The sequence below is a fragment of the Psittacula echo genome (assembly GCF_963264785.1).
Source record: "Psittacula echo genome assembly, chromosome: Z".
Lineage (NCBI taxonomy): Eukaryota > Metazoa > Chordata > Aves > Psittaciformes > Psittacidae > Psittacula > Psittacula echo.
In genome coordinates, this window is record NC_137742.1 from 40,148,971 (window position 1) to 40,221,059 (window position 72,089).

The window sequence follows — 72,089 nt, forward strand, 5'->3', positions numbered from 1 at the left end:
TTCCCTGGTAGTGGTGAGCTAGAAGCACATACTTACATGTGCCTCTGACTAAGCTGTGGTGAATACTGGATTTGCAATTACGGCACAATACCCTTTTGGAGGCTGAAGGGCAAGATGTTTGGGAATACTGAGATAGCAGGCTGCCTGAATGGCATGATAAATAACAGGTTTGTACGGATTAGTGTCTGTATAACTATTTTTGAACTGAGGGCTTCTGGGGCACTTGAAACATTGTCTGGAAATTAGTATCTTCGTTGTAGCTGACCAGCTTGGAGGCTTGTAAAGGTGTGTGTGTCACAGTTTAGAAGTTTGCTTTATACTGCTTTCTGTTCAGTAGTTGTAGCTACTTAGGAGCTTTTTAATACTGACTTCTTGTCCCTTTCCCTTCTCGTGGGCTTCTCATCAGTTAGGTATTGTGCAAGAACTTGACTTTTACTGAAATCACTCAGAAGCAAGCTGCAAAGTAAAATACTGCAATCCCTCTGCATACGTACAGTACGTTTGCAGAAGTAGTGGTGTTCTTGTGTAGGACTGCACCATCAGGAGGAGATGCTCAGATTACATGCTCCTTTAGGAGACCTCCTTCTTCTGTGGGTTTAGGAGATCCTGGTGACAAGAGCAGTCCTCTCTGGTGTTTTGAATTGCAAATGGTCTCCTGGGGTCTTTCATATCAGCATTCCCATTTCCTTGCATTTCCATTGGATGCAACAAGAAAAAGTGTTACAAGGACAAATTCAGGTGCATGGGAACTTGCAAGGAAATGTGGTATTTACATGATTTAAATGGTTTTGATTTGTTTGTCTCCTCCATTTTTCTCTAACTATAATTGTGCAACCAAATAACTGTACTCCCCTGGACATAACTGGCCATATAGCCTATTGCTACACTTGCATTTGTGGGATGGTGTCAGAAGACTTCCACAGAGTGGAAATAAAAAAGTAAAAAAAGTCAGTAATTTGAATCAGATTATCAACAAGTCTTAATTTTAAAGAAAAACAGGTAGCTGCTTTGCAGGTTAGAAAGATCCTTCTTTCAGCTCGAGAATTTCAGATAACACAGGAAGAGGGAAGGAAGTGTTGAAATGGTTACTCCTGTTGTAGTGGAAAGTTTTATAGCAAATCTTTTGATTGTGCTAAGTATCTCCTTCTGGCTTTGTTGCATTATTTTTATTTTGTGGTGGGTAAGACACTGGACACTGGTTTTGCAGACTCTTCTCCACCCGTCCTTGGGTTGACCTGTGTTTGCACTTGAGTGGGATAGTTAGAAGACTTTTGCAGTTTGCAAAACGAGTCTTGCAAAGGCGGCGGAATGCTTTGTACAAAACATAATTTTTTTGAAATATGACACAAGTGTTTTCAATGTCTTGTAATGAATCAGTTTTTTTCTTTAAAGGGCTAGTAGTACTGTAAGAGGCCTCAGTAGGAAAAATTGTAAAACCATTTGTAAAAGTCAAGTTTTGCATTCTGGATTTATTTGATACAGCTAAGTGATTAAAAAAAATGTTAACTCTTTGTATCATGTTATGAGGAACACTCTGTAGTTGTTTTGTCAGTGTGATAAATGCCATAACTGAAAACTTTCTAAACAAGTTTAAGGAGTTGGGGATGTAAACCATAAAAAAAATCTCAGTGTGGGATCAAAGTTGTTTGAATTTTGAATCAGAAAGCTACTTAACCAAATATTCGTTTCAGTTTGATGTAAATAACTGTCTTTTGAAGTAGTTGAAAAGCTCATTCTCTACTCGGCTTTTAACACCACTTTTAAAACATAGAAATTATTGAGTTTTCACTGCTGGAAGATGACTGGTTGAGTGTAAAAGCTTTTGCATGTAGTGAAAGCAAGCTGTTCCACAGTGCTCATAATGCATTGGGCGGTTAAGTTTGAGAGCGAAGGATTAGGTTTGGGAAATAGTTTCTCAAATAACAGAAAGGAGAATGGTGAAAATCAATTTGCTATAACAAACAGGTGCAAGAAACATTGCTGGAGGACTTGACATGATTTTTGCACTCTGGGATGGCTACAGCAGTTAATGTTTCTGTGCCTTTATTGTCATGGTGCATACATCTGGAGGTGCATTGTCTCCCATAAAAGGGTAATCCAGGCTTGTTCCATAATAACCACTCTTTTGCCTTGAAACAGTGAAGTATCAAGTTTTGCAGCATGTGAGACAAAAGGCTTCTTTGCTACTTCTCAGAATAAGATTACAGTTGTCACGTTTCTCTTTCACCAGCGTGCCTGGCACTTCAGAGTATAGCTCAGACTTCCCTTTGTTAGTGGAAGAGAAAGGGGATCTTTATTTTTTTCTGTTAATGGTAGGTTTTATTTTCTTAATTCATTTTGCTATTTAACACACATGATCAATGCCTAAATCCCATTCAGGATTTAGTTTAGAAAGTTGAGTTTCAGTTAGCTGAAACTTGAGCAGACTTCTCAAAAACTCCCATGCCTAAAAAATGTTAAAAAAAAAAACCCAAACAAACTCCAAACAAAAAAAAAACAACCCACCCAAAGCTAAAAATCCCAAGCCAGCTTCGTGAATACTCCATACAATACAACACAGTTGACCAGAAAGACTGAAAAGAATTAGATGCAGTTTTGCATCTCTTAAAGCAAACCAGAAGAGCGTGGTGAGTTGGAAGTGCTGGCAAGGGCTGCCTAGGCAGTGATGTTTTTGTTTCTGTCTTTTTCTGAAGCAACCAATAAGGAAAGCCTAACAATACCAGTAACTGAAGTAGAAGTAGCGCACACTTCTTGGTGATAGGTACAGAGATCTGAAGCAGTCATGTTGCTTCCAGCCTTTGTGTCCAAATCCAGGCATCTCCGCAATGAGAAAAACCACAAAGTTTGTTGAACAAGATGCGGATGGCTTTTACAGGACCATTCCTGGTGTACCTTTACTAGCAAGCAGATCCCACTGTGAGTAAATGAAGAGTTTGCAGGCTCTGTATGCCTCAGCTACTTAGGAGTGTTGATAAGGGGTCATCAGTGTGAATATAAATAAAATTGTGTTTGATATTTTATGTATTAAATATAAATGCTTTTTACTGCTTCCAGTGTGGAAGGAAGACTTGTCTCTTTCAGGTTTTTTTCCACAAAGTAAAACAATGAGGAGTTTGTTCAGCTTCTGCATGCAGAAAAAATACATCTCGGCATTCTTTGCATAACTCTGGGGAGCAAGGGGTTGCTAGCTTTCTCGTTGTTCACCTTGTTTATTAGTCGCAAAGTACAAGTTAATTGTGAAAACACTGTGAAAAATACATAGTGGAGCTATGAATAAATGGTCTATGCTGTGTACTGTGTTCCCATACCAGGTGATTTTAAGTTTAATTTTGTTGAAAATAGATATACTGTTGTTTCAAGCTGTTACACCATGGCAAATGATCATTAGCAAGTGAGTGATACTGTGTAAGTAAGCCACAGTCTCAGTGGCTGTTCTTCTTAGGATGGCATGTGGCTTAAAGTGTCTTTTTTGTTTTCTTTCTTTTTCCTATATGTATTGTGCTCTGTATTCTGAAAACCTGTCTCTTATTTTTTTCCCCTGTATGTGTGTGTTCCAGTGACTTTGTAACATGCAAGACACTGATATCAGGGGGAGCTCCCCTGCTTGCCTCCGGCCTCAGAACGGGAGCAGTCACAGGTCTTCGGGGTACGTCCCAGGGAGAATTGCTCCTCTCCGTCCCCCACCGCCCTCACAGAGCCATGCTGCAGCTGAATTTACCTCTGCAAGACAAGAAGCCCGGGCAAGACTCCCACCCTTACCAGTCAATCAGCACCGCCACCGAGCAGAAGCCAACAGGCATAAGAATACTCTCATTTGCTTTGCCGTTTCTAGCCTTTCACTTTTTGTTGCACTGGGGATTTTTTTGGGAATAGCTTCAAAATATGCTCCAGACGGTAAGTTCTTTTACGAACAAAATCACCCTAGAAGTTAGAATAATAAAGCATCAAGATGAGTGTTAGAACTGCAAAAATATGATGCTTGCTGCAGTTTAACAGGAAGGGAAGCGGTGCTTTAGGACTAAGAAGAGCATAGCAGTAAATAAAGACTACTGGTGAGGGGAAAGAAGCATAAATGTTGTATCAGTGTAATTGTTTTTGTCTGCAGAAGAAGTTGTCTGATCTGTTCACAAATTGCAGGCAAAATGAAATCCTGTCTATTGAAGCAGTAACTATGGAAGGTAGTAAAAGAGTGTTCAAGTAAAAACATTTTAAAATCTGTGACACTTATACAAACAGTATGTGTTCGCTTTGTTCATGCACAAATTGGGTGGGGACCTTTTTGATCTATTAGCCCTGATTTTTTTTCAGCTTATCTTAGAAAACTGGACAACTTTCATGGAATTTGGAAAACCTACCAAATGTTTCAGTGGTTAGAAAGCATGAACAGGTGATATGATTAACCACTGATCAGTAAGTGTACATTTATCTGGACAAATACTGCTAAGAGTTGCTGTGAGGTGCGGTAGCTAATGGTATAGTTTGGAGCATGTTGCAGTTTTGTTGATGTGGTTTGGGTTTTTTTTTAAGGCAGAAGTTGGGTTGCTAAAAACTAAACAGGGCTCTGAATTGAAACTGTTGGCTATTGCAACACAATATACTTAGACTCCTGTCTCTTAGTGGCTTTTGGCGTAGTAACTCAAAAGATTCTGTTTCCAAAGCCAATGCAACACAGGCTGAACAAATCAGATAATCAACTGAAGATCTCAAATGACAGTATAAAATGAATGAACACATCCCACGGCAGCGCTTGTGGGCGTGGGTTCTGGAGATCTGTTCTTGGGTGAAATTACTGAGTTCTAATAATTATGAAGGAAAACAAAAAAACCTGAGGGAGGAAGTAAATGGAAAGTTACTGCTATGTTGTGCTTCAGATCATGATAACAGAGACACTTCCTACAGTAAGTACTTCAGTTACAGCGAAGTTCCAGAGAAGACTGAAGGATGACTTAGCCAGTTGACTCTGGGAAGTACTTCTCGGGGGGAGACCTTTCTGGTTTGATACCAAGACTTTAACTTTTAATTAACTAAAAGTTGTAGATTTTAGTGATGTTTTTTTGAACTAGTGGAGTGTTATCCTGTGCTGTAGGATACATAAAATAATGGTCCCTTTATGCTTTATAAGCTGTGAGGATGTGAAAAAGATGTGAGGGAGCTGGCTTGCCTTTTTGTTTTTTAGTGTAAGTGGTTTTGGGAATGGTTTTGCTTCATCTGCAGTAGCTTATTCCAGAGGCATTGAATTGTGCGGCTTTTTTTTGCACTGAGTGCATGGTCAGCATGTGGTTGATGGATCACAGCGGAAAGGGGGTTGAGGGCAGGAATACTGGGGATGTTGAAGGAAAAGTTGCTGTTGTACAGTGGATGGTGGTTTTTTTTTTTGTCTATGATAAGGACTTGCATAAGGGCTAAGGGTTTAGCCCTTAACTAACTGCTTTCCTTCTGTCTCCCTCTGCTTCTCGATGGGAGTTCAGGCCAGTTTTCAGCATTAATTTTTCCATTGTGTCTTTCTGAAATTTCCCTGCGTCCTCCTTAAAAAAATCCCCAACATGCACCTATAGAATCCTTTGGAAACACTGACACAAGAGAAACTCTTTACGGGCACCAAGGAAAGTCTGGCTGAAATTTTCATCTTGCAATATTGTTGCAGCAGCTCCCCTAAAGTTTCCCAACAGATTGAAATGTCAGTATGCTCAGCTCCAACCTAGCACATGCAGTACTGCATCCAATGCCACCAGTTTCAGCTAGGTGTGTTCTTAAGGGCTAATTGGAAATCCATATTGTCAGTATTCTTAATAGCTGTTTTAAAAGACAGTGGAGGGAATGTGAGACTTGGTAGTAACTGCATGTAAATCCTAAACCTCCGGCATACCTTCCCCAAAGGAAAAATGATACTTGTCGGCATTTCTGTTCCTGCCTGTCAGCTGGGTTTTTTCCTCCTTGCTTTTATCTTCCTGTCAGCATCTTTTTCAATAAGAAGTCCTGAACACTATAGAGATCCAGGGACAGCACGGGAAATGCAGTTTCCTTCCCCATTTCCAGGGGCTTGTACTACAGGGTCAGGATGACAAGCTGAGGAAGTTTTCGGGGGAAAGTTCTGCCTGGCCTTTGCAGCTCTCAGCTGGATCTTGACCAGGGTAAACAGGATCCTCAGAAGATTTAGCTGCCAAACTGTGATAAACTTCTGCTGAGCATAATGGAACACTGATAACTTTTCCCCAGAGGCCTTAAAATCTCCAGATTGGTGGCTAAGCAGGTAGAAAACAACTGTTTAACTATATCTTGAGAACAGTTTCTTGCCTTTTCTTTTGCCAGATTTTATATCCTTGCTGCAGCACATGGAAGGTTCTAGAATTACTTTAAAATTATTTTTCAGGGTGGGTTTTGTGGGTTTTTTGTTTTGTTGGGTTTTTTTTTTCCTTCCACTGTTAGCAAAAATCTCACGTCCTTCTCTGCCCACCCCACAAGTCTTACTAGAAGCTCTCTCTTATTAAGGAGAGCTGACCCAGTTCTACAAAAATTCTCTGAGGCAAGGGCTTGACTTCCAAAATTTTCAACAGGAGTGGTTGTTGGCAAGGCCATAACTACATAACATTTTCTTGTCTGTGCTTCTGTTTTCGTTTAACTGTAATCGTAGGGGCAATGACTGCGGTCTGTAAAATCTAATCAGTCGTTTCAGAGGTAACATACAGTGAAGTACTAGATCCTTAATGTTTCCCTGCACCGCACCACAATTGCTAAGGGAGAATTACAAGACACATTTGCTGAGCACATCTGATGTGCTTGCTAAAAAGCTGATCCACTGTGCTTTAGAAGCATGCTTGCATTACAGGAGTGCCTATTTCTGATGCTGATGGCTTCTTTGCTGGATTGTTATGTACACTAGGTACAGTTTTCTTAGCTATTGCACTATACCTCTTCTTTCTGACTCAACAGGAAAATTTACAGTTACTAGATCTTCTTTCCTGTGAATCACACTAAGCAGAAATCATCAGGTTGCTGACTCATGGTTTCCTCACATTGCCCTTTGCTACCAGCCAGGAAATATGACTTTCTTCACAGTGCGCGTGTGTGGTGTCTGGGGGAAGGGGCTGCATGAGTCAGGCAAGAGACTTGCATTTTTCCGGTGCGTGCTCAGCGGTCTTGCTGATCGCAGTGCTTCTTCGCTTTCCCTCGTGTGCTGAATTTCATTTTCCAAATGCTGTCTTCTTAGGATCCCTCCAAAAGATTTGCCTTTGGTTTTATTTTTATATTGCTACTTGGATGCCTTTTGCCCTTATGCAGTTCTGCTAAATTTTTCCCACTGGTAGTCAAATCTTGGTTTATGTGGGTTTCCTGAGTTGGAAAAGGTTTGAAATGTGGACAGTAACACCAAAGGAAAAACATTTCTGTCAGCAAAACTAAAGCTGGCTTGTGTTAAACTTGTGGATCGGTTTCACTTTCTTTGGATTGTGCAAGAATGGGCTATTGCTAATAGGTTTTTGCCCCCAAAGTTGTGTAGCACATGTGTGGGTGTCTTTCTCCAGAAGATAAGATGTGAAAAGGCTATTTTGACTGTTACTCTCAGTCTGGCTGCTAACCTGTTTGTTTTGGCATCTTTTTGTTTGTTTTTTTCTTAGGAAAAATATTTTCAGTCTGACTTTTAGTAAGAAAATCCAAGGAGTATGCTTCCTGTTTCTGTTTTTGTAGTATGTCTATGCTGCTGCATTACTCAGCTGCTTAATATGCTAAAGATGTGCCTGTTGTGAATATTATATTACTGTAACTTCATCTGAAATCATGCAACCCTGTCACTTCTTGCTGCTGCTTCTCCTTTTCTGGCCTTGTAGTATGGTGTTATCGCTTGAGTAGTGCCAGACCTTCAGCAGGGTTTCAGCAAGGACTGCGAGTGTCACTGCTCTGGTGTGGTTTGTATCCTGATACTTAAGCTGCCTTCCTGAGGAGTACAAACTATGAGTTTAGACCCAAATGTCTGATCTCCCAGGAAACAGCTCTACCCAGTAAGGTGTTATACTAAATTTACTAAGGATGTCTTGTCGCTCTTTATCCCTTACCTGCAAACCTACGTTGAAATAAGTGATTTGGATACATAAAAGGAAGAAAGGATCAGCCTTTCTCACACAGGCAGAGGCCTTGAGGGAGGTGATACATTTAGATGTTTTACAACCATATTAGTTGGCCTAGGTAGCTGGTCTGGAAGACCTAGTGCTCAGTGTGACTTCTGTGGATCTGAGTTCTTCCCAGTTACCTTTCTCATCCTTTTTTATAGGTGATGTAGAAAATCTTGAAATAATCAGGTGGGGATTGAAAGTATTTATTGTCAACAGTATACATTGACAGTTCAGTCTGTGGTTACCAGTAGTTTAATTCAACGTAAGAATGCCTTCCACCCTTGAGAGTGTACGCACCTTTTAAGTATCTTTCTGGCTGCTCAAATACAAACAGTAGCAGTGGCTGTAGTATTGTAACCACAAGAGGAGCTGTAATCCTTTGCGGGTGGCTGGCTCTGTCTTGCTTGTGTTTATCCTAATGCTACCTTGATTGATACAGTGATGCTTGGTTTTTAAAAGCTGAATTTCACATTGTATTGCAGAGAACTGTCCAGATCAAAATCCTCGTCTTAAAAACTGGAGCCCTGGAAAAGATCCTGAAAAGAGAATTTTTATCAAAAAAGGGGATTTGTTTCGTCTGAACTCAGATGCTACAGTACACTCTATCGTTATACAGGATGGAGGTATGAAATGGCAAGATCAACATCATGCTTCAGTTTACTGCATAGTTTTTACTTCTGTGATTGCATGAAAAACGTGTTGGAATTTTTATGTTAACAGCTTATTGAGCACTTCCTGCTTTTGCTTTTTAGCCTGCTACCAGGACATTAGAAAGATGAATGAGCACTGTAGAGTATTTTCAGTGGAGCATTGACATGCTTTTCTGTAGGATATAGGAAAACAAGACTTGTGTCGTAGCCTTCCTTGTAGATCTGCTTGTCTTCTAATGGTCATTGTATGTTAGTAATTCTAACAAAATGTCAGAAAAAATTAGGAATAAACCAACCAAATTCTTAGAAAGATAATCACAATAGGTAGGAGTTACTTCCCCAGATATTCTTAAACATGAATAAAGCATAACAGCTTAATTCATGAATGTGGGAAAAAACCCTGTAGTTTTTCTGTTCTCCTTATTGCAGAACCTGGTTCTGTAAGTCTGTTGCAATTTGGTTTGACCTACAGAATTTATTTTTTTTTTCTCCTTTAGGGTTACTTGTATTTGGTGACGATAAAGAAGGTTCTAAAAATATTACCTTGAGAACTCGATTTATCCTGATAAAGGATGGTGGAATGCTTCATGTTGGAGCAGAGAAATGCCGCTATAAATCCAAAGCAACTATTATTTTGTATGGGAAGTCAAATGAAGGTGCTGATGTGCCAGAATTTGGCCAAAAATTTATTGGTGTGGGCCCTGAAGGAACACTGGAGTTACACGGGCACCAGAAGTTATCATGGACTCTTCTATCAAAGACTATGTATTTCTCAGGGCTGGCCTATGGTCACTATTCATTTAAAAAGAATTTTTCGCGAGGACTAAATGTGAGAGTGATTGATCAGGACACAGCAGAGGTTTTGGAAGTGCTGAAGTTTGACACTCATGAATTTTCAGAAGACAGCTTGAAGCTCCAGAACTTACTGAAAAATGGAAGTCCTGGTCGCATTGTTGCTATTGCTGTAGGAGATTCAGCTGCTAAAAATCTACTGGAGGAAACCAGAGTGACTATTCAAAATCTTCTGGGAAGTAAGTTTGTCAGAGGATTGAGTTACAGGTAAGTAGTTTATTTTTCTGTTTGTGCTGAGTGAAGACTAGATCTGGTATGGATTCTGCCGTCTTTGGGGGATTCATTAAATTTCAGTGATGTCTGTTCTTAAAGTCTTTGCATTCTCAGTGTTGTATGTAATACTGCAGTTATAGAGTAGTAGTATTCAGTGTGCAGTAGTTTGATAGTGAAGAGACTGATAGGCTTAGGTATGTGTCTGATAGATTATATTACTTGCTTGTAATTGCTCTTGTTCACTGTTCTTAACAGAAATTCAAACTGGTGCAATGAGGAATTTTTTCTCATTCAAACACGCAGAAAGCAGTTCCTAGGTGAAGCTTTTAATGCATATGACTATGTTTGGAGGAGCAGTGAATGAAAGGCTAACTGAATACAGGGGAGAGATGCTGATCCTATGTATCAAATGGCATCTTATTCATACTCATGCGCTGTTGTAATGAAAGTATGTAACCCCTCCACTGATTCTACAGGGGAGCTGATCTGTAAAATTACTTTGCTACTGAATTACACTTGTAAGGTGTTTCTGCATCTTTTGACCCTTCTTTTCAGTTGGTTAGAGTTTGGATGGTGGGACAGTAGAAAAAGTGTATGTAATGGGAATTACTAAATCAGAAAACTTAACTGCCATGCCATTCATTCAGTTGTTGCAAATGACTTTTTGCAGTGCATGTTCTGAACTCGGCTTTGTGTTGCACAGGGTTGGGAATACAAATGAAAGGGACATCAACTGTCCAAACTAAGTGTTAGTTCATTCTTCAGCTTTCATTAAGATGGTGTTGCATAACCTGTTTCTATTTTCCACTATTTCCAGGAAATCAGTTGTTTAGTTTTTCTGTTCTGTTCTTACCCCTCGCTATCCCCCAACATCTGGGTTCCAGTCAGTTTCCTCCCTCTCCTTTGGCAGAGGCGGACTGTGGCGTCAGTCAGGATGGCATGTTCTGACCTCTCTTCTTGTCAGGAGCATGTTTCTGTCAGTGGTTAATGTAGGTATGTGGTTGTGGGACGGAAAGTGCTTGCAGCACTGCCTCTGAAGCAGTTTGGGCAGAGGTGCTGAGAACTGTGGTAAGTACCAGCTCCTGAAAGCAGTGAAGCCTGTGTGACGGTTGTTCAGCCACCATGACCTGGCCCAGAGGCGTGGGTTTCAGGTGTTCATCTCTGCTCATGACCTCCGTGCTGACTTGTCTGAAAGGAAGAACTTCTGCAGCCTGCAGCTGAGAAGAAGCAGCCTTTCTTCCTTCTCTGCTGAACTGATTGTTGTATCTTTGCATTAGTCAGTAGAAGCTCTTTAAGCACATAAAATTGTCTTGTTCTGCCACAGAAGATGGGTGAGAAGCTCTCCCTAAGTGCTTGCTGAGGAAAAGCAGGGTCATTTTGTTAAACCTGTAAAGCTAGTGAAGGAGGATTTTGGCATGGAGGTGAATACTCTCTCATCCTTCTCTTCTTCTGCCTGTTCCTGCATGCATTAGATATCTTGATACTTATTTTAAACGCTGGTATGTGAAATGTTCAGCTTGTTTGCTGCTGATACTGAAAACTGTCCCAGTGTGTACTGTTCCTATGAAGAGGTTAACACTAAACAGTTTCATTTGGCCTTTTAATCCCAATCAACAAGAACATCATGAGGGGACTGAAATAAAGACAACTGAACTGAAGGTGGTTTTAGTATCTGCCTCTGAATCAATCATTAGCAACAAACTACAGTCCAGCTAGCAGACACTGTTTTCAAATGGGGTGAGTGATTCAACTTAAATGATGCAAAATTGTTCAGCTTTTTAATAGATGATCTCAACTGCTTCCTCTACACAATTACGGCATTACAGAGCAGTAAAGGAAAGCAAAATAGTCATGTTTTCTGAACTTAATGGCATGTGGTTGTTTTGGGTTTTTTTCATTTACAAAAACTTGGATGCATTGAGCAGAGCATCCCTGCTACATGCTGGTGCCAGCAAGGGGTGGGGGAACTAAAAACCCTTGGTCTCAGCCTTCAGAAACATTGTGAGGATGATCCCTCGTTCAAAGGTTGTTTAACAGTATGCTGTTCCTTTCCTGAGTCTGAGCATCTTGAAAGGTTGAAAATGTGTTGCCTGTCCAGTACAGTGATTGTTGGCAGCTGCTGATGGTGATGTCCATCTCTCCAGACCCGATGCCTGCGTGGTATGTCTCCTGGGACCCCTGGCCGCCATGCTGTCACGGCTGCGGGCTACAGCAGGAACATTGGCATTGGCTCCTAGTCCTTCTGTGCCCCAGTAAAGTTGTGTGGGAGTAGGATCCTGTATCACTTCTGTCCTCATCTCTTGTTATTTGTTTTTGGAAAAAGTGGATCTTGTTGAACATTGTGCTAAAAACCTACATTAAAGTCTTCTTTGTAAAGAGCTCTTGTATTTGCCAATCTGTATGTGGGACATCCAGTTACATTACACTGTGTTTCTTTTCAATGAGGTCTACCCATTTTTCTTCTGCATTTTGAAGTTACCTTTAAAAATTAATTTGGAAGAGCAGGCTAAGAATTATTTATGACTTCTGTGCTCCTTCTTTTGTCCTTTACCTGTTTGTGAAGAATTTATTAAGACCGCTATATTTGAATATTTATTTTTGTTTTTCACAGGCAAGCCTGGGCTTTCGTTGGTGTCATAGGTGGTGGAAATTCTTCCTGTAATGAATCGGTGAGAAACTATGAAAATCACAGTACCGGTGGCAAAGCTCTTGCTCAGAAGGAATTTTTCACAGTGGATGGTCAGAAGTTTGTTGTGAGAGCTTACAGCGAATGGAACGATGGTAGGAAAGTGTTTTGTGAAATCCTGCAGTTGGGGAAGAAGTAAAAAATACTGTATATGCTTTTTTTGCTAGGGCTGTTGCTTACAATTTAATATTCTCAGTCCTGCTGTAAGATACATTTTTCTTGCTATGAATGAAGTGTAAGGACACAGTTCTTTTTCAGTGCAACCTATTTCTCAATCTGTTCATATAGAGGATGTGAACAGCATAACATTTGAGTCTTCATTTTAAGTATATTTAGATAAAGAGTCTTACAGAATGCTGAAAGAGTTTGGTATTTTTTTTTTTAGTAATTTGCCAGTTGTGTATTTTAACTGTAAGGTTTTGATATGTTGATTATGATCCTAAAAAGAAAACTTGGTAGAAGCTGGGTAAAATGTTTTATTCTGTTGATGCTGAACTTCAGGCAGCTTTTTGCATACCAAGTTGGTAGCTGGACCTGCAGATTGTTGCCATATGATTATATTCATTATTTTATTTTATTTTAAAATTCTTAGTTAGTTCCATCTTTTCCTTTTGTTTTATTTGAGATCAACCAAATAAACAGGCTATAACGGTATCTCACACAGGCATGTTTCAGAGCAGAATTGTACTTTAGAGGGCTTTGGAGCTGGTGAAATCTCATGCATATTCTGTTAGTACCTTCTTGGCAATGGTTTCATATAAAGGTGAATATAATCTTATATTGTGTTTGCCCTATTCCTTTCCATTTTTTTTTTTTTTTTTTCTTCACTTAGGTGTCCCTATTTCAGGCTTCCAGGTGGAAGCTGTAGGTGGAGTGATTCTGAATCTCCTGGATGATGTTAGTGGTTGGGAGCCGGGAGACCGGATTGTGGTTGCAAGCACAGACTATTCAATGTATCAGACAGAGGAATTCACCCTTCTTCCCTGCCCTGAGTGTACCAGATATCAGGTCAAAGTCAAAGGTATGCGATCAGTCACCACTTGAAGATCCATGTGAATTAAGTATTCACAGTGGCACACTCCAGCCAGTTCCTTTAAGTGGCAGCAGTAAAGAACAGCCTTTTTGCCTGTTTCTGTGTGGCTTTTTTGCTGTATACAGGAATGGGTGCTTCTTGCTGAAAAATTGCTCTGTATCATGTTGGATCCGCCTCCCAGCTTACCGTACTTTTTTTTCCCATTTCTTCCCAGGCTCATTGAATGCTTTAGTTTTCTTCCAAGAGGATTATGCTTGTTTTCCTTTCTTGGCTCCTTTCTGTCTTTTCACTAGGTTTCTTTATACATGCTTGAATAGCTGTTGTGGTCATTACCATTTCCTTTGCCTTTAGTGCCCTTCCCATCTTTTGAAGTGTTACCATTATAATTTTTTCTGGAGAGAGAAGATTAAAAAAAAGGAAGAAGAAAGAAAGTGGCAATCTTTGAACCTGTCTCTTTTCTCCCTCCCCTTTCCTGCAGTTCTCTTTCCACACCCCATCAGCAGAATGGTTATGAAATAAGTAGCACTTCTAGGCCTCTGCTCACACAGGATATCCCTGAGTAGTTGCAATCTTTTTCCTTTGGGTGTGATGTGTGCAAAATGGTCATGCATGTTGTTGACTGTTTCCTTTTTTATTATCTGAGTCATTTTACTTGACTTCACAAGAGTCTCCCATGGGACTGGCTCCCCAGCTCTGCTAGCATCTGTGTTTTCCTTCTGCCATTCCATGCCTGACCTCCACGCCAGCACCCTCCACCCTGATGTCCCACCAGCCCTGTCTTAAGCTGGTGCTCCCTTCTGATGTGCTGCAGAGTCACTTTGCAGCAGAAACTAATCAGTGGTATTTTGCACTTAGTTTGCAGCAGCCAACCAGTGCTCTTCAGGATCAGGTTTTGTCCCATTCACCTCTGGATGCATGTTCTTTTTCTTCAAACTATTCTCCTCTTCCTCCGTTCTTGGAAGTTTTCTGTGAAGGCCCTCGAACTTTCCTGTTCCTTCATGTCTTAAGAGACTGCCAGTTTGTAGGTCCACTTTGCAGTGTGATTTCTTCCCACAGCATTCACTAGCGTGAGTGACGTATGTTCTACTGCATTGTGAAGCCCCAGATGCGGAAAAAGTGTTATCTAAGTTTACCTTGTACATCAGAGAATGCCAGGGTGTATGAAGCCACAGAGCTTATCTAGTGCCATCAAGCATGACACTTGCAGGGATTTGTTCTGAAGTGTCTTGAAAGGTGTTTGTTATTTAGTATAGTGTTTAAAACAGCAAGCTTAACTTTAAGATCAGAGTATGAAGTGTAAGAAGGTTTTTGTCACCACTGAATAGTGTATGTGCAAACTCTGTTTCATCTCGGAAATCATGTGCTGAGAAAAAACAGCTATTAAAGGATTTTAAAAATATGTATTTTTTAGAAGATTTGCAATATGGCATGAAATACAAGATTTTGGCCTTTTTTTTTTAATAAATGCTATATGAACTATGTACAGATCTTTAAAAGATGTTAAAAGAGATGAACCCTGTCTTGGGTTTTTTTTTTTCACCCCAATATCAAGTGTCTTTTGTCACAGTAATGTATACTGTTGAAAAAAATCCTCAAACCACCTTATATATTCATTCCACAAAGAATGATTTTTTTCCATGGAATGGCAAACTTGACATGCTGGAGAACTCAACACCTTATGAAATTATTTCTGGTATATTTTTTTTGCTAGGTTTTTTAGCTTTTTTGGCACCTTGACAATAGAACAACTAAAATGCAATGTTCTGTAGGAGGCCTAGTTGCTCTTTGTTTGCTTTTTATGTATTTATGTATGCTGGTCAAGTATAGGGAAAAACAATAAAATAAGACTTCAAGAAAAGGGTTATAGACCCATTTACAGACATCTGTTGTCTTTTGAAACCTTCAACATCAGGTATAGCATTAATACCACTCATGGCTCTGCTTCATGTTGTGGTAATGACCAGTTTAGGCTTGTATCATTTTGTAAGCTTTGAAGGAATAGAGACAATTTGTATTCAGGGAACCAGTAAATGAAAAAGACCCCCCAAACTTAAACAAAAAACCTCCAAAAACCCCCCAATAAAACAGCAACAACAACCAAAAAAACCACCAACCCAATGCAAAAACAAACAAACAAAAAAAAGAGGGAAAAGTATTTCTAAAAACTAAACATAAATACATTTTTTTTTTTTTTTTTTAAGGTTTATTGGAGCAGATAATTTTCTCAGTTTGCATAGACAAATAAATTACTGTTTCTTTGGAAGAACAGTGTAAAACCAAAGTATCTCATTTTCCCAAATTTTAGTTTGTGTCTTCAGAATAGCTATCCAGGAAAAAAGCAAAATTAGTTACAAGGGCAAATCTTTTTTTCTTTCAGAGGGGGATGAATTAAGTATTTTTTAGAGGTGTTTTCAGTTCTCAGTTTTTCTTCAAAACAGATTAAGCAGCCAGCATCTTTTTTCTTCTAAAGCAAATCAGCATCTATGTTTCCAAGAATGGTTTGGATTGGAAGGGTCCTTAAGATCATCCAGTTCCAACTCTGTTGCCATGGTCAGGGACACCTTCCACGAGATCAGGTTGCTCAAAGCCCCGTTCAGCCTGGCCTTGAACACTGCCAGGGTTGGGGCAGCCACATTTCATCAAAAATTTTCTAGATACGTTGGATTCATTTAATCTTTTTTCTTTACCCTTGTATGTTCACAAACTATTGGACTGAAATTAAGATGCACTTGCAAATAAAATGTCTGAATTTGTTTAGGATTAATTGTTTTACTAAAATGAAAAATATGCAGGCAGTGCATTGTTTTGGAAACATGGAGTAGCGTACTTGATTCATCATCCTGCAAAATGCTTAACTATCAGAGTCAAACGCAATCTGGGACTTGGTGTTAGCTGGGTTAATGTTTATTATTTAACAATTATGTGGAGGTTTTGTGCCTTAGCGTAAGTAAAGCTAAGAGACAATAGCATGTTAAAGTATTGGAATGCACAGGTTTTGTTGCTACAATTAACTTGTTTATAATGCAAGGTTTTTCTTGTTTGTTTTTTTAATTAATGACAATTTTTTTTTTTTTTTGGTCTGTTTTTCCTCCCTGCTTCAAACTGGTTTTGGACAGAAAATCCTCAGTTTCCTCATGTAGGAGAAGTTATTGATGGAGTGGACATGAGAGCGGAAGTCGGAGTTCTTACAAGAAACATCTTAATCAAGGGAGAGACAGCAGATGCCTGCTATCGTGAAAAAGAGTGCCAGTTCTTCAATTATGATACATTTGGTGGACATATCAAGGTATGAAAAGCATTTTAAAGTAGCTTGCTGTCATGTAAAGGTATAGTGAGAACAAAAAGATTAATGCTAAACTTAGAGAAAAAAACTAAAGATTATTGATTCATATAGTTGCTTTGTGTAGAAATTACTTTATTCTCAGCTTTCCCCAAATGAGATTTACCTTATGAAGATTTTGTCTGCAGAATTGGAAGAAGAGATATCAATGCATGGAATGGTCAGCATGTTCCACAATGTTGTATGGTAGGGATTAAACCTTAGAAGTGATGTCCATGCATGTGCATTCTGTGACATTGTAAAGTAAAATTTGATCTCCCTTTTCTCTCTTCCTTCCTTTCCCTGCCTTTCTGCACTGAATCCTAGAGATGTGCTTTATCTGAAATTGGGCACTAGAGAGGCATGGAGAAGAAAGAAACTGGACCATGGTGGTTTTTTATTTAACTTATTTTTTTATGGAAAGTACTAATTAGTAAGGTTATGTAAAGGAAACTGCTTCTAACTTCTTGTAGTACCATAAGCATAGAGAAAGCTGAGAAAAAGTAGTATTAAAGAAACTAAACTCGTATTCACTTAACATTTTTAGATGAAAGGATTGAGCAGCAGTCTGTCAGCTCTTCACTGATGCTGGGAAAGTTTGAGGCCTTGTATTTTATATGCAAATGTATTTGTGCTCATTATGTGCTAGTCACAGTTTAAATCTCTCTTTCTAATATGTTTGCATGGAGATTTTAATTTTCAGCAGTGAACATAATAGTGGGAAAGAAAATATGACCTTTCCCTACTGTGTGGCAGCTTTTGTTTTGTAGAAGAGAAGTAGGTGGGCTCAAGGCACTCTTTTGTGTTTAAGATAAAGTAATGAAAGAAGATAATAACAAGCTGTGAATCTTGCAAAGCATGACCTTGATTATGTGTCATGACCACAATAGCGCAAATACAGCAGACCCTTCAGATGTCTGGCAGATAGAACAGAAAACAAACATTTTGGGTCATCGAAGTTGTCAAACTGTTCCCAGGAGACTGTTCTGAGTAGCTGAGTGTCTGCTGCCAAACCTAGGCCTCAGCTAAAAGCATTTTCAGTTTATGTTAATCTTGCAGTGCTTAAGCTGAAGGAGGCCAGGCGCTAGCAAATGTTAATGGCCTCAGGGGTTTTGATCATTCTGGGTTTTCTGATGGTCACTGGGATAGTGGGATAAAGGAGGCTTACTGGCAATGAGGAGAGATGCTTATTTGTAGTTTTACGACTGCATTAGTGCTGTTAAAATGTTAAGAGTAGGAAATTTCTGGGATGCCTGCTTCTGACAATCCCTCTGGTATTTAAGCATACAAACCTTATGAGTGCAAGGGAAGGGATGAACTCCATGCTACTAGTTTCCCTCAAGGACAAAGTACGTATGAAAATGGTTATTTTTAGTAAATACTCAGTACAAGTAAGTTAATAAAATAACAAAAAAGGCTTTCTTTCTTAGTTTAGCTCCTTGCAGTTTAGCTGTTGCACTTGGTTTCTGTTTTCATTGCAGGTTAGATGGAAGAAAATACTTCTGCTTTCCTGTGTTATGGCTACAGCTCCATTATGTTTTTACTTTGTACTAGGTAGTGTTACTGTGAAATTGAAGGCACTTTCATATCTCCCTTAATATAGAAGTTCCTCAGGAGTGCTGTGTCCAGTTTTGCAAAGATGATATAGATGCACTAGGGTGGGTCCAGTAAGGGTGGTGTGTTGGGAGCAGGTGATGATAAGTGAGGAGGAGCTGAGACAACAAGGCTTGTTTGGTCTGGGGAAGGTGGATGTTCCTGCTGTCTTCAGGAACAGAGGAGAGTTCAGACGGGAAAGAGCAATTCTTGGAGGTGCACAGATAGGGCAAGAGGCAGTGGGACCAAGCTTCAACAAAACAAATTCTGGTTAGATACTAGAAAAATGAAAGGGAGAGAACCAATGAACATCATATGAGAATCTCTCAGAAGCTATTCCTTGGGCAGTATGCTGAGCAGCAGGCTTAAAGTTGGCCCTGTGCTGAGCTGGCAAGTGAACCAGATATGAACCTGGATGTGAGGGAAATCTGGCTGCAATGATCACTCCATTTATAGCCAGGGTTGATTTAGCTGGTCTGGCTAGCTAGGCAGGTGTCCCCTTCCTCCCTCAATACTCCATGTCCATCCCTCCCAGAGTTGCACACTCGGTCAAAGTGAACAGCTTTCCCCGATAGAGATGTACTGGTCATGGGTCAAGATTATATGGTAGCTGTTCTCCCCTGCTAAAGCCTACAAACAAGCTCAAGGTCCAGTTGTAGGAGAATGTAGGGTAGTCAAGCTTCCAAGACTTTAGACACATCAAGGTGAGAAGCTGGATTGGGCAGTCTGCCATTTCTTTAATATATTTTCCTACAACGTTCTTCTGGAGAAACTGGCTGCTCATGGCCCTGGATAGGTGTATTCTTTGCTAGGTAAAAAAAAATGCAAATCACCGAGAGGGTGGTCAGGCATTGGAACAGGCTGCCCAGGGAAGTGGTGGAATCGCCATCCCTGGAAGTGTTCAAAAAAATACGTCACTGAGGGCCTCATCTTCCATAGTTTAGTGGTGTACTTGGCAGTTCTGGGATAAAGGTTGGACTTGACAATCATAAGTTCTTTTCCAACCTAGCTGACTCTGTGATTCTAGTTGTCTCAGCAGGTTCTTTTGAATCTGTATTATTCTGTGACATTATCCTGCTAAGCCTGTCCCAGGCTATACTGTGGACTACATTGATGCATCTTCAGCATAGACAGGCCCTGATATGGGTGGCTTTTGTATATTTGGACAGTATGTAAAGAATATTTAACATGCTAGCTCGTAAAGACCAAACAGTAAAGTGTGACAGTATATCTGATGAAAACCGCTCTGATTTAGCCACATGGAGATTTAGCTTTTATGCTTATTTATGAAGGACACTGTTTTGTAAGGCAGGATACTGAGCAAGACAGTAGTGATTTTTCTGTATTTCACTGTGTTGGCCTGTGGTAACTGTACACCTGATTTCTGTACATCCAGTATAAATGATGTATTAACTTAAATTTCTATTGGTTAAAAAGCAAATAGTGGTTACTCATTCTGGACTTCTCATGATATTTTTAGATTTTGAAGAATTTTACATCTGTTCATCTCTCCTATGTGGAATTGAAGCAAATGGGGCAGCAGCAGATTGGAAGTTACCCTGTTCACTTTCACCTTTGTGGGGATGTGGATGAAAAAGGAGGTTATAGTTTTAAGACTTACCTGGAAGGTCTTTCCATTCACCACTGTTTTTCCAGATGTGTGACTATTCATGCGACTAATGGCTTGCTGGTAGGTGCAAGGAGAGTAAAACATACTGTGTTGAAATAAATGTTACAAAGACCTTTTAGAGCAAAAATAGTCCTCTTCCTTCTTCAAGTTCAATTCTCAGAAATGTCTTTTTATTGCAATGAATAAATGAAAAACTGAAACTAACTTATTTTTAACAAATCTCACCACTTTTTTTTTTTTTTTTTCGGATTGTTCCAGGCAGCTAAGCTCTCCAGACACAGTAGTATGTTTGTAAAGGATAAATAAAACTATATGCTTGAATTATCTGAGCTGCTGATACGGAAGCTTCACTCTGCAGCTGTGCCAGGATAGTAAAACTAGATGGTACTTGTCAAATAAATCTCAGTAATTGCTATTGCCACTGACATAATGAACTTGTATTTCTGTAGATAAAGGACACCATTGGCTATGACACACTAGGTCACTGTTTCTTCACAGAAGATGGCATTGAGCAGAGGAATACTTTATTCCACAACCTTGGGCTAGTCACGAAACCAGGCATTCTTCTTCCTACAGATAGAAACAGCAGCATGTGTACTAGTATTAGGGATAAAGTTTACGGCAGTTATATCCCAGTGCCAGCCACAGACTGCATGTGAGTATTTCACGGTGAAAAATTGAAACCAAACCAGCTGCAGCTGCTAAACGGCTGATGATCTCTTGACAGTATACAGATGGGAACATTTTTATGTATAATTTAAAGAGTGTAGACACCTTAAATGGAGTTAGTGTTTAGTCTTGTATTAAGGAGAAAAAATAAGTTGTTTTGTAGGAAGACTGTTGTGTTTTGCAATACTTGTTCAGTAGACTTTTAAAGCTGCATCTTCTTTGTAAGGGCATGCACTTTCTCAAGTCAGCAATAGTTTTTCTGCATAAGACTAATCTCTTGTAGAAGTTTATTAAAACAGTTTATCATTGAACAGAGTATCTGAACAGCATTAAATACTGTGCATTGAATGAATTATTTTTGATTTCTAAGTGTGTGTGTGAGGGGGTGATTTTTGTTTCGTATATGAAGTAATGACTTCAGCCGTCAGTTTAGTTTTTTTCTAATGTGTTTGTTACAAAGGTGAGATATTTTTGTAGGAGTTACACCTTTTTTCCATAATAACTTCTTTTGGAATAATATTTCAGGGCAGTTTCGACATTCTGGATTTCTCATCCCAACAATCATCTTATAAATAATGCAGCAGCAGGATCACAGGTGAGGCATATGGAGGTAACTTAACATAAACTACTCATGCCACTAGTACTTGTAAAACCTGTAACATTTACCCTGCCAAAACTAAATACATTTTTATATATGAATGTGTTCTTTTTAAGTTTGTGGCAGCATACTGACATTACAATTTTGCCTAGGTGTGCATTTAAATCTTTGTTGTTTCTGGAACAGGACATCTCTTCCTCTTTGTAGTTCAGTAGGCCTGACAATAATGTCAATAAGTGTATGTACAAATAAATCCTTTTATTTCCAAAGAACTAGTGCATTTCATATTAAGGGTTTTGTATTTTCTGTAGCTTGTTAGGAGTTTACTGTGTGACTACTTTGGAAGGTTTATCTTCATAGCTGTAGTTATTGGAATGAAAAATGACTAAAAAAAATGTTTATTGTGTAAGGAACAGCTAAAACACTTTTATTGTCAGTTGTTAGTCATTTGTTTTCCAATCTGACTGCTGGTATGGTTTTGCTTGTTGTGTACCTTATATTACTGCAAATCATTTGTCACAGCTGCTTGCAAAGTAAGGCTGAACTACTCAATACACGTTGTGGAGGAGGGGGCTGGCGTCTGTTCTACATTGGATGAAAGGCTGTTACATGCATGGTTTTGAGTGGATTGTTTTGAAGAGATCAATGGGAATGGAAAACAGGCAAGATGACTGTTGTTGCAAAGGCTCCAGTGCTGGAAGTAGAATATGAATGTGTGTCATTGTATTCTTAGGCACAGAATACTGTTATTAATACAACAGGGTTCAAAATACTTAAATGAGTTGAAGTATTTAGAGTATTAAAATTGCCTTAGAAAGTTTTGTGCTGCATTTTGTATGGTCTGGAGTATATTTCTTTTTTTTTTTGGTTTGGTTTTTGGGGGGGTTGGTTTGTTTATTTTGCTTTTGGACAAACTTTTCTAGCTGACTGTCTACCACTAGGAAGGATCTGGACACCCTTATCAAACCAATCAACGCTAGGACTCTGGCAGGCATAGTAGGCATGCCACGACAAACCTCAAACGGCTGTTCTGTAAAGCTGATGCTTCTAGTTCCAAAGTAACAGATAGGTTGGTGGTGGGCTTGAGGAAGGCAGATCCAAGAGAAAAGTTGTGCTGTGATGCAAAGATACACTGGTAATGGTTTTCATGTAAACCCCTTTAGAAGTTTATAAAAGAATTTTCCTCTCTTGGCTCTTCATGGCTCAAACTAGGTGCATACCATTGGGGAAAGCAAACCTAAGTTTGAGAACAAAGCACAGCAAACCTAGACCAGGTTGGATAGGGTTTTGAGCACCCTGGTCTAGTGGAAAGTGTCGCTGCCTGTGGCAGGAGGTTTGGAACTAGACGATCATTAAGGTTGTTTCCAACCCAAGCTATTCTGTGATTCGGTGTGATGTTTTTCCATTTTTCCTGCTTTATGTAATATTGCTTTACCTTGTATTAGCATTGTAGGTTAAGTTAAAGCTTCCTTGATCTACTGTTCAAAACCTGCAAGGTCTTTTTCTGCTTCTGTAGTGTATCACAGTAAATGTCACTTCTTCTGTTACCAGAATGTGCATGGTCAGAGCAAGCATTTGTGTGTTTGGCCACTCTAATATACCTCCGTTACAAAGGGACTACAGCTTATTATGTTTCAGAAACAGAATACTCCAACTGTGTTGATACAAACTCTGCACTGTAGAGCTTTTGCTGGTTTAAACTATAACAATTCACAAGCAAATGAAATAATTCCATTGCCTCCCCATCTCCTTTGTTACACAATGAAGCTTATTGTAAGGGTGTATCAGCAATAGATGTTTCTTTTGTTTGAGCTGGAGGGTGGTGGTGATGGAATTTTAATTTTTTTGAATGCTTGCAAGTGCTTAAGGAGCTTTTAAGTTTATTAAACTTTTTTCCAAGCATCGGAATATGTTTTGGATGAGAGTTGAGTCTGCCAAGCACAGAGCTGTATTTAATTATATGTGAAGTAAGATTTTGGTATTTTTATTAATGGAACTTCCATATTTGCTTTGGAATTGTTAATCACTAGAAATGTCAAAATATGTCATCATTACGGGTGGGAATATGTTACTGAGAAGCAGAGTTTCCAGGACTGCTTGAAAAATGAGTATACTCTGAGTGAAATGCATCGAATCTTTGAAGCCAAAGTGAATTGGCTTTATCCATGTTTCTTGAACAAGAGGATGATTACTATTTTTTCAGAAGATGAGCACTCAGTATACAGTGTTTCTGTAGCTACTGTTTAACCCTTTAATGTGCCTTATGCAATGATATTTTTAATTTTATAAGGGCACAGACCGTGTGGTCAGGCAAAATTTTTCATGTTTGTAGGTATCTGTTGTGCAGATGATGTCCTGATGCCATCTCTTAGGAACTCATCTGTGGTTGAAAAGTGGACTTTTACTGGTCTCATTTAGCAGATTAATCCAGCTTCTTTAAAAGCAGGGATGTTGAAAAAGTGGAGAAAATGAACAGATGCTGAAATTATTACTGCATGTTATTGGCACAGTGCTCTGAACTGGCGAGACTTCTTGATGTGCTTTTTTTCCCTTCTTCTGAAAGCTCTTGTGGGTTTTTTGGCTATGTCATTAAATTATGATGTGAGCAGAGATGAACAAACCTTAGTTAGACTGCAACAGTAAAGAGGAGAGGAGGGTTTTCCAGTATTTTACTGTAAACATAAATTTACTAGTAAACAAAGGAAAATCAAGTGTATGTAATGAAATGCAACTAAAATGCAAAAGTTACATTAACTCTGATACTTTTCTGGCTTGAAATATCAAAGGATCTTAAATGTGTTGTGTTAAATGGCTTCACTGAAAAGCAAAACACTTTTTAGTGCACGTTATTCACTAGAATATAGCCTTATTTGCGAACTTGCATGTATTCACTGGAGAGATGTTTGAAGACTTTGTTTTGAAAAATATATTCCATAGTGCACAGTTGGTTTGAGCTCTGTTCTTACTCACTTCCTTACTTAAAATATCCAAGTTCCACTTAGCATACGCTTACTTTGTGATTAGATACATTGGCACTGATAGTAGTATCAGATTCACTTATAAGTAACTGAACTCTTTCCTTGCTTGTAGGATGCTGGAATATGGTATTTGTTCCACAGGATTGCTACAGGAGATTCTCATAGTTTGGCCGCTGAAACCAAGTCAGAGCTTACACCCCTAGGAATCTTCTATAACAACAGGGTTCACTCTAATTTTAAGGTAATGTATTATCTCATTAAAAAAAAAATAAATCGGTATGTGTAAATATTCTAAATTGGGAATTGTCTGTTTACATTTTAAGCTGGTTACATGATGGATTCATGCTGTGTTTGAACTACATTATTATATCTAGGTGTTGTAGAAAGGTGTATAATCGTGTATAGTTTCTTGCCACATTTCAGGTATTAACTGTTTAATATCCTCTTAAGGCAGAACCCAACTAAAATCAATAAATGCTTAAAATGAAATAAATTCTCTCAGAAGTAGCATTTCAGATGCTACTCTCTTACTGATGGCATTGTTTTCTACTCCAGAGAAAGCTGACCCTTGAAGCATCAAAGTTTATTGTGGTTGTCATTCATCTAATAGCTTCCTGGAACAGCTGTGACTTTCTTCCTAAGTCTCTAATGTACAGTAACCTAGGTGTTTACACATGGTGGCAGTCTCTGAATAGAGATTATGCTTCTAGGTTACCTTCAGGAGCCCAGCCATTGGCAAGAGGGTTTTTTTGAGGGTTCTCAGCCTAGCTACAGGCATCCAGCATTGTTTAGAATGGAATCATAGTTTTATCATACATAGTTTTATGTATATGGCTTTAAGTGATCTTTTCACATGCAACTAAGTCCTTTAATTATTTCATTTGGAATCTAGCTGCTCTGTGTGTGCATATATATATATATATATATAAAAAAATCTAATGACATTTACAAAGCCATCTAAATGTTAATTTGTGTTTGAAGTTTACATAGTAAACATAATAAACTTCAGGATTGTAATGGATTTGTTTTTTTCCAAGTGAAACTGATTGTGCTTGACAGTTGGGGATACCAAAAATGATGCACTGCTTTATAGAAGTTGTGTTAATAGTGTGTTTGGGACTGCAGGGCATTTGTTCAGATTGGAATTAAAACATACTGAATACAAAAGTGCATTGTAAAGAAAAAGTTCTTCAGCTGTATGGGTCATACTATCTTCAAACAAGGGTAGCTATTTGTGTGCTAAAATTCCATGTTAAAAGGGCAAATTCTACTGGTAGGTCTCAGGATCCAGTCATGTAGGAACATTCAGTTGTAATCATAATTTGAATCAGAGGTGGAAGTAGCTGTAGGTATTTGTATCTGTTAGTCAGGATAAATACTTGTTTGTGCTTCTTTCTGCTTCTGTTTTCTCAAATTATTTCATACTGGATTATTGAGTTTCAAATTGGCGATTGCTTGGGCAAAAATCCACTTCGGTGGTGAAGATAATTTATAATTTTAAATACAAAGCATTTTTCACAGTGTGAGATTTGGGTTTTTGGTTTGTTGGGTTTTTTTTTTTCCCCCCCATTAGTGAGAATATTTTGAATTCACCTCAAAATTAGATTCTTGATTTTCCAGAACAGCATCTGGAAATAAGTGCAAAACCTCAAATAGTTAGACATTGTGAAAGAAATCTGAAATGAACTGTAATGATTTTCCATTGCTCCTTTTTTTTTTTTTTATCCCAAATTAGTGTAAACAGATGTTTTTTCTCCCTTTAGACAATATGTCAGTTAAGGACAAATAGAAAGATCTAGGAGTTTCTAATATGTAAATTGAATGCAATGTAAGGTTTAAAAATGTATTGGTTGCTCTAGCTTTTTGGTTTGGGTTGCATGAATTTTCTTTCCTTGCTTGTTTCAGGCTGGTTTGTTCATTGATAAAGGTGTTAAAACAACTAATGCTAGCGCTGATGATCCCAGAGAATATCTTTGCTTGGATAACAATGCAAGGTAAAGGATATTTTCTTTCAAATGAGTGAAAAATCACAAAGTTCTGAGATTGCTCTTACATTCACATGAGGAAAACTATTTTTAAAACTGTAATTATTCATAAATAATAACTGAACAATAAATTAATATATTTTTCCCCTGTTTGTTCATCTGTTTTGGGAACATCAGAGCATGGAGCTGTTACTTCTGAACCCTTTCTCAGGGTAGTTTTCAGCCTCTTAGAAGACATAACTTCAAACGTGTTCTAATGTCATGCTTAAAGTGTTTTATGAAATTGCTGCTTACTGTCTTTAAAATCTACTCTTCTGATTTATGTCTCAGCTTTAAATAATTATTAGAAAAAGGCTTAAAAGAGCCAAGTAATACATCCGCTTGGCTTTCCTACCACTGAATGCTTCCTGCCATACCTTTTGGACTTGGAGATCATAGCTCAGTAGTAGTTTTATTGAAGGCTGTTTGCAGAGATAGAGCAATCAACCACATTTTCTTTAGTTTACAAAGTGAGAGAGTTTAGGGAGAGTTTAGAAAAATTCCATGTTATGCTATGCCTGCTTAGTCTTACCCTGAACTTCAAATAAAATAGCCTGGGATAATGGTATAATGACAACTGTATCTGTGAACATTTTATTATAACAATTAAACATTAAGACTGACAATATAGTTCATATGAATATCTTTAGTTCTGATTGACCTGTTTTTAGGATGAGGATAGTTAAGTGATAATTGCAGGCACAGAGAGAAAAGTTCCCAATTTTGACAATAATTGGTTCATGATTTAGACAAGAACTCACTAGTTTGATGTTTTAATGGAAAACTTGTATAATCCTCATGGATGACTTCATTCGAAACAGTTAGACAAGAGGAACATATAAGGAGCAAAATGAGCTGTGAGAACCTTTGATGTGTTGACAGGGCATCAGCAGAGGATGCGAGAAACTCAGTGCATGAGATGGTTTCTTATTTTGCAGCAGCCAAAGAAGTAATAAGGCACTCTCTAACTACATGAGGCCACTAATTATTGTACATGGACCCAAACTAGGGGGATTTAAATGTTAATTGAGAAGCCCAAGACTGTCAACAAAAAGAAAAATAAAAATTACCCATTCTTCCCTTCCTTCCCTGGGGGGAGGCAGGGCAGAGCGAAATTGGAGTACAAAGTGATTGGGATAAAGGGCACATATATTTCTTTATCTGCTTCAAAATGGATTTTTGTAATATTTTTTTAATTGATTACTTTCTGTTTGGGATATTAGGAATAGTCAAGTGAAAGCTTTCAGCAGTCTTTAATCAGGTTGTTTCTTCCTGTTGTCTAAAATAGATTCCAGCCCTAACTTTCTGTGTAAGACCATCTTGATTGCACTGCAGAGTGTCTGGGTTGGAACAGAAAACTATCTTGGGTGTGCACAAAGAAGGAGCACTCCTTGACATCAAAGAGTTTGAAAGATTTGAAAGAGCATTTAGACAAGCTGCCAGCTTTTTTTTTATAGTGCATGTCAGGCTTTAATTCCCTCCATTAAACTTTGACATTAATGCTGCAGTACAAGTTGGGAGAGAGTACTTCGGAGAGAGCAAAAATGAAAAGCAAGGGGATAAAAGCAGGTGAGATGCAGCTAAAGGAACTCAGGGAGATTGAGCAAAAGTCTGTGGGAGTTATTGAAAAAGAGAAGTTTTATGTTCCTGCTTCATTTTACCCCAAAAAACCTTTCCCCGAAATAGAGAGCTTGAGATGCACCTGGTTTTTGGCTTCTGTAATTACAAACATGGAGCAGGGTGGATTTTGCCCATCAGATGAGCGTGAGTCTTTATCTTTCAGGCTTTCTCAGCCCAACATGTATCACATGTGTAAAGCAAACAGTATTCTTATGTTGAGTTTTTGGGTTTTTATCTGTCCCAGGTTTCGACCTCATCAAGATGCAGACCCTGAAAAGCCCCGAGTTGCTGCCCTGATTGACAGATTAATCTCTTTCAAAAACAATGATCATGGGGCCTGGGTCAGGGGAGGGGATATCCTCATTCAAAACTCTGGGTAGGTATCCGGAAGCAAACAGCTGCATGTTGTTAAGAAGTTTCCCCTGAAGCTTTGTTCATGAAAATACATTACAACAGGGTTGTCAGAAAAGACTAATGCTTACCTCAAGGACTCTTATCAATATCTTGAACAGCTTTCACACCATTCCACTACTTTAAATGAAAAAAGTTTATATGTGATTAGATGAGAGCCTGCCCTAAAAGGCAAAAAGAAACTATCTAATATAAAGAATTCTGAAAGTTGGTTGAGACAGTAAGTTTATACTGAGGTATCTATGGTGTAATAGCTTTTTTTTTTTTAACAGCAACATTTTTATACACGTTAAGTGTGTGCTGGTTCTATATTCCATTAATAGAAAAATTAAGACTTTTTTCTGTGCATGGCAGGATGTGCTCTTATAGTAGCTTATTGTAGGATAATCCAGAAAATATGACTGAAGCTTTGAACTTTCTTTTAGGTTTGCAGACAATGGAATAGGTTTGACATTTGCTAGGTGAGTACTTTATGTTAATCACTTCTGGTTTTTATTGCCTAGAATCGTAGAAAATATACATCCATCTATTAAAATTAATAGATTTACTTTCATAAAGTCATAGTTTTATTTTTGGGCCTAGTTCTATTTCCAGTGGTGCAGCTGATGTTATAAAGGCTGTAAGCTGACACAGCTGCCAAAGCTTGTACTTCACTTCAACGTGTGCTTGGTTTACACTCTAATTTCCTTCCTTTTCAACAGAAGGGATACATTTATCCACATTTTTTTGGTATTGTATGATTCCTTAGGCATTTTGATTTTTCCTCCTGAACAATTGAAAGTGAGTAATGGAAAAGAAAGAGGATGAGCATTTTGAAGGGGGCAGAGTCTCTTTCTAATAAAACAGAATCAAGTAAACTAAGGAGTAAGCCAAAATTGCTGCCATTTAGGTTATGGCAGGCTGCTTCTAGGACTGCAAAAGTAGGCTGTTAAAGAATGCTGCACTACAGAGGGAGATAAAAAATTTAATGCTCAGCTGTCTGCTGGCATTTCAAACAATTAGCCTGTGATACTGGTAATAATTATTTTTCTCTGTATTGTAAATGAAGTCTAGACTGCTCTGCTTTAGCAGGACTGTTACAGAAGTAAAAGTAGGACTTTGCCTCGGTGTGATCATCTACTGGGGAGGCTAAAAGCTTATCTCTGACGTTGCTTTGACAGTGATGGGAGCTTTCCAAATGATGAAGGTGCCAGTCAGGAGGTATATGAGTCACTGTTCATTGGTGAGAGCAAGAATTACGGGTTTTCAGGCGGCCAAAATAAATATGCGGGAACTGGCGGGATAGACAACAAGACACGCACTCTGCCTAGAAATCGGTAAGTATGTTGCGGGTGAGGTAGAAATGATGCAAGAAACTTTCTCTGTTATCAGATATAAACACCCTTTTCACTTGAGCTGTGAGAGATTAAGACTCTGAAGGTGTCACTCATTTTTAATGCTTTGTGTGCAGCAGTATCACTCTCACCTCTTTGCTGAGCCAGTTTTCATTTGATTCTACTACAGGTAAATTTTCCATAGATATTTAAGTTATTCTACTTTCTTGAAACCTTAGTTTTTAAACAACATTTGGGCCTGGAAGAAAGAAGGAAAAAGCTTTCAAGTAACAGGGTTTCAAGGGTCTGTTTAGGACTAGAGACTATAGTCTTTCTGTGGCAAATCACAGTCTGTGATCAAGATCCTTCTCTCTCTGGCTTGCTGTGGTACTCGTTTAACATAGTGCCAAAACCTGCCCCGACACAAAATAGGCAAGAAGGATAAGGTAGGTATAGGCCACCCTGGTTTTTTGCTGCTTAGCCATTTAGCAAGAAGTTGTCAATGTGATGGTGGTAAATGAGGTATAGTTGAGCAGAATCACAGAACGGTGGAGATTGAAAGGGACCTCTGGAAGTCGTCTTGTCCAGCTGCCCTGCTCGAGAAGGACCACCTAGAGCTGCTTGTCCAGGACCATGTTCAGGCAGCTTTAGAACATCTGCAAGGATGGAGATGGCACAACCTCTCTGTGTACCCTGTGCCAGTGCTCAGTCATCCTTACAGTGGAAAAAGTGTTTCCTTATGTTCAGGAGGAATCTCCTGTTTCTCAGCTTGTGCCCATTGCCTGTGGTCCTGTCGCTGGGTACAACTGGAAAGAGTCTGGCTGCAACTTCTTGCACCCTCCCTTCAGAGATTCTTATACATTGATGAGATTTCCATCTGAGCCTTCTCTGCTCCAGGCTTAAAAGTCTGAGGTCTCACAATGTTTCCTGTTGTGGGAGATGCTCCAACCACTCAATTGTGGCCCTTTGGATTCTCTCTAGCAGCTCCATATCTGTCTCATACTGGGGACAAGCACTTTAGATGTGGCTTCACCAATGCTGAGCATATGGGAAGGATCACCTCCCTCAGTCTGTTGATGACACATCGCCCAGTGCAGCCCTGGATGCCATTTACCTCTTTGAAGCAAGGGCACTTCCGTTGGCCTATGGTCAGCTTGGTTTCCACCAGGACCTATAAGTCCTTTTCACTGGTATGGAGGGTTGTTCCTCCCTAGATGCAGGGCTTTACACTTACCCATGTTGAAGTTCATGAGGTTCCCATTTGCCCATTTCTGCAGCCTGTTGAGGTCTGCCTGGATGGCAGCGCAATCCTCTGGTGTATTAGCTGCTCCTTGCAGTTTTGTGCCCTCTGCAAACTTGCTATGCTCAACACCATCATCCAGATCACTAATGAAGATGTTGAACAAGATTGGGTACTGGCCCCAGGGGTGCACCACTAGTTACCGCCAGGTAGACTTCATGCCACCACCTTCTGCACTCAGCTGTTCAGCTAATTTTCAGTCCACCTTACTGTCCTGTCATCCATTCCATACTTCGTGAGAATCTTGAGAGACACAGTGTCAGAAGTGTTGCTGAAGTTTAGGTAGACTGTGTCCAGTGCTCTCCAATCAGCTGCCAGGCCAGTCATTTCGTCACAGAAGTTTATCACGTTGGTCCAGCATGACTGCTCCTCGATGAATCCATGTTGAACATTACCACAGAATCGTAGAATCAACTAAGTTGGAAAAGACCTTTAAGAGCATCAAGTCTAACTGTTACCCCAGGACTGCAAAGTCCACCACTAAACTAAGGGCCTCATCCACATGGTTTTTTGAATACTTCCAGGCACGATGACTCCACCACTTCTCTGGGCAGCCTGTTCCAGTACCTTATCATCCTTTTGATGAAGAAATTTTCCCTAATATCCAATCTAAACCTCCCCTCTCGCAGCTTTGAGGCCATTACCTACAGGCCACACTATTTCTGATACAGGCCAGGATGCTGTTGGCTTTCTTGGCCGCCTGGGCACAATCTGCCTCGTGTTCAGGCATTAGTCAGCACCCCCAGGTCCTTTTCCACCAAGCAGCTTTCCAGCCACTCTTCCCCAGGCCTGTAGTCTTGCATGGGGTGGTTGTGACCCAAATGCGGGATACTTTGCCTTGTTGAAAATCATACAATTGGCCACAGCCCATCAATCAGCCTGTCCAGATCCCTCTGCAGAGCCTTCCTACCCTCCAGCAGATCAGACTCCCACCCAACTTGGTGTCGTCCATAAATTTACTGAGGCTGTACTCAATCCCCTCATCCAGATTATTGATACATCTCCTCTGCCAGCTTATTCAGCAGTCTTAGGTGTAACCCATCTGGCCTCATAGGCTTGTATATGATTAAATAAAGGAGGAGGCCTCTAACCATTTCTTCCTGGTTTACGGGGACTTCAGTCAGCTCCCCATCTCTGTCATCTAGCTCAGGGAACTGAGTACCCTGAGGGTGGCTGGTCTGGCTATTAAAAACTGAGGCAAAGGTGGCAATAAGTACCTCAGCCTTTTCCTCATCTTCAGTCACTAGGTTTCCCCCAGTATCCGGTAGAGGATGGAGGTTCTCCTTGGCCCTCCTTTTTATTGCTAATTTATTTGTAAAAATATGTTTTATTATCTTTTATAGTAGCAGCCAGATTAAGTTGCAGCTGTTCCTTCACCTTTCTAATTTTCTCCCTGCATAACCTAGCAGAATCCTTGTACTCCTCGTAGGGTGACAGTCCCTTTTTCCACTGGTGATAGATTCTCTTTTTTTTCCTGAGTTCTGGCAATATCTGTTCAGCCAGGCTGGTCTTCTCCACTGGTTCGACTTTCGGCACATGGGGACTGCCTGCTCCTGTGTCTTTGATAGGAAAAGACTTGTTTTACTGATCATTAGCTGAAGCAAACCACCAAGTTGAACTTTAACTAAACAATACCATACATATATCAAGGAGGAACAAGACAATGGGTAAAGAACGTTCTTTTCCTATCCAGCTCACTGAACTAGGAACTGTTGTTCACAAAGTGCCTCTTCAGCTCAGTGAACTGGGAACCATTCTTCACAAAGTCAGAAGAGAGGCCAGCCTAAGGCCCTAAAAGGAAGATGAGAAAAGTTCAACCAAAGGTCAACAAAGATACGATCACCAGGGGTCCCAAAGACCCTTGGGACCTGTACTTAAAATAAACTGTGCACATTCTAGTGAGTAGTAACCTATGTCAATTAATTCTGGGAAGAAATTATAATATGTATAAGATTTCTGGGAATATATGTATGAGATGGATGCTTATAAGCAAGAACCATGTAAGAATTGGCACACGTTAGGAGGAGCCATCCCCTGTGCTTCCAGCACCATAATAAGTAATGCTTGCTTCTTAATGCTACATTGGTATTAAGGAGTTTTATTCTCCTGACTTTTGGTGACACCTTGAGGAGTGTCCAGCCTTCCTGCACCCCTTTGTCCTTCAGTACTGTTTCCCAAGGGACTGGGTCTTAACCATTCCTGATGAGTTCTTGTCCTTCTTTTCCTTGAAATGGTTTTCAGGATTGGCTGCTCCACCACCATCCTGGGGATCAAGCTGAAGCTTGCCAGCCTTCAGTTCCTTGGATGTTCCTTCTTCAACTTAAAAGTCATGTTTGCTTTCCTCCAGTCTGCAGGCACTTCTCCCAGTTGCCACGATTAGTCAAAGACCAGGTGGTATTATTCTCCTGCTGTATTTCCAGTACTGGGGAAAGGGCACATTTGCAAAGTGACAGTGATAGCACTTCTAACAGGAAATACCAGAGAGTGTGGGAGGGTTGATGCTAGATAAGCACAGAAAAAGGTTTTCCTTTACTAAGATCTAACCTCCAAGTCATTCTCTAAATGTTGCTCTCTTGATTCCTCTGAGAGGAAATGTACTTATGACACAGATTCCGGCTTATCATGGGTTTTGTTACAAGATAGTATAAATATTTACTTGCATTAACAGGACATTTCCAATCAGAGGATTTCAAATTTATGATGGACCTATTCACCTTACCAAGTGCACATTCAAAAACTTTGTGCCAACTCCAGACAGATTTACCAGTGCAGTTGGATTCTTAATGAAAAACCCATGGCAGATGACACCAAAAAACAACATTTCTCTTGTGAAGTTTGGTCCAAATGTAAGTTTATTGCAAGTTTTATTTTATTCTTGTAAATGGCTTTCTTCTTGCTGTATTTAAAATAAACATCCAAGGGCCACCCATAGGTCATCTTTTCCATACATCCCTGCTAGAGTTTCTTTCTTTGCCGGAAGTTACCAAGGTGTATTCTTTGTCTCCTGAACAAAAAAGTAATACCAATGGAGATGTAGGATATGTTGCAATAATAATCTCTTTCATGGCTAATGGTAAAGATGAAAGGAGATTTTTGTAAGGTATGGTATATCCTTAATAATGGGATTTTCAATTGCAAATATTAACACTTCAGAAGTAAGACCTGGCTAGAGCCTGTTACTAAAAATCAAAGTATCTATTTTTCTGTCCTTTCCATAAGGTTTTTAATCAACTTTGTCAAATTCCTGTGATTCTGCAGGTGTGCAGGTGTGTTAGTCTGTGCTTTGCCTGGGGAGAAAAGTAGGTATTTTAATTGTTGTTGCCAGGTTTCTTTGAAAGCCTTCTTTGGAAAACCTGGTCCCTGGTTTGAAGAAGGAGATCTGGATGGTGACAAGAACTCAATATTCCATGATCTAGATGGTTCAGTGACCGACTACAAGAATACCTATGTGGGCAGAATGGATAACTACTTGATTCAACACCCCAAATGCATTAATATTACAGAATGGAGTGGAGTGGTTTGCAGTGGGACCTATGCACAGGCTAGTACTCCTGTACCTTTCTGTTTGGGGCAAATCTACAATATGAACAACTTGTGAGGGGCAGGGGAAGTCTTAAGAACTGCAAAATCAGCTATCTTTGAATTTAAAAATTCTTCAAAGTTTTAAAAATGCTTTTATGAACATTACACTTTTCAGCCAGTTGTGTATATCATGTTCCCTTCAGCATGTAAACTGGGACTACAGTCTTAAATACTGCAAGGTAAAACCAAATGTGTATGCATGCCAGCAGTTCTATATTGTAACCCTATCCAATAAAACGTTTTTGCACTGGAGGTGTTTTCTTCCACTGGAGCTGTCTGTCTTATTTTCACAGCATGGGGCTTTAAGGGCTGCTTTTTTATTATGGTTATTTTTTTTTTTAATGGAGATGTTAAGTACCACCTATAAACACAAATCTCATGCAGATCTGATTCACTTTCTGGTTCCTGTTCTATACAACTCTGGCCAAGTACCATAGCCGATTCTATTTTTTTTTTTTTTTTTCCTCCCTCTCTCCCTCCCTCTGTTTTTTGTCTGCAAAACGGGCAAAATCTATGATAGTGTCTTTTTAATAGGGCTTTTCTTCAGGAGATTTTTGTATCACATGACTCAGAACATCAAATTGCAGCCTTTTGGATAATTACTGATTATTCTTCTCTATTTCTTTTTGCACAGTGTCCTAATCTTTCCTCTTTTTTTCATCCTTCTTAATACCATGTAGGTTTATGTTCAGACATGGAATGGACAGAATCTGTCCATGACTATCGTGCGAGATGAGTACCCAGCCAATCCCATGGTTCTCCGAGGTATTAATCAGAGAGCTGTCTTTCAACAGTACCAGCCAGTAGTGATGCTCCAAAAGGGCTACACAATACATTGGAATGGAAGAGCTCCAAATGTCACCTATCTTTATCTCATTAACTTCAACAAGTATGTTTACGTTCTTTAATGTCATTGGTCCATAAGGCAGTACTGAAGTAATGTTCTGCAGAATTAGCATGTGTGAGACTTTGCCACCATCAGTAAGACTGGATCTTGGGTTGGATTTTTTTATGATTACAAATGCTAAAGTATGAAAAGCAAGGGATGAAACAGTAGACCTGCACCTGAAGTTAAATTTTTGTCTGGTACAGTGTCTGTTAAGAAAATCCTTTGGAGAATCACAGAATCACAGAATCCCGAGGGTTGGAAAGGACCTCAAAAGATCATCTAGTCCAACCGCCCTGCAAGAGCAGGGTAACCTAGAGTACATCACACAGGAACTTGTCCAGCCGGGCTTTGAATACCTCCAACATAGGAGACTCCACAACCCCCCTGGGCAACCTGTTCCAGTGCTCTGTCACTCTCACAGTAAAGAAGTTTTTCCTGATGTTCACATGGAACCTCTTATGCTCCAGTTTACACCCATTACCCCTTGTCCTATCACTGGACATCACTGAGAAAAGCCTAGCTCCATCATCCTGACACTCACCCTTTACATATTTGTAAACATTGATGAGGTCACCCCTCAGTCTCCTTTTCTCCAAGCTAAAGAGACCCAGCTCCCTCAGCCTCTCCTCATAAGGGAGATGTTTCACTCCCTTAATCATCTTTGTGGCTCTGCGCTGGACTCTTTCAAGCAATTCCCTGTCCTTCTTGAACTGAGGGGCCCAGAACTGGACACAATATTCCAGATGCGGTCTCACCAGGGCAGAGTAGAGGGGAAGGAGGACCTCTCTCGACCTACTGACCACCCCCCTTCTAATACACCCCAGGATGCCATTGGCCTTCTTGGCCACAAGGGCAGAAAGTGTGCAAATAGTAAAGTTGAGCAGGACTGGGGTTTTTATAGTTTAGCATACTTGATTTTGTTGTCAGAAAAACTTACTAAATGTCTAAAGTATAAAATTAAGTATATTCTGAGAGAAAGTTACTGTAACATTTAATCAAACTGTATAGACAGGGCAAGAAAGATCTGGTTGAGCATTTAGGAGCTTTTTATGTTCCTGTTGCTTGTTTTTTGAGTGATCTGTTTGATGTGTCATATCATCTGAACTGTTCCTAAGGTTAAATCATGGGGTTTTTTTTGTTTTAGGAATGACTGGATTCGTGTTGGTCTTTGTTATCAACCAAATACAGATTTTGTTATAGTATTAGAAACATTCCAAAGGCGGTCATCTGCTCTGTCAAGCAAGGTAGAACGCTACATGCCTGTATCTTCAATGATGGAGCTTGAAAAGAATCGATCAGACAAGAAGTTTTACTTCGACAGCAGTACTGGGTAACTCCTTGTAACTTGATGGTGTTGGAAGATGTTCTTTAACTTTAAAATGACCAGTTTGATAGTGTTAAAAGCAACTGATAGCGTTAAAAGCAACTGTGAAGCTATTGTGAAGGAACCCAAAGCCTATTTGAAAGAATATGTGACTTTGAATCTCCAAAATACAATGGTTGTCATTTTTCCAAGAGTACCACAGTTGCCACAGATATTTCCTACCCCATGCCTGGGAAAAATGTGTATCTGGCATGCTGCAGAGGAGTGTCTTTCAGGAAGTTAACTTAAAAGTCTCTAAGGAAAAACTGTGCCGCCTTGTTAACCTGAAAATTCTAGAAATTTCCAAGAAGTTTTCTGTTCCAAGAACTTTTTAAGAATATATCTCTGAAAATCCTAATCCATTTACAGCCTTCTCAAAAGTGCTTAAAAGTCCTACTTTCTGAAAAATACTTCTGAAACAGGCCACTGAGATCCTTCTGAGATGTTTTACTCAAAGCTGACCATATCTTAAATATGTCCTACCTGCCTCACTTGTGTGTTTAGCGAATGTTATTTTTTCATTTATAATTTGTTATTTATTTTGATCCTTTATCTGCTACTTTGTAGTAAATGTGCTGGTGAATGTAGCTTTTGAAAAGACATTTGTTTCCTTTTCTCTAAGAGCTACAGTGGTAAGTCAAATATGTAAGAGAAGAATTACCAGTCTCAGTGTACTGTGAACATTAATGACCACTGCCCCCAGCTGCATTTCCAGGCATTTGCAGCAGTACAGTTACATTGTTCAGTGCTGGTGAGTGAAGCTGAATATCCAAAGAGTTTCTGCTGGCTATCTGCAGAGATCAAAGAAAACATGTATGTTCTGCAATTTGATTTTTGTTTCCTGCAAGCCACTGATTTGAGGAATGGCTGTTCTTTTGAGAGCATATGCATTCATAATGATGTCTCCTTTAATTGTTGGGAATTGCAGATGTATCAGTAGAGACTTCCTAATAAACTGTAAATAGTTTTTAAGTGTCTCCAACAAAGGTGCAGAAGTGAATACTGTCATTTCTCTTCTTCTGAAAATAATGAAATATAGCTGTTAGGTTTAACATAAATACATGTTCTTTCAGCAATTGACCTAGAACCTTTTTTCCCCCTTTTGTGTAGATTGCTGTTTTTATTTCTTCAAGCCAAATATAATAGGGATGGTCACAGTTATTGCTCATCTCAGGGATGTGAAAGGATCAAGATTGTGACCAAAGATTCAGCAAAAGGGATCAGTAACTGCATGGCGAAAGCTTACCCAAAGTACTACCAAGGACCAACCGTCATAACACAAATGCCAGTAAAAACTACTGTACCATGTATGAAATGCGGCACAACTCAGGTAAAATAAAATAAGTAAAAACTTTGTGGTTTTACTTATTGTAGTTGGTGTTGCTGTCTGATCGCTCTAAGACAGAATTCAGTGTTTTGGCACAGAGCACTGCACCTACCAGTTTGCGATGGTCATATTGTTTATCTCCTGTATGCTGGGAAGGCAGGGAGTCTCTTGTAGCACAAAGATTTCATTTTTTGTTCTTTGAAAAGTACTGCTTTAATTCTCTCTCTGAGTGCTACAGGGAAGGGATGTAGGTAGATCTGATGTCTTGTACTACAGCATTGTCTGTATGCCATGTAGGATAGCTTTGCTGCAGAGTTCTGTATGGTACTGGGCAACCTGCTCTCTTCTTTTTCAGATCTTTGCTTATTAGCATGAACTTGAAATTGCGTTTTCTGTTTTAGCTGAGAAAAATTCTGAAAGTAAGGAATAAAATAGGTTACTCTACGCATCATGATACTTGTTAGCATTGCTATTACTATAAGTAATACCACTGGCAAATTGATGCATTTGCTTTGGAGCACTGGGCAGTCTGTTGTGAATTGTCTGGCATGATGTTGAAGTGTTGAAGGCACATGGATATGTGTACTTAACATGTTTCATTTGATATCCAGATGGTATTCACCAGCGATCCTCACAAAAACTACCTCCTTGTGCAGATTAATTCATCTGGTAAAAAAGAGTTAAGCAGAGGTCAGCAAGCATTTATTTCTGTAAGTATTCGTTGTGGTTTTCTTCTGTCTTTTTTTTTTAGCAGTTTCTATTACAACAGTTGTACAACTCTGCATAATGCTGATGTTGCTTTTCTTCACTTCAATGAAAAGTGTCGCTTCATAGTTTAAAATCCAAACCATCCAAAAGCCAATATTTTAACCTCAGAAAATGAGGCTCTAAATACTGTTTGTATTTGAATCCTTTACTGCTAGAGAGAAAATAGTAGCAGTAAGGGAGAGTCTAAAATCTTCAGATTCATGTTGCAGTCTGGATGCATATACATCTGTTAATGGCTGCTTTGGGGGAAAACCCCCCCAAAAAAAAGAAAAAAAAGACAACCAAACAAACCAACCCCCAGAAACACAAAACACAAGCAAAAATCTAAACAACCTGTTAATTAAATCCATGTTACTGGAACTGGATTTGTGCTAGCAGATTGGTGAGTTAATGGGATGAATCGTTCAAACAATTAAGCTTTGCTAATACTCCTTCAAAATGGCAGTTACTAAAGAATCCATGGATATTTCTGTATTTATTGTGATGCAGTCCTGATAAGCCTACAGAAAGTAGTTTTATAAAAAGAAGAGTTTTGACTCTTCTGTTTGGATGCAGGAGGCTTGCATGTGATGCCAAAATAACATTTACAGGAATCTTCGCACCACAAAGCTTAAAGTCTGTATGTGGCTTTCATTTTGCAGTGTCAGTGCATTAGCTTGGTAGAAATAGTAAAACTCTTGAGTTTACACAGACAAATAGCCTGTAGGCAGCATAACCCTGGCAGCTGCAAATTTCTACAGGAGTGTGTGTACCATATCCAAACCAATAAGAGTTCTGTGTAAGAAGAAATGGGGTTGGAACTGGGCTGCTGCAGAGACAGATTAAGTGTGCCGTTGCCAAGAAGCCCAGGTGGTTCACTATCTGAATTTTAGATATCCAAAGCAGGAGCAATGTCTGAGGCAGGTAGTAAGTCACCTGAAATGTACTATCTCCCTCTATAAACTAGGGACTGAAAGCTCCAGTGTAATTTCAGAATTCTTACTAAAAGTTTTCCCTCAAGGGGGAAAATGAAGACATGCCAGGGAGAAGCAAATGCTTGTAAGGAAATTAGTATCCCACAATCTCTAAACTAAATGAAGATTAACACTAAATGCCTTAGAATTGCTGTTGGATTCATTAACTTTAAGAAAGGAAGAAAAATCTCTTTTTTTCTTTTTTCTCCTCCCATTCAGGTCAATGACACTATGTTTTCCTTCAAGGATAATGGTATACTTATCGTTATAGTTGATGCCTGCACCGGAACAGTGTTGGGAAACAAATTATTTTCTGGAGTAGACATTAAGCGTGTAGATGATTATTTAAAATCTGGAATTCCACAAAGGTACGTGTAATAACCGTGTATTTCCAGTACATCCAGTAACCTGTAGCTCTGCTGCCTAGCGACCTAGTGAGTTTGAGGAAGGTTATTTCTCCTCCTCTTTTCCCTCAGTAGGATGCCACCTGCAGTAATGGACCTGCTTGAGTGAGTCTAGAGAAGGCCACAAATATCCTCAGTGAGCTGGAGCACCTTTCCTATGGAGACAGGCTGAGAGTTGGGCTTGTTCAGCCTGGAGAAGAGAAGGCTCCGGGGAGACATTAGAGCAGCCTTCCAGTGCCTAAAGGGTGCCTACAAGAAATCTGGGGTGGAACTTCTTACAAGGATGTGTAATAATAGGACAACAGGGAATGGCTTTAAATTGACAGAGGGTAGATTTAGAGTAGATATGAGAAAGAAATTCTTTACTATGAGAGTGGTGAGACACTGGAACAGTTTGCCCAGAGAAGCTGTGGCTGCCTTATCCCTCGTAGTGTTCAAGGCCAGGTTGGACGGGGCTTTGAGCAACCTGGTCTAGTGGAAGGTGTCTCTGCCCATTGTAGGAGGGTTGGAACTGGATGATCTTTAAGGTCCATTACAACCCAAACCGTTCTATGATTCTATGATTTAAATAAATACATCTCTACAGAAGTACTGAAAGTGAGAAAAACATATCCAAGTTGGGGGGAAAGAAGAAACACACAAGCGTTTTAACAGACAATTTAGTCTTAACTGAGAAAACAAACCAACTCAAATTTTGAACACTTAACGGTTTTCCAGTGTTTCCTGTCTTTCCTCTCAAAAAGGTCTTTTTTTTTTTAACTAAGGATCATATAATAGCACTAGTAACACTTCTTTGCTGAAAACAAGTAACTTTGTTTAATAAGGTCACTTAAGGACACTGACAAGAAGTACATTACAAAAGATCATGCTGTTCTCTCCATAGCGGGGGGGGGGGAGGAGATTGCTTATCATTGAAGAAATAACAAAAAGCTAATTTTGGAAAAATCAGCACTTTAAGTTTGGATCAATATTTAAACTTTAATTTTTGATACAAAATATTGAACTATATTTCAGTAACACTTTCCAATGATTTTGAAGTCAAATTTGAAAGTCAATCTAAAAAAAAAAATATTCTAGGTACTGCTTTCAGAGAGGGTTGTCTATTTCCATGTCATGAAATAACATCACAGGAGTACTCTTAAGCAAGTAGATCGAGGCCAACTAGCTGTAAAAGCATGTAGCAGAATATAAAGAAAACTTTGTGTTTATAACAGGTGCTGTCTCTATGCTGTCTCTGTTGCAGGTCTGTTGTTCTACTGAGCACAAGAGGTGATGTAGCAATTCCTCATAATTTATCAGAAGCCTTAATGTCCCTGGGGACAGCCAAACCACCTTATCTTCAGAGCAATGGTTGGTGGAAATTTCATACATTTCTTTGACCTGCCTTGGTTGGTGTGTTTGTGTTGGCGTGGTGGGTTTCTCCAAGGGTGTGTGAAAAGGATGCAGTTGGTGAAGGGTGTCTGCCAGTTTGTACTGGTGTGGGCTGCTGCATTTCAGCCTTGTTTGAGGGGACGGGGAGAGAATGGGCAGCCCTTCAGCAGGTGGGGCAGAAGACCTTTCCAGTTGCCCTGAAGGGCATTTTGTGAAGCCTGTTGAAAGCAGGGAAGTGAGTAGCAGTTCTTTGTGCCTGTGGCTTACAACAAAAACTCCAGGCTTTTTTCCCAGAGCTATATTTGTGCCTCACCCAGTGAATCTATTTATAAACAACCTCCTGTGCCAGGCTAATATTTCCTGTTCTAACAAAATTTGAAGGTTGAGATGAGAAGCTGTTGGTATTTTGAGGGATGATCACTTTATAGGCCACATGGGGTAGCTCTTGTCCATTTAGGGCGCTGGCACAAGTCCTGACTTGAGAAAGCAGGTTTTATAACTACTGATAGCTATGTTTCCAGGTTAAGAGTTCAGAGTATTTGATAATGAATATTGAAAAATATCTTGCCTTGTGGGGTGTACTTGACACTGAGAATGGATCAGTGTCCTGAATGGGGGGAGGATTTCAAAGGAGCATGTGGTGTGCTTTGGGCTTGGCTGGTACAGTAACACTGAGTTGGTTTTGTCACAGGAAGCGTGGCCTTTCTGGGCTTCAGAGGAAACTTTAAGCCATCCTGGATTAAGCTGTTTACTGGTCCTGCTGGGAATGGGCTCGTTCAGATAGAAAAGTATATTCCTTTACAATTGGAAGAGTATGGCTGTGCCAGAGCAATCAGAAGCCGGCGGAAAGACCTCGAGCTTCTAAAGAAGGCTATACGACTTCATTAAAGACTAGGATGTACATAAAAGCTGGGGGAAAAATGTGAACTAACTTATTTTTTAATTTATGGCATTTTAAACTATGTTGTTATCCAAGTAATTCATGTTATTGTCTGACAGATGTTTGCCAGCATTGACTGCTTGAATGCCAATCTGCGCACCTTCTAGTTGTACAAAATATTAAAGAATTTATTAGTATTTGTATAAACAGGTTTCAGAGATTTTTCAGATGTTTGTATTTACTGTAAGTTTCTTTGTTTAATACTCCTTTTGTATGTAAGAGGGTGTTTATAAAAGCCTTAAATTTTCGATAACAGGAGTTGGAGTGCATCTTGGATTACTTGAAAGATTAACATTAAAGTTTCCATAAACAGCTTGAATTGGTCATTGTAACTTATACATTTTCACTTAGCTACTTAGGTATTTTCCTGAGGGTTTATTTAGCAGTCAGCTCAGTTACATTCTCAGTCTGCTTTCCAAGGTGTTAAAAACCAATTTCCCCCCATGCAGCTAACTCAAGGGGTTTAACTGCAGTAAGATTTTTGCTTTGCTGTATGAAAGATGAAGAGTGGGTATTCAAATACCCAGCCCAGGGCTGAGTGAGGATTATGTACCATGCAACAAAGTTTAACATGGCTGTGTGTACCATCATGGCGCACAGAGCAGAAAATTACTGCCATTGTTAATTACCACCTCTTTACTGTTCACCTCTAAATATACAGGTGCCTGTGAGAGTCACTTCACTAAACAGTACGGGTGTTAAGGCTGCAGTCTTGAATGCAGCTTGACTGCAGCTCACACTTTTAAAGCTTCTAGCCAGGAGGACAAAGCTGAGATACTGTTGTTGGCAATTTATTATGAAACTAGGCTTCTACTGTTGCAGTCATATTTCCTTCCTCACCTCTGCCCCCCCCAAAGGCTATCACAGCTTTACCTTATAAGTGAATGAGAAGTGCTTTCAGTTCATTCAGGCATGTTATATGCTTTGCCTTACCTTCAGTTCGTTTAATATACTCATGTTGCTAGTTCCTGTTAACTTTTTATATTAGGTCCATTTGATTTCCTTCAGTTTTGTTGCAATTATTTGACCCTTTCTACAGATAGTGTGAAAATCATTTCATGAAAACTGAGGCACAGCTGCCATTTTTAAGGATCCTGTCTTTGAAATTATATTTCAGAGACTGTAAAGATGCATTTCACCATAGGAGACACTAGGTGCCATTGAGCTAAAATGTAACCATAGTTCTAATAAAACTGACATAGTTCCTGCTTGTATATGTTCTCATTCATTCTAGCTGGTATAATGTATCTACCATTCAGAGATGCTTTGTGCTTTGAATTCAAAATGGGATGGCTGCTGAAAATATACCCATCTTCTCCAAAGAAATTGAAAAGCTGTGGGGATTTTTTTCTCTTTGTGTGTGTGTGCTTTAAAGGAGAGGAGGCACAGTAGCAAACCTATTATTCTGTTCAATTGAAATATGCTACCTCAGTGCTACAATTAAACTGCCAAGTGAGAAGGGAGGGAAAGGAAGCACAACATAAGAGATGATCAAGTAGATGGCTGATGTAATTTTTATTGTAAAACCAAGCCAAATGGATGATTGTGTGTTATGCAGTTGTTTTGATGCACAGGTCTTTTATAATGTTTAAATAAAAAAAAGGGTGTTTTGTTAGGGGAAATGTGGTAAGTCTTTAAAGACTAGCTATAATGTTTGATGTTACTAATGCAGGTCAATGTGATTTAAATGTTCTGAGTGCAGTAGCGATAGTGTTTGGGGATTAAAATGGTTTTAAGACTTCCACTGTTCTGTGGGTCATGTTCAGCAGAGAAATACCGATGAGGTAGTGACCTTCAGGCTTGTGAAGTTTGCCATTATTTATGAGATTCTGCTGTTCTAAGCCATCTTGTAAAGTTGTACTTGGAAGTGTCAAGGGTGTTCTGAGGTAGGGCTTACTGGTGGGCAGTTGGACCTGAAGTGTTGTCTTTTGTGTAAATTTGAACACTTGATAAATAGCATAAATAAATTTTTACATCTGACAAGACAATACTGTCTTGGATTTCTTTTGTTCTGCATCAAGTAATTCTGTAATGTATGCTGTGTGAATTATAGACTCAGAGAATGGTTTGGGTTGGAAAGAACCTTCGGATCATCTAGTTCCAACCCCCTGCCATGGGCAGGGACACCTTCCGCCAGACCGGATTGTTCAAAGCCCTGTCCAACCTGACTTTGAACACTGCCAGGGATAGGGAAGCCACAGCTTCTCTAGGAAATGTGCTAATGCCTCACCACCCTCACAGGGAAGAACTTCTTCCTAATGTCTGCTTAAGTTTTAACCCGTTAACCCTTGTCTTATCACCACAGTCCCTAATGAAGAGTCCCTCCCCAGCCTTCTCATAGGCCCCCTTCAGATACTGGAAGGCTGCTATGAGGTCTCCACGCAGCCTTCTCTTCTCCAGGCTGAACAGGCCCAACTTTCTCAGCCTGTCTTCATACAGGAGGTGCTCCAGTGCCTTTTACTATAAATTATTTAATTTCAAACACCAACAGACCTCTCAAGTTTATGGAGTCTACTCGGCTTTTCAGTCAGAGACAAATCAGTAATGCTAGGGCAGAGACTGGTGACTGAAGTTACTGGCCTGTCTTCAAAGTCTGTCCTCTTAAAGCCTGTCCGAGCTGCTGAGTGTGAACTCATTTCAGCTTGGTGGGGGCCAGTGCGGTATTGTTACCTACTCAGGGGCATCTTATCTATGTTTGTAACTGCCTGACAGGGGAGTAAAGAAGATGGAGACAGGTTACTCTCGATGGTGCCAATGACCAGGGCAAGAGGCTTTGGGAACACTTTGAAATACAGGCAATTGCACACAAACAGAATAGAAACTTTTTACTGAGTGGGTGATCAAGCACTGGAACTGGTTGCCAGGGAGGCTGCAGTCTTTGTGGAGGAGCAGCTGCCGTTGGCCCTGCTTTGAGACAAGTAGTGTCCTAGGCCATCATCTCCAGAGGTGACTGCCAGCCCACGTGCCACTGTGGCTGTGTGCAGTTAAAATTACTGATGTACCTAGACCCTCTTTTCCAAGCACATCAGTTGGTGCACTGTGCAAGGGTTGAGCCCTATGCACTTTTCACCTCATGTTTGAAACACAGCAAGGCTTAAAAACGAAGCATCTCTGCCCCAAACCTAGTCCAAAAGGCATTGTAATTTCCTCTTCAGAGTCAGACTTCATATACAAATAGTTTGATTTCTATTCCTTGCTCAAATGGTGCTACTGTGCAGTAAAGAACAACAATAAAAGAATAAATAAACTACTTGGACCAGGGATCATATTAAGTGTACTATCAATAGGGGGCTTTCTCTGGGTAAAGACACCACTGAAAATCCACTATATGAGGAATCATCCCTTAGGACCTGGGGTGATGGCAAAGACATGCTTTAGAAAAAAATAGGCTTAATTCTGCATTTATTGTGGGACTACAGTGACAGCTGAGGCCCCAGATAACCTCTGACCTAGGATATGAAAATAGTTTTTCCTGTTTGGGGTAAGTCTTATGATTTCTTTTACTTCCCCTCAACTTTTCACATTATGTAGAAAGGGTGTACATCTGAGGACAGTCACCAGCTCTGACTGAAAAGCCCAGTGTAATGAGGTTGATGATAGACGCATTATAGGGTGCAGTGGTCAATGAAGGTCAAAAGGGTGTGTCATGGCTATGTTTGTTTAAGGTGATCCTGGTCTCATCTTGGTGTCCAAATGACTATGAAGTACAAAGAAAAGCAGTAACGCCTGAGTTTTAAAACTGCATTTGTGTGAGCTTTTCTCGGTAATTATTTTTCCATGTCTTCTAGTCATATTTGTTATAGCACTTACAGGGAGGTTCTGTTCTTTCCTAGAGTTCACAAGCACATTTTTCTTTTCCAATGCTGCCTTCTTATCCTGTGTCTTTTGCTAGTTAGATTTCTAAAGTAATACTCAGTATTGAAGTATATAAGGCCACCATTGGCTTAAGAGAATTTATGAGCTTTTTGATTGTGTGGCCTGGGTGTTTTGCAATTTCACATATTAAATTGTATTAACAATTGTAACTTGCTAAAAAGAAAAGTGAAGGCTCATTTGGCTATTAACTTGCGTAACTGGAATGATGGGACTGACAAGTCATAGAAGTCCACCTCTCCTTTTTTATGTGATTAGAGTCTGAAAAATAAGGTTTGGATACAACAGGAAAAAATCTGGGAGAGAGCAATCTGGGTATCTCCTGAGATCAGCCTAGCCTTTTCTAATCTTGTGCCTGCTCTTTCATCCTTCCCTTAAACCATACTGGAAAAAATTCAGAGAGACTTGTGGTTTTGTTGAAAGTTTATGGTTGTTGGATTTGGTGACCTAGTGAGAAATTGGCTTGGTCAGATAGCAGAGAAATTTCAAAATAAGCAGTGTGTATAAACTTTGTCCTTAAAGGCCAACTTTTCTATTTCTATTGTTTTTAAAAGTACAAATCAGATTTAATTGCCATGCCTAGGAGGCAAATTCTTTATTTCATCTTTGTCCAAGTTGAATGGTGTGACAGCTGAATGTCCTGATTCGTAATATTTTTTTCTGAGGAGATTTCTTAGGACATGCAATGGCCTGTCTTTATATATAATTTGTTCTAAGCAGAACATAAGAACAATGTGATATTTCAGGATTACTTTAGTACAAGTTTATAAGTAATAATGCTGTACTAGAACTGCTGTAAGCCGAAGTACATCTGTCTTTTTCCTGTGAAGCATTTCCAGTGACATTTTCAACAGCTACCCTAGGTTCAATTCAGGGTGTGCTTTGTGTAATTGGTAGCTTTTAGGGATGGATCTCAGATGATGATGTGTCATTTTAATATCTGTGAGGTTCTTCAGCGGAAGATGGTTTACTTCATCTGCAGGGTGTGAACTGTGATCTAATAATTTTCTTCCATGTCTGGTGCAAATGACTGGCTCATATGCTCAGTCATAGCAGACAACATCACAGATATCTGTAGTCTCATTTCTGTTTCTGAGAAATGATTCTATGATGAGCATCACTCAGTAATATATATTGCACTTTTCTGCTTTTTACCAGGGTTTTTATTTGGTAACAGTATAATACAAATTTTCATATGGCAGCAGGTTCTGGGTTACATTTTTCTTTTTAATATTCCTGTATTTATATCACATTTTTCTGTCCTTCACAACAGTGACATACAAAGTATTAGAAGATACGAGTACGTATAATCACATGAATCATTGCAGCATACGCAATTGCCATTAGGTTCCTTCTGGAACTAGCAGACAAATGTAAATAAGAGTTCATGTCCATCTTTAATAGTTGGAGGTAGAAGAAAAGAAATGGAAGGTTCAAGAAAAAATTGTTTTCAGTCTCTTTTCCCTTAAGCCATACACACCTTTCTCCTTTGGTTTTGCAGGGACGGGGTTCCCTCGGTTCATAAGGACAGGGATACTGCTCTGTTTAAGTATCTTGTTCCCATAAAATGTTAATTTCTCTTATTTCCAATGTTTTGCTGCCTGTGGGTTTTTCTGAGTGATTGTCCATCCTCCTTCTCCATTAACTCTATTTCCAAAGGATCTTGGGGAGTGGGTTGGACCTCTCCTGTTTTCCCACCCTTTTTCTCCCACCCCAAGTCTTTCTTGCTGAGCATTAAAGAGACCCTTTGCAATATGGGAGTCAGGGTGGGTTTGTTTTTCCATAGCTATCATGTTGGATGAACCACATGAAATACTTAATGCTGCAGAGTACAGAATTAGAACCAATATGAAGCTTAGAAATGTTGATATCCAGTCTTCATAGGAATAATTGGCTGCTTTTTTCTTATGAAACTTCAGTTTCATTGCTTTCAGAGTTAAGTCATTGTGCACTCTTCTCTCCATCCCCCCTCACCCTCCCCATGCAGTCCTACACAGACTCCATGACATCATTATTAATAGTGACGTACAAGTTTCTAAAACAAAGCTAATAAGGTTCACGCTAAAAAGCATGTGCCAAGCCTACTGATTATCGAGGTTGTAAGCCATGGTCTTATGTGAACTGCAGTTTCTAGGTTCGTATTTGTTTAAGATGTGAGTTTTTATGTAACTGCATTCCCAAAGTAAATCCTAAAATTACAAAAATATTTTTGTGTGCAGTTTCCCTCCTTCCCTGTGGAAGCCTGGTGTTCAGGATCTATAAAAGGATAAATGATATTGCAAATTGCCAGGAATCTATAATGAAGTTGTTAAGGAAGATTGTTGTTGAAGGGCACCAGGACACATTGCTTAATAAGAAAGCAAATGGTCCGTTAAGGGCACAGTCTGCTGTAAGCTTGAGTCAAAATCATGTTTTCCCTCTCACAGGTGGATATACATATATTAAAACTTATATGTGAGCCCACATCTGCAGTTAGTTAACCTAATTAATTAATTAATTAATTAACTAATTAATTAAATTCTGATCAAGCACTTAAAAGACTCGAACACTGAGTCTTGATTGTAAACATTAATAATTCTCAGAAATATTAGGCAAAGTAATAAAGCTGAACAAAGACATGCCATTTGCTAGAATATACCTGCGATGTGAAAGTACAAAGTGAGATGACATTTCTCGTCAGGCAGACACACAACAATAGAGGTAAAGGCAAATCCTTGATCTCTAAAGACAGTCATTACCCTTGACATTTTTGTAAGTTTTTAAAATTGTCACACCACAAATGCTTAACCTGTGAATTATCAATCAGCCACATGAGCTTAAGGTCATAGGAAGAAGTGCTTGAATGTACGTGTGGTTTTTTGTTCTTGAGGATTGTTGCAGAAGTAATTTGGCACCTAAAGAGAGCATTTAATTTGGCTTTTCTTTTTTGTAGTCTGTTAACTTCTTACTTCTTGCAAACCAAGTTCTTATATTGGATCTGTAAAACTCCTTAAACAATTAATGAACCTAACTACATGCAAAGCAGCCATCAGTGAGACTTTTGAGACAAAAAACACCCAACAAAATATTTTCCCAATGTATCAGTAAAGCAGAGAGGAGTATGGGCTTTGTGTGTGTTCACTGACTTTTGCAGATTTGTCTGCAAAATCTTCCCTTGCATTAATACATTTGCAGTAGCGTGGCTTATTTTTAATGTGACATGGATAAGCTGCATGAATACAATAGCGTATCTTTTTTTGGAAGATGGGAAGCCAATTGTATGGGTATCAAGATAATGCAGTCCACATGCACATACATAATGCATTAGGAATGGGGTACCCAGATATTCAGGACTGGTTTTAAAATCCAAGGCAGTAATAACGTATATATAAATCATTTAATTTCCAGCCAAGTAGCCAAAGTTTATCCAGAAAAAGCTTCTTTCAGTGAGTGTGTAGGGACTGTCCCAAAGAAAATGTGGAGGGATCACAGAATACCCAGAAAGAGAACTGATCCATCACAGAAGAGGATGAGTTTAGGAACGAAACATCTGCAAATGCTGGTATGATTTTCCTTTTTCAGATAAAGTCATAAACAGGAATGGGTTCCCATGCAGGAAACAGCTCTTCCGTAAAAGGGGCCAGGGAACAGAGTGTATTACGCCAAGGCAGTGGCAGAACAAACAAAACAAGTACAGCAGCTACTGATTTCCTTCCTCTGTCATGCCACGGTGGAATTTATTGCAGAGCTGCAGAGAAGAAATTACTCCCTTTCTCAACACCATGGTCAGTTCTGATTCAGATAAAGCATAATGCATGCTTTTGTTCTGACAAATACTTAGATCAAAAGGTACCAACTAGAGAAAACAGAGGCAGATGAATATATTTGCTATCAAAATACATTCCATTGAGGTATTACCAGAAAAAGGGAAGTTCTTTTATGAAGGAAAGCATGATGTTATGAAGTGCTTTGACTTTGAAGGAAGTTGCATTTTTGTACCTCCAGTTAGCTAATGTTCATGAGTCAAGAAGCATTATGATGTGCAAATCTAAAACTTTACCCCTATTGATTTTACAAGCATTGTCAACAGATGCAGAAGAAGCCCTCCTGTTCATAACATGGTCTCCCACTCAGAGAAAACATACACAAGCTCCCACAAGAGAAACAGAGGTGTCACACCTGCCTGGTCAGAGCTCGCAGCCAGTGTGAAAAAAGATATGGTTGAGCAGCCCAGAAATAAAAGAGAATCTGCAGCCAAATAGTTCTGAAGTGAAACATTTTGGAGGGAGGCTTCTTGAAGCACAACTTTTCTGAACCTTTTAGGAGCATTAACTACAACAGGATATGCATCCTCTGGGATCCAAACCTCCCCTGGGAGGTTTGTGCTTAGATGCAAAAGGTGTTTCTGGTGTGTCTCAGCTGCAGCCTGTAATGGTGGGCTGACAGGAGCCAGTCTGGGAGGAGTGGTCGCTTGCTGGGGTGTTTGCAGCTCCAGCATACTTAGATCCAGCAGAGGCAGTGCCAAATGGCAGGGATCTCATATTACTTTACTACTTGTCACCTGTAGAGCAGATATTGCATCTTCTTAACAATATCTCTCTGCTAGGCAAAGCAGCAAAGAAAGGATTGCCGCCATATTAACTGGTTAAGGTGAAGCTACTATAACAAAAAGGGGGTCACTTTAATTAATGCATTAATGTAAACCTCTAAATTGAAGTCTTGGCAAAGGGAATTAGAATAACCTCTGGGTGAACTTAGCTGAAGCTATCTGCTGAGCTTCATATTAAGAAACATGAAGTGTGGCCTGTTGAGAGCACAGCTGAGAGTATCTGGAGTGGGAGCACCGCGGAAATGAAGGAAGGATTAAAGGAGGCAACACAAATTACTGAAGAAGAGATTTTGCTTGCTCTTAGCTCCCACTGCATCTTGAGCATTAAATTCCAGATGTTCCAGATGTTTGAAAACCTCAAACATGTCTATCTTCAAGCAAAAACCTGTGAGTAAACTGTTGACTAAAATCTGAGGCTGCCTCTCAGCGTGATTGAGGATCCTGGTTTAATCAACCGACAAAGATGTTCTCAGATAGCTCTGCCATGGTTCTCTTGCCATTTTACATTTTAATTAAAAACACAACAGCAAAACCTCAGAAGCTGTTGCCTCTTGAATAAAATATGGCAACCATGCATTGGAGACTAACAGAAATTGAACTTGGTTGAGAGGTAGGATTCTGATTTTCTTTGCTAGCTAGACTTTTTCCTTTTAAATCTGTGCTTATGTCAAAGTAATGGCTATTATTCTGTGGGCTCTGAAGAGCAGATCTGCGTGGCAATAAAGATAGCTTCCATTTCTCAGATTCAGACTGAAAGGTGCAGGTGGATACAGAGGACGGCAACTGCATTGGAGTATTTGATGCCAGCTGATAACTGCAATAGCAGCCTGCTCCAAAAATGCTGTAGCAGACCCTATGGAGTTGTATGTTCCTAACCCAGTACCTACGTATCTTCTTTAAACACTGTGCAGCGGATCAGGCCCCACGCATGTCCTGGCACGGTGTATCAGAAGGGGCTGCTTCCATTTCTGTTATCTGAGCCCTTTTTTCTTTGCCTGTTCCAGAGTTCCTCATCTCAGATCAGTTTGTCACCAGATGTCAAATGTCTAAAACTCATTACTCGACATTAGTTCAGCCTTAAACATCTATTAGATGTTCTTTCTCCTGTTCTTAGTCATTGTGGTTTCCCACACCCGTTAAGAAAAGAGGCAGCCAGAAAAGTTACACTTATTATTAACTCTTCCTCTTCCAATAGAAGGGTGAAGTCAAATACTAACTCAGTATAGAGATAATCTGGAGAATATAAAAAACTCCAAGTCTTTGCACTTTCTACTGACTATTTTAAAAGACTGGCACCAGTTTACCTTTTCTTTACTCCACCTAGGTAAGGGAAAGACATTCCACTAGCATTTATGTCTGCATCAGTAATGTCAACAAAGCTTTCTGAGGTTTCTGTCGTAAGCCGTGCTGCACAGTTTATATAGCAGAGCAACAAAGCTGGAATCAAGATGGTTCCCAACTACTGTGGAAGGAAAGCCTAAGGAGCCAAATAGCATTTTGAAACTATTTTTATCATTTATATGTTGAGTAGGAATTACGTTATTCTTGTGCCAGTTTGGGGGGGGTGGTGGGGGGGGGTGGGTTAACACTGTTTCTTTTTTGTTATGGGGCTTGATATTTCAGCAGAGGGCACTGTGACCTTACTTAAAACTCAATCTGTTAATTGGTCCATATGACCATGGAAAAAAACTTATACCGTTTTTCCCCAGCAGAAGTCCTTAAATCATGGTGTTATATATGCAGGATTTACTTATTCTCCATTTTAACCACTCTCTCATCATCGTGGCTAAATGACTGGAAGGAAGTGAGGAAAACCACTTCATGGAATTAATACATTCTTTTAAAAAATCTTACCTTTCTGCAGGGGAAAATTAGCTAAATAAAGGCTTGAACTTTTTTCCTCTAGGGTAACGGATTTTTTCCACAGTACAACCTGTGGCATAGGCATTTTAACAAAGACTTCATAGCTCCTGCCATATCAGAGCATAACAAAAAAACACCCTTCAAAACTTCCAGTCCTCACTGATCTGTACAAGTCATTTAAGCACAACTGCTGTTCCGTGTGTTACCCACAAAGGGCAAAAAACAGATCCACCTCAACTCTAATTAAACCTGGGGAAAGCCAGAACAGACTGTAAAATTGTCATTGCTGCTTTCCTCTGTGAGCTGAGCCATTGCTACCAGCTTCAGCCAGACCCTGGCTTCCCTTTGGTCTCAGCCTTTGCATTTCAGCACCAGCACACTGACTTCAGAAGCTTGTTTTGAGTCTTGACTGCTGAATGAGTAGGTAGGCACTAGGAATTTGCTGAAAAGAGGAAGAAGTCAAGCGAAAAGGAGGAGGAAGAGCGTCTCACTCTGCTGGGACGTTAACGCCAGCTTGCTCTGCTGTGAGGCATTTGTAATGAACATCTCACAACTACAAGAGGAGGCACAGTTAGGAGTAGCAGAGGAGACATGAGATGGTGCTCTGAGGTGCAGTGCGGCCATTAGCATCACCCACCGTCAGCCAGCAGCGTGCCCCTGCTCTAACCAAAGGTATATCAGCCGCTGCGTCTCTGGCATTGAGGAGCTGGCTGTAGGACTACATCCGCTTTGTTAAACAATGTGAGCTGAACAACTCCTGTGTGAATAGGAAGCAGAGGTTTTGCTGCCAGTTACACTTATACTGATTCAATCTATTCAGCTGCTACATAGAAAATGCCAGTAAAAGGACAGTAATAGAAAGAGATCTGTCATGTGAGGCAGTTTAAATAGCTGATATTCCCCCAAAAATAAATCAGTAATTCTTTCAGATGTGTTTGCATGCATTTGTAGCTATTAACAGTGAAAAGGTGAGGTCAGGATAAAAAAAACAGACTAATACAGGCTAGTAGCCCCATCTTTTAAATATTTTGTATTGAGTGGATTAAATCCAAAACTTTCAGCTGCTATTTTATGCAAAGGTGGTATTTGTATCCTCACAGATCATACATAACTTGGTAGGAGCTACAACTGGTGCTTTGAGCTCACAAGCCAGGAACTCTTACTTAAGATATCTCCATTTGGTTTTGATGGTAGTATATATCTGAGGAAAAACAATATGCTTTTTGAGAATGAATTCTTTTTTCCCTCCCTTTCTGGGGTCAAACATGTTGGTTTTGCAAAGCAGAAATACGAACACCAATCACTTGTGCTTTAGACTGACGGGTTATAATAGTACGTGCTAAGGAGTGCTGTGATGCTAGAAAACTATTATTTTTTGTGACCTGAGACCCATTCTGTATTGCTGACCAACTGGTGTTGGTTGTGATTCACTGTATGCTGCTTGTATCAAAAGAACTCTGGGAACATGAGGATCCTTGTGGTTTCCAGGCCCTAATGCCAATGCTGGAAAAAGGTAATACGAAAAAGGAATATTCCTGGGCAACCTGGTAGGTGTCCTGTTATGCTGGAGTCAGATGTCCTGAGAGTTATTTCTATCCCCATAGGAATGCAACATACCTGAGAAGCACAATAGTTACACATTGTTTGTAGCCAAAACTCTGTAGCAAAATTGCCCACCACCTTGTTGATAGGTTGTTCTACTAGAAGCTGTCAGCAGGATCCTTCTAATGAGACAACTGTTTCGTCACAGCATATTAAATAACAGATCTACCTGCACATAAAAGCGCTATGCCACACAACACTACTCACTGTTACTATTCCACCCACTGCAGCCACAGAAGAGTTGCAGAAGTTCAGTTTCTCTGACCTTTTCTGTGTCTTTGATTCTGGGGTAAACATGACAGCTGAAGATAACAGGGATGATCTGTGACATTGTGAGAGCCAAGTCTTGTGTTTTTACTTCTATTTTTCATTTGACATGTTACCATATTTACTGTTTTCAGAAAATCAAAGGATTTCACTATGTGGCCCCATTTGCCTGGCACAGTCCCTCACTGCCCCCCAGCAACAATTTCTGTGGACTCTCTGTCCAGGATGGCAAAATAAAACAATTTCAAAACCATACTGACCGCAGCGCTGGATTACGATTCTAAATGTTGTAATTCCCATCACGCTCAAAAGCAATCTGGTTGTGCTTTGTTGTGAGTCAGAAAGTAGTGCTGGTTCTTAAGAAAGCAGTCTCTCTGTGCACTGAACACTTACTGTTTCTATTGTTCTTTTTTTTTCCTTGTGACATATACAAAGAAATCCTACCTACTACACTGCTTTTTACTAGTCACCCCAAGGCCTATATAAAATGGGAGGCATGGAATACAAGGTTACATGTTTAACTTTTTAAGTTTTAAATGATTTAACATTATGGTAAGGAGGAGGAGAAGAGATATTCTGTGCACCGTCGTACTGGCTTGAAAAGAAACAGGCAGTGACCATAGTGATGCGAATAAACCATGGCATAAAACCTTCCCTTCACGCAAAGATGGAGTTTGCATAGCCATGCTGTCATTTATATCTATGGGTTTAAAATATTCCCTTTTTTGGTTGGGTGATAATAATTTGTAGCAAACCCATTGCAACACAAATGACTTAGAACTCCAGGCTGGCAGTGTGAATAGGATTTTGATCATATAAAGTCATCACTGTGCATTTCCTGTGGGTTTGCTTGCAAATTGCACCCATGAAAATACAGCTGTGCCCTGCCAGGTTTCAGCAGACTGCATTAAAAATTGGTTTGGTGTAACGGCATTTCACAGGGGAGTGTCTGAGAGGAAGAGATGGTCTGAGAGGGTACTACAGTGAAGGTGAGCAGCTGTGGTGCAGAGCAGGTGATGGTGACATGTGCAACACGTACACGAGGCTAGGTGGCCCAACGGCTGCAGGACTGGTTGCAGGAGCCTGGGGAAACGCAGCAGTGGCCATGGATGACTGGGGCTGGCAGTGGAGCTGGGTCTCCCAGGACCAGAGCAGAATGTCCAGGTGGCCCCAGGGAAGGAGCTCCCTGCATCTGAGAAAACACCCGTCAGACCTCCCCTCAACCACATGGCTGCCACACTTCTGCAGCGGCCATTGGCAGACAAAGGAGCGGTGAGTTCTCACAGGGCAGAAGAGAGGGCAAGGAGACTACAATGTGCATGTCAAGAAAGAGAAAGATTATTTGGTTCATCTTTTGTTCTCAATCAGCTCGTTTCCTCTGCCATCTCTCTTCATTTCCTTACGTACTCCTCCTGCAGAGGCAGCATCTTTCCCAGCATCCATATCAATTACACTAATTATGCTGATGACTCTGAATATACTAATTCACTTAAACCATTAATTCTATTTGATCTTTTCATTGCAAATAATTTAATTGGCTCATTTGGATCTTAATGTTCTTCCCTTTACAAATATTGCAGATTCTGTGATCATGGCTAGGTTTTGATTTGAAAGTGGTACAAAGGTGTTATTAGATGGTGATTATTTATTCTGTAGTCACTTATGCCTAATTTAGATCTGAGAGCTGTGAAAGTTATTCCTCCTCACACTTACCATTGGCTGAGGTATCTCATTATAATTTCTGCACAAGTCCACCAATTCTCATTAATTTCTTTCTAGTACACCCGTTCTCCTCCCAATCTTTAGTACAGTTCTGCAGACTTTTGGTTAGCCCACTCAGCAGTATTTTTCACAACAGATTTTTGTAACATCTGCTGTTGTGTACACACACTGAGTCTAGCTTTTAGTAGCTCTCTGTATGACAATAAATACACATCATTGTGTAATACGAAGGGAGCCAGCTGAAAATTGCGTACCTGTTTTCTAAATGCTGAGGTTTTAGCAATTTTTTGAAGGCCCTGGATGTTGTGATTTGATGTGACTTAATTCTCCAAGCAGAGACTTGCTTTTCAAACTAAGTGGGGTGCAAGATGACCAAGGCCTTATGAAAATTTCTTGAATATGGACACTGGTTAAAGAGACTAGTCTCTGTGCTAAGGTTCAGAAACCTTGACCTGACAAGAGTGGCATGGTAAGGAGCATAAAATCTTGAATCAGCCCAACAGCAGCTGCTTACAAAAGTATGTCATTCAAACCCACTAGTTTACAATCTAAGCACATGTTTAACCCAGTGGGAAACACTGTATTATAAATGCTCTTGTACGCAGTACAGAGCCAAGAGCAGCAGACTATGTTTACCTCAAGACCAAGCTTTGTTACCCTGCAATGCTGATGCATGAAGATCTCCAGGCGTGTTCATGTAGAGTCATAGGTTATCTCAAGTTGGAATGGACCCATAAGGATCATCAAGTCCAACTCCCTGTTCCTTGCAGGACTACCTGAAACCAGACCATATGACTCAGAGCATTACCCATATGCTTCTTGAACTCTGACAGGCTTGGTGCCGTGACCACTTCCCTGGGGTCCCTGTTTCAGTGACCCTGGCAGTTTAGTACAACCAGGGTCTGATGAAGTAGTAGCATTTTGAAAAAAGCCTGTCTGTGGGAAAGGCATCCATTTTGCCATGTGCTGCTTTTTAACAACTTCATTTCTCAATTAGGTGTTCCTGCTTTGCAATTGCTGGTTTCATATTGCAGCAAAAGTTTTCATGGCTGCCTTTACCAGAAAAGAACTGTTAGACAGGCAGTTATTACAATGCAAATATTTTAAACATGTTATTTTCTGCAGGCAAGATGCACTGTTCAGATACTGAGATACTGTCCACAAGACTGTGAAAATAGATGCAAATGGATAGATTTTTAAAGATACTAATACTTAGAGGATCTTGGTGGTAACTTTGGCTGTCAGTGTTCACAGGCAGTATACACTACAGCTGCTCTTTTGGGCCCTCATTTTCTTAAATTGAAGTGTCATGGGATTGATGAAATTATCTCCCTTACATGGGAGATAATCACGTAACAGCTCCTGTATTCAAATGGTGAGTTCATCCCATTTGTTGGTGCAGAAGACTTTTTTTTTTAGCTTAATCCTCATTTATCAGATCCCATATTGATAACGAAACTTCCTTTTCTGAAAATAAACTTTTCTGTCATGTAGCTCTTCATCAAGTGAATAAGATTCAAATGGAGATTTTGTGGAAAAAATGTTCTGAAGCAAGATTTAGTTTTTCATCAAATAGTTGCAGCTATCCAAGTTAACCACGCATATTACTATTCCACTTCCCCTGTTTATGTTGGACTTCATAAGTAACTGAATTTTTCTTATCACAATTTATTTCTGGGGAACTTATAGAACAAATAGTTTTTCCTTTTTCTCTCCTTTGTTTCATTCTTGTCTCTGTAGTGTTTATCTTTTATTTTTGTTGTTGTTTTCTCCTTGTTTTGAAAAAGTGACTTAGTCACAAAATAGGCTTGTACAGAAGAGCCCATTGTATGTCTAAAAGAACACCTACAGACAAAGATGTTGGATTGTAGATTGTGAAAGTATTTATAACGGATAAGTATGGCAAGGGAAAGGTAGCCATCCTGTGCTAGAATTCTGCTAATCAGCTAATCTAACCTAATCAGCTACAGAACTGGTAGAAGCCACTGCCTTGATATTTGAACAAGGGGAATTATGCATCTCAAGACAGAAGCGTTTATAGGCTGTGTACCTTTTATTCCTTACTGATTTACATGAATGCCAGAGGCAGACAGCCCTTTAGGTTTTCATGGGAGTGACCTCACAGCCATTGCCTTTTTCTTCTGACACTAGTATTTCTTTGCTGCTCAGCACCTTGGGCACTCTTACTCACAACGCCACAGCTGCTTTCTGTTCACAACTCTGTACCCTTTCATCCCCACTGTGGGGACAGCATTTCCCAGAGCCTCCAGTGCACTATTTTTCCCATATTGTTCCCACACTGCTGTTGATAAGCTGTTGGTCTCATGCCTTTGCACATGCCCATCCCTGTTCTGTTTTTAGGGGAGGTTCTCGTGGGAAGCAGTTGCTGATGGATGAGATTCATTCTTCCCTTTCCCTATCCTGCAGCTGCAGCACTGGCTTTCATTTGGAGACCTAGTAATGCTCCTGCACAAAGCTCAACAGTCAGCCAGGCACACAACACCTGCCCCCATCAGAGCATGTTTCTGCTGGTGGTAGGACAGCATAGGTGCCAACAGCCAGCAGGGACTTCAAACAGGTCTTGATGAAAACCTGTAGTGTTGCTATGGGAAACTGTTTTGAGGTGTATCATCTGCTGCATGAGAAAGAATACTTCACCTTGGAGGAATTTCCTCCAGGGACACGCAGCACTTTTTTTTTTTTTCTCTCCCCCTACCCTCATTTTTGCCTAATTTTTTCTCTGTAATTTTTTTTCTCTGTAAATGCAATCTTTCTTTTTTTTTTTTTTTTTTCTCTGTAAATGGTCTTCTTTACCATCAGAGTTGATAAACATCACCAGCTACAGACCCTGCCAACACCTTGTTGTGCATGGAAATCTTTCCCAACACATTTTTTACAATAACTTTCTCCCAATGCTATGAGTTTTTGTGAAGAGCATTTTTGTTAGAGGTCTTACTTAAATCTTATAAGAATTGTTGTATATGCTATGTTTATATAGCATGCTTAGCAGTCCTGACCCTGGAAAAGAAATTAAAGGTTTTAAAGTAAAATGAGCCACATCTGTTTGAAAGCTGTCACATTCAAACTTTCTATCTAATTAAATGGCATGCTGTGCTGCTGCAACCAGTGTCTAGATTTAACAGGTTAGCCTTGTAGTTATGGTTCAGCAATCTGTCTGGTCAGGGACCACAGGTACAGCCATCTTATCCACCCCTTCATTTTCCTGTCTACCTCTTAGAGTGCTTCAGTGATGAAGAAGCAAAGAGATCATACAACGTCTCATTAACAGTCTGACTGAAAATCAGAGATTTTCCTCTATACCTTCCACTAAAGATTCAAATATATTTTTCTCTGATCATATTCTGCTCTTCCCTTTCATTACTGATTGCACTCAGGAAAGAAAACTGTGCTCCCTGTAAGACTCTTGCTCCATTCTGAAGCCTGACTTGGCATAATAGTTTCCTGTGACTTGGCATACCACACATTCACACATCAGCCTTAAAAAACACAAACTAATGAACTTCAAGATGTTCTGCAATGGTGCATGCCAGACTCTTGTAAGAAAAATATTTAATGACAAACGCAAAAATATTGGTTGAGGTACGGTTCTTTCAAAACTGTTTCTGTTTGTGAAGACTTTGCAAAGGTGAAATAGTTTGATTGATAAAGGGCATGCTTACATGGGAACACTGAAAAAAAATCGCATGTAAAGTTGTGATGCAGCACTACTACATTTGACAACTGATACAAAAGTTTTGCTGCTTTCACAGTAGAAATTCATGCCTAGCTTTAGTGTGTTTTGCACTCTCTAAGGTTAGGTGGACACGTTAGAAAGACAAGTTTAAGGTAAGAGGGATCTCCAGTCCTTGTATATGCCATTATGTCCTACTGAAGTCTTCTTGGCTTTAAGAAAAGAGGGTAAGGAAACATCTTAGTGCTGTCTACAACTACTTAGTTGCCCAGTTGGAGAAATTCCCACAAGATATTAGGAAAAATCTTCTTTCTGTAGGGGTGGTCTGGGATCAACTTACATGGGCGTCTTGCTATCTCCATCCTTTAAGCTATTACAGCTATAACAAGCCCTGAGCAAGCTACTCAAGCCAGCTGTGACTGAGCAGAGGGTTGGACTGGAGACATCCAGCCTCCTAGCTTCTGTTCTGTAATTACGTCAGTCCCCTGTTTCCTCTTCACCAGGCTGAACCAACATTCCTCCCTCAGGCCCTCCTTGCATGCCAGGTGCTCCTGCCCTGTAACCTCATCAGTGACCTCCACTACTCATTTATGGAAATCTCTCTAGTGCTGGGGAGCCTCAGGCTCTCCTCCCTCGGCCTGATACCTGTGCTCCTGCTAATGCTGCCCAGTATGTGCTTGGCTTATACTGAAACAATTAATTTCAATATCACCTACATATCTCCCAGGATGCTGAACATGCAGCACTTTTATTTGTATTATTGAAAACTTCTGCTGTTCAACAACAAAAAGAGTAATTCTGGCTTGAATTTTGGAAGGCAGGGCTTATTATCTCTTGTTTGGGTTATAACAACGTGGCTTTATATAAATGAAAAGATGCACACACACATGTACAACACATACATGTATGTCTGACTATTCAGTCTTTTACCCTCAAGTATCAAGTATGCCTTAACAATTTTGCAGGTGCAGCTATGGAAACCCTTTGAAAACTTGGCACCTTGTGCTGAAATTATTGAACTAGATAATCTGAACATGTTTGTATTGCAGGATATTAAACTCTACAGCTCAATGCAGTATCCTGGCTCAGTCTTACAACTATTTTAGATGTTTATAAAATAATTTGAGACCCTGTGTGAGGACAGCAGTGTAGCATACGCATGATAGTCTCCATTTAGCCTGACCTTAAATTAGATTTGAAACTTTTATCTCAGCAAAATCAGTAGAGGCACATATTCAAGGGTGGAAGTATAAAGCAAAATTTTGCAAATTATTTTCTCTAATTGTTTTTCAATGGCAAGGATTACTACCTTGAGTATGACTTTTAGAACATTTCACTGAATTAAAGTAATCAAATGAGGCTTGTGGATGTCACTGACTCTTATGTGAACTCAAGTATGTGGTATAAGGCTGAAGTATAAACATAAAATCAGAATTATATTAACATTATATTAACAGTCCAATTCCTCTATAGATAAACTTTCTTGATTTGTTTTGGCTTATTTTTCTCTTTTTTTGAAAGAAATTTAACACCATCCAGAAAGCCGCATGGACTATTTCTCAGTTAGCATCCACTGCCTTGTAATAATTTTATTGTAGTATACTGATAATCACAACGGCATCTTATGCACAGAAAAGTTTTATTTTCCTGAAGATAACAACTATAAGAAAGTAAATAGCAGAAATAGTGCAGCCATGGTAGTCCAGGTATGCAAGTGAGGCAAAGCCTGCGGACACTGGTGTTTTGGGGGAGGGAGAACATAAACTCTCAGGAGCATAGTCTTGCTTGGAGTCAATCTGAGAGTGAATCTGTGAGCTCTGTTTCAGGAAAGTTTCAGTTACCTGAAGAGTGAAAGTTCCCTTCCTTGGAGATACTCTTTGAATAGGAACGCATGTAGTTTCATCTGTATTTCTTAAAGAAACAGTGTCCCATGTGTTTTGCAGCCTTGTATTCTGTCTAGGGTGAAAGAATTTTAAACAGAGTATTCTTCTGGGCTATTTTATTTTACTTCTGTTTCGTACTTTCATTTATTTTAAATTAAATTCAATTTAACTTCATTTAATTTCATTTAATTTTATTTTACCTTTAATGTTAACCATGGCACTTTCCCTTTGTCTCAGGGTATGAGTTCACTCATTTTAGGTCTGAACCTGGTAGTCTTACCTGTGTAGCACCTTCATGGGGAGCTTTGCTAGCTGCTCATCTCTGTCGCTGGCTGCTTCCACATTTTCCTATTGCTCTGTTTGGTCCAAATCCTGCAGTGCTTCTCCTGTCTATGGCAGCAGTCCCCAGTGATACTACCAACCCCTCATCCCAGTCTGTGTGTCAGCCCTGCTGTGCTGGACCCTGTTCCAGAGCCCCAGGCCCTCCATGGCTACTGCCTGTCTCCTCCAAGGCCCTACGGCACAGTCTGCACTTCTTCACACTGCACCCGCATCACTTGCACACACTTCTTGATGATGGTTTGCTTTCTGTATGGCTCCAGAGGTTTGGTCTGGTTTCTGAATCCGACCTTTCCACCAGGCATGCTCAGAGAGTTTTCTTATTTCACTTCTTAGATCTGTTTTGTTGTTAAGTCGTTTAACATCTTACATCATTCTACGGATGGTAGGAGAACAGATCAATTGCTGGGGGGGAGGTGGGGAAGAAAAAAGAAGAAAACAAAAGAAAAGAAAAAGTAGCATTTTGCAAACAAAAGGAGTATGAACTAGAAACATCCAAAGAGAAATGCCTGATACATTTCTCTATGCATTAAAAAATTTCCAGATTTACAGTGTTTTTACACAGAATATTCTATGGCAGATCCTTATTGTGGAACAAACTCTTTCTCTTTTTCTGTCCAGTGATTTTTGATGCAAGACACTTAGTTTGCAAAACACCTTTTCATCAGCACCATCTAGTTTTCTCTTTTGTGGTTTTATTTTACATTAGCTGAAGTGCCATCAGTGTCCTCTAGCCTGTGACTAGACCCTGGAGAAGGCTGAACAGTATCCAAACTGTAATTAGACTTCACTCCTCTTTAATCATTTACTCAGAAGAACCCGCGAATGTAAGAGAAATTGTCTAAATATTTATATAGATAACACAGTCATGACACAGCTGATCTCTCATCATACTAGTTTACTCTCAGATTTGTACTACTAGAGGGCACAAACATGAGAGAAATAGATCATGAACTCACAGGGTCCACATATTCTGACATGCTGTTAAATAAATGACAATGATTTTCATAACCTTTATTACCATGTGTGCAGATTGAATCAGATACCCTCTACTCAATCACAAACTCTTTTCCAAGTCAAGTCCTCTGCAGCCATAAAATATTTCTTCTGTGGGAGGGAATACAAAATTGATTGACTCTGAGTAGAAATAGTTAAGTACCTGTAACTAGTGTACAGAACAGAATTAAGATTGAGAGGTTATTAAATAGTTATAAAGGGCTCATTCTTTTCTTGTTAAATGCTTGCTTAAACACACTGAGTAGCAGCTTAATTTGTTAATGAATACATTATCAACTAGGTTGTTCCATCTATTTCCAAATATTAATTTGGAAAAAAAAAAATCCATTAATATTTTGGCTGTAAAGTGTTCTCTCATTTCTGAGACTGAGAAACATTGTCCTGAGAACAGATAAGCAATAAGATATCTGCAATCTAGGATTATTTGAGGGATGTCCCCACCCTGGTCAATGCCAGCCCTGCACACTGGTAATAGGTTAGGACAGCAGCATTTCTTGTCTCTGCCATGGGTGGTATCCTTCTTCTGCCACTAAATGGCAACCTATAGAATTTGAAAATGCTGTGATATCTTTCTAGAAGTCTGGATGTTAGAGTCTACATGTGAGTGTCGTGAAAAACCCACATGCCACCTAGCTGGCTTCTTAAATTTTAGTCCAGACTCCTCTCTGTTTGAAGGCTTTTAAATGTGTTGCCAAAACAAGACAAGAATCAGTTTGTGAATGACTTTCTAATTCTAAAAGAATTGAAAAAAGTAAAAAAGACTTTAAGTCACTCATTTTACATACCCAAGGGATTGTATTTCCTGCCAGTTATACAGCTGGGAAAATTAAGTACATGAGCTGTACAAAGGTCTGGTTCTGTTCAGAAGTGATAATAGAAGTTAACTTTCCAGGGTCAAAGAGGAAACCTCCCCAGATAAGTTTTCTTGGCCAACACCAGCCATTTTGTTTGCTATCTTTTAATATACACATTTTGTTTGAAGAATTTAAAATTACTTTATAAAGAAACACTACTGCCATGTTAGTGCTGGGGAAAACAAACAAAAAAAAATCCTTCCCGTAGTCACAAAGTGCATCAGCAGTACAGATAGTTAAGTCTTGTGCATTTCTTCTCCAGCTGAAAGCACTGCAGATTTAAGGAAGTCCTGTCTTTAGGAAAAATGCTAGTGCAAGTGAAATTGTGAACTGCCTCAAGCAATGCTGTATTTTTTAAAATTATTTAAAAAATTCTCATTACTTAGTTCCCTTTATACAAGATAAAATTCCCAATACAAATTAGAGCGCCCCAGTTTTCCCATTAGTCAAACAGCTCAAGATATCAAGCATTTCCAACCTCTTTTTGAAAGTGTTTTGCATTACAGATGATCCACCAGACTACCAACTTGATCCTTTTAATTTCCTAATGTATTACTTTAATTATTTTGTTTGCTCTCTCTGATAACATCAAAATCAAGCCTTGTTCAGACAATCCTTCGTGACGGGGAAGGAGAGTTTATATTTGATATTGGCATACAGAGTGCAAAATGATGTCTATATAAATAATTGGTTCAGCTATCGTATTTCTATGGGGAACAAGTTGTGCAGTAAGCGCCCTTTAATACACGAAACGCAGTTGAAGTACATTTTGTGGTTTAGTTTCTACAATATGGGTACTCTGTTCTGCATGTTTACAAATGTACCGAAGATAACAATCTTTAGGACATATAAATTACATATCTTATTTACAATTCTGTATCCAAATACCTGATTCTTAATCCACCTTTCCTAAATGTATAACTATTACTGCCCTTCACTTAACTGTTAGCCAACTGGAAGCAGGCAAATGTGTAGTGATTTTCTCCATAAAACACAAACTTAGGTTTCTCATAGGCTGAAGATGAGAATTCTGAATCCCAAACCCTAGAATACTCTTCAGCAGTACGCATTGTCCTGTGTCTCCAGACAAATTCTTCTGCAGTAATAGAAACTCATAGGACTCTGCTCTGTAGGATATGCAACATTCATGGATGGCATTACCTTCCCATATGGCAGTATGAATATATTGTTGGAGAAACAGTTCAGCTGAGACCAGATAAGGAATAAGCCAGGCTCTGGCTCTGGGGGGTGGCTGGTGCCTTGCAGCACTGAACCCGAGCTCTTCTCTGATCTTTCACACTCACCCATGGCTCTGAGCACAACCAGCTTTGGGCAAGGCTCCCAGGAAAACAGAGGGAACGCATGTCGGCTGGTCTACACATGGATTTGGGGATATGTTTATGTTGATTTAGAAAGGTTTGTAGCTCTTTGGCTTGCATCAGTGAATTTATATTATCATCATGTGGCTTTCAAACACAATGGGTGATTGTTAAGATTCTCTGTAGGAAAATAAAATAAGGAACATTGGCTAGCTAAAGAATTCCTTCTGCCTGCTGTTCTTCTGTTTGCCTAAGATTGCTGCAACTTTTTATGAAAAAGGACACACCTTTAAAGTAAATCTCAGCTGGAATATTTTCACTAACCTTAAAGAAAGGAAGGGACACGGTGGCAGCCTGGACTTTTCACTGAAACTAACACAGGTGCAAGCACGTGTTGAGGGAAAGGCAATTTAAGGCCATGTGCAGAAGAAATACTCTGTATTTAATCAATCTATCAGTTTCTTTCATGGAGGTCAGAAAAAAGATTCATAAAAGTATTTATCTTTGCCATACTTCTGATTTGATTTTATTTGTTGTTGTTGGGGAGGGAGGAGGTTGTTTATTTTATTTTATTTTATTTTATTTTATTTTATTTTATTTTATTTTATAGAATCATGGAATCATAGAATCATAGAATAGTTAGGGTTGGAAAGGACCTTGAGATCATCTAGTTCCAACCCCCCTGCCATGGGCACGGACACCTCACACTAAACCATGCCACCCAAGGCCTCATCCAACCTGGCCTTGAACACCACCAAGGAGGGAGCATTCCCAACTGCCCTGGGCAACCCATTCCAGTGCCTCACCACCCTCTCAGTAAAGAATTTCTTCCTTAGATCCAATCTAAACTTCCCCTGTTTAAGTTTTAACCCGTTACCCCTTGTCCTGTCACTACAGTCCCTGATGAAGAGTCCCTCCCCAGCATCCTTGTAGGCCCCCTTCAGATACTGGAAGGCTGCTATGAGGTCTCCACGCAGCCTTCTCTTCTCCAGGCTGAACAGACCCAACCTTCTCAGCCTCTCTTCATACGGGAGGTGCTCTATTCCCCTGATCATCCTCGTGGGCCTCCTCTGGACTTGTTCCAACAGTTCCATGTCCTTTTTATGTTGAGGACACCAGAACTGCACACAATACTCCAAGTGAGGTCTCACGAGAGCAGAGGAGAGGGGTAGGATCACCTCCTCTGACCTGCTGATCACGCTCCTTTTGATGCAGCCCAGGATACGGTTGGCTTTCTGGGCTGCGAGCGCAAACTGAAGCCGGCTCATGTTCATTTTTTCATCAACCAGCACCCCCAAGTCCTTCTCCTCAGGGCTGCTCTGAATCTCTTCTCTGCCCAACTTGTAGCTGTGCCTGGGATTGCTCTGACCCAGGTGTAGGACATTGCAGTTGGCATGGTTAAACTTCATAAGTTTGGCATCATTATTTTATTTTATTTTATTGTATTTTACTTTATTTTATTTTATTTTTTTATTTATTTTATTTTTTATAAGGAGAAATTTCAGGTCAGAATAGATGCTAGAGTTCTGATGTTTAGATAGCTAAGAAAATTGAGGAAGCTTAAAGATGACCCAAAGTTATTAGCATTCCCCAGCTGCCAGCCAGCAGTGCAGATAAAACAATTGAATGTCAATAATACAATGCTGGATTTTAAAACCATAACAAAGCCTTGATCTTTCAGCACACCTGCTATGAATTTTCTCAATGTCATCTCAAAGTGTTCAGAAGTAGGACAGAGGACTACCTCCCTCCTGGTGAAGAGTGAATGCTGTGCAGAGACTGTGAGATATCATGCTGAAGTGACTTGACAGCCTCAAGCCAAAGATACAGAGGTGGGGAAAGACATATGTGAATACTGATATGATTTTCTTAGATCCTGAGAAATTACACTGTCTAGATGGGATGCAATCTAAGTGTGAAAAAACCTCAAAAATCCTTCTCACTTTTCTGCCCATAACATCACCAACACCTTTTACACCCCCAGGAAGACTGGTGGGTTAATACCCTTTATAAAATCATGTTACTATAAAGCAAAACAAAACAAAACAACAACAAACACCAACAAAGTTGTTGCTTGTGTTAATTCAAGATTAAATTTGAGGATACCTGTTGTTTAACTTCAAACCTCTCCAAAACTTAGCTATAATTCTAGGTCTCAGCTCTCTGCACATCCTTTTCTCCATAAAAGCCTGTCCAATTAGCACTTCCCTTTCTTTTAAAGTAGGGGTCATTTAGTTTTTGCCATTTTTTCAGTGTGCACCTACACCTACACTTCCTCATGTGAGCCCCATTTTTCTCTGTGTAGTTACCTTGAGCAGTCAGCTGGAAATAATGCAGTATTTTAAACTTCGGGTATAAAATGGATTTCAGCTTGATTATTTCATAGTTAATTTTTTCATAAAGCTTTAGAGGTCAAAAGATAGTATCTTTTGGCTCAGAGCCTGGCCAGTCATTGCCTTCAAGACTTATTTTAAAACTGCAAAGATAGATAAAAGATTAGTTCATATCTGAATTAATTTCTGCTTTGCTGATAGGTAATTGAAATGTTGTGCTCTCCCTTGACTGAGGTTTTGCTTTTTGGTTTTGATTAAGGATATGAGCTACATGCCAGTTGCAAACAGAGGTTTAATATTACAGTAGAAGTTTCTGAGCAAAAACTGTGTTTCAGCTTTCTGGCTCCACAGAAAAGCCAACATCACATTGTGAAATCGTTGTAACTGAAAGGTATTATTCTGCTTAACTATAACAGGAAAATTTTTCTTCATTATTTTCAATTGTAGTTAAAATTGCCAACTATCCCTGTAACATTTAACTCATAAAAACATCTTTCTATGTGCAAGCATATTTTATACAGCATCAAATGACTCACCTGTATTCAGGTAATTTGACATAAGTTCATCTTGTTTCTTGTGTCTTTTTTAACATTCAAGATTCTTCCTAGAACAGTCTCTGTCATGTGGAAAGTACTGCTGAATTTGAGGCTTGCTTTCCAGAATCATCCATTTGGCTTTCCAGAATTATCAAGACAGTTCACCACATGGACAGGAAACTGTGATTTGAACAAAGAGGGTACAACAGCTTTCACACCTTTGCCTCTCTTTACCCACATAGTGTCTTCCAGGAAGCATAAGAAATTCTCCTTGTGAGGTATAACCATGTTTCCAGCTCCTGCTCCACTGTAATACAGCAGCCTACGGTCACTGGAGTGTCTACAGACACTTTGCTCTTTTCATATAGGAGATATTTTTTCCCCTGTCATTTATATTTCTGAGCTGGATGACCTTTGCCTAAATTTTGTTTATTATTATTATTTTTTATTTTTTATTTTTATTTTATTCGGTTTTGTTTCTATTTTGTTTTCAAATGTGTTGAGAGTTGAGATGAATGTCGTCATTTGTAAATTACTCAGAGCTGCAAATCACACCTATGGGTTGGAACTGTTAAGTACAGCTTTGTGTAAGTATCAGAGACTCAGTTCAGGGAACTGAATTCTGATGTCCAACTCAGCAGAAACAGTCTCAAGAGATTCTGAAGTGCAAGCAGTATACTGAAGGAAGCACAGCATGTTAAATATTAAACAAAGAAGGCAGAAAGTACATAATCAAAGGGAAGCTGTTAATAAGAATAGACAAACTGCTGACAAGATATTACAATATTACAGCAGAATAAACTCTGACTTAACAGGTGGGCTTCTGCTGATCCCAGAGCTGTGGGTATGCTTGCATTTCATCTGTGCACTGCAGTGGGGCTGTTCAGTAATTGTTGCCAGTACTGTGATACCGATGAATATTATAATCCCAAACAAGCCCAACAAGTCAGTGGGACACAAACAACTTCTGGTTTCCCTCACAAGTTTGCTATGCTAAGATGTGCCTGGTCTTTTAGGCAGAGAGGATAGCTACAAAACCTATCTTTTTAGAGTCCAGAAGTGTGAAATCTTCAGCAGCTACACCATAAAACTTGTTACTCTCATGGCGCTCCTGCAGCTAATGAATACGCAGAGAGAGAAAAAAAAAAAAAAAAAAAAAAAAAAAGACAGGAAAGAGGCAGACCTGACAAATGCGATATTCGCAGTAAATAAGAAAAACTCCACAATTTTGTGTAGTGTAACTATGAGCAGAAAAATATGGCAAACTACAGTTCTGGTTTGAGATGAGAAAGAACTCAAAAAAGGTTGTGGTTGCTTATTTCAGAAACCAGTTAGGAAAAAATGGGTTTACACTGTTGCCTACAGGTCCTGCTCAGCATCAGTTAAAATAACAGATGTCATTTTCAATGCAAAAATATTTCTTTTCAAAATAGACTCTGACTTTTCCTCTTCTGTTGACCTTGTTTCTTACAAAAACTGTCTTGAATGCTCCTTTGCTGCTTCTCTTTATATTCCCACTAGACTTTGAGGAAGAGAGCGTAACTTTCAGATGAAAGTCGCTTCTTGATTTTTCCACCATGCATATATCCAGAAGATAACACATTTTCTCCCTGAGGAAGAAAAAAAAATGCAAAGAAATATGAAGATTGGCATTAGCATAATCTTTTTCGATTAAATCAGACAAAGCCTGTCAGTGCAATCACTTTACAAGGCTGTCATATATCCAGTGAGTCCTTCCCTTTGAAAATGCTCACTGTGAGGTCTGGATTTGGCAGAACTTAATTGGGAGGCATAAATCTTTCTCTTAATGCCCCTTCCGTAAGACAGAATGTAAGTTCATTAATTTAGACATCTCCAACTGTGAAACTGTATTTGCCATTTGATCTGAAAAGGGCTCAGCAGCTTCAGGTAGGATCCTTGGGTTCCACTGCTTCATGTGAAATAAGTGTTTCTGGACATGCTTCTGGAGAAGGATGAGGTTCATAATGATGTCTTTGCGTCAGCCTTTACTGGCAAATGCTCCGACCACACCACTCAAGTCTTGGAAGGCAGATACAGGGACTCTGAGAATGAAGATCTTAGGTTCACTAGATAGGACCAGGTTCGAGACCATCTTAAGATCCTGAATGTGCACAAGTCCATGGGACCTGACGACATCCATCCGTGGGTCCTGAAGGAGCTGGCGAATGAAGTTGCTAAGCCACTGGCCATCATATTTGAAAAATCATGGCAGTCAGGTGAAGTTCCCAATGACTGGAAGAAGGGAAATATAACCCCCATTTTCAAGAAGGGGAAAATGGATGACCCGGGGAATTACAGACCAGTCAGGCTCACCTCTGTGCCTGGCAAACTCTTGGAGCAGATTCTCCTGGAAGGCATGCTAAGGCACATGACAAACAAGGAGGTGCTTGGTGACAGCCAGCATGGCTTCACTAAGGGGAAATCCTGCCTGACCAATTTGATGGCCTTCTATGATGGGGCTATGGAACTGATGGACAGGGGCAGAGCAGTTGATGTCATCTACCTGGACTTGTGCAAAAACTGGCTGAATGGCCACATGCAAAGAGTTGTGGTCAGTGGCTCAATGTCCAGCTGGAGACCAGTAACAAGTGATGTCCATCAGGGATTGGTGTTGGGACCGGTCTTGTTCAACATCTTTGTCAGTGACATGGACAGTGGGATTGAGTGCACCCTCAGCAAGTTTGCCGATGACACCAAGCTGTGTGGTTCGGTTGATACGCCGGAGGGAAGGGATGCCATCCAGAGGGACCTCGACAGGCTTGTGAGGTGGGCTGATGCCAACCTTATGAAGTTTAACCATGCCAAGTGCAAGGTTCTACACCTGGTTTGGAGCAATCCCTGGCACAGCTACAGGTTGGGGAGAGAAGAAATTCAGAGCAGCCCTGCAGAGAAGAACTTGGGGGTGTTCGTTGATGAGAAACTCACTTGGAGTACTGTGTGCAGTTCTGGTGTCCTCAACATAAAAAGGACATTGAGCTGTTGGAGCAAGTCCACAGGAGGGCCACGAGGATGATCAGGGGACTGGAGCACCTCCCATATGCAGACAGGCTGAGAAAGTTGGGTCTATTCAGTCTGGAGAAGAGAAGGCTGCGTGGAGACCTCATAGCAGCCTTCCAGTATCTGAAGGGGGCCTACAAGGATGCTGGGAAGGGACTCTTCATTAGGGTATGTAGTGGTAAGACAAGGGGTAATGGGTTAAAACTTAAACAGGGGAAATTTAGATTTGATATAAGGAAGAAGTTCTTTCCTGTGAGGGTGGTGAGGCACTGGAATGAGTTGCCCAAGGAAGTTGTGAATGCTCCATCCCTGGCAGTGTTCAAGGCCAGGTTGGACAGAGCCTTGGGTGATGTGATTGAGTGCGAGGTGTCCGTGCCCATGGTAGAGGGGTTGGAACTCAATGATCTTAAGGTCCTTTCCAACCCTAACTATTCGATGATTCTATGATTCTATGTCTTTAAATGTGTTTAGCATCTGATCTTCTCTACAGATATGTTTTGTGACCTCTTTGATTACCCCTGTTCACACCTATCCTTGTTTCCCCCTGCTGCATGACGTTTATGCCTGACACCTTTTTTTCTGCGCTTTCCCAC

The 72,089-nt window shown here is 39.8% G+C and overlaps 1 protein-coding gene across 1 annotated transcript; it reads left to right on the plus strand.

Annotated features, from left to right (window-relative positions):
• Window positions 1-3,263: 3,263 nt before the first annotated feature.
• CEMIP2 (cell migration inducing hyaluronidase 2) lies at window positions 3,264-42,539 on the plus strand (the record flags this gene model as incomplete). Its single annotated transcript, XM_080637941.1, has 23 exons — window positions 3,264-3,894; window positions 8,588-8,728; window positions 9,253-9,814; window positions 12,432-12,601; window positions 13,339-13,527; window positions 16,656-16,825; window positions 19,932-20,141; window positions 20,531-20,736; window positions 21,276-21,345; window positions 24,439-24,567; window positions 26,232-26,320; window positions 28,215-28,346; window positions 28,807-28,842; window positions 29,542-29,697; window positions 33,663-33,840; window positions 34,320-34,535; window positions 35,257-35,465; window positions 36,610-36,795; window positions 37,939-38,158; window positions 38,767-38,865; window positions 40,096-40,244; window positions 41,524-41,634; window positions 42,347-42,539. The coding sequence occupies exons 1-23, from the start codon at window positions 3,570-3,572 to the stop codon at window positions 42,537-42,539; spliced, it is 4,146 nt and encodes a 1,381-aa protein (XP_080494067.1). The 5' UTR covers window positions 3,264-3,569.
• Window positions 42,540-72,089: the final 29,550 nt, after the last annotated feature.